We start from the raw sequence: 72,089 nt of genomic DNA on the forward strand, positions 1-72,089 counted from the left end.
AAATTAATCAAAAAACTAATTCTCAACTAAATACTATTGAGCTACCAAGGGGACATCATGGATCTATAGTTTCAAGCTCCAACGGTACATGAATAATTAATTAAACTCTTTAATTACATTATTCACCATTCATTAACTGTCGAACACTACACTAAAGAACGAAAACTACACTATTCGCACTATAGATATATTTCTGTGTATATTGGATATAACCAATCAATAGTATGATAACCCTTCACAAATTGTTCATAAGTACAGCTGGGCCAAATTACCATTTTTTCCCTGTAGTTACATCTAACTTCTTAAGTACCACTGATCCCTCAAATGAATAATAGATCATAGTCCTACTATGACTAAACCACTCTTAGGCCAAGAGAGGTTGTGGCGCCACATTGTTCAAGACCCGTAATCAGTCCTTAAGGAAGCAATTTATCTACTTACCCCTACCTCAGGGAATGAGTGAATTTCATCTTGTGTAGCTATGTTCCTAGCTCCAAAATTAGATAAATCCCCAAAACGGTAGGCTTGTTGAGTCGGCGATCTAGCCACTCTCATCCATACAAATCAAAAGACCGCCCTCATAGGCAGGAGTTCACAACTCACTTAGGATTCAGGTCATGTTACCTATGGTCATCCTGGTGAAATGTAATTCTCTATTATGAACGACGTTATATAATGAGACTAAACATTTTATGGTCCGGTCTTATACAAACTCCTTTGTATAGAATATCTCTACTCGCATGTCTATACATGAATGATTCGAATCAGACCATTTGTAGCACTTTACAACAATTGTAACACCTACAAAGCAGGCCATACTCATAGTGTCATCAGGATAAGGTACCCAGCCTTATTCATCTACTATAGATCATTTAGGTTATCATTTAAACATAATCCACTCGTACGTCTCCACATATGTGTTTAAGTTACAAAGATAGCCTTGGATGACCTTGGATATTAGTTTATTGGTTTGTGGTTAATGCAACTAAAATATCATATATTTTATAGACAATGAATAAAATATCAAATATTTTATTAAATACATAATGAGTTTGTTCAACAATGTTTACAACTATAGGATCCTACGAGATTTAAGGCATCAACGCAATAAGAGGATCATCAACTGTTCTGTAGTTTTTCTAGTGTTGTATGTAGACGTTATCCTACTCATTGGAAATTATGTAGGTCTACTGACTGAAGTTAAGAACTGGTTAGTGGCTCTATTCCAAATGAAAGATTTGGGAGAGGATCAGTTTGTTCTGGGAATTCAGATCTTTAGAGATTGAAAGAACAAAATGTTAGCTTTGTCTCAAGCATTGTACATTGACAAAATGTTTGTCAAGTATTTAATGAAAAACTCCAAGAGAGGTTTATTACCCTTCAGGCATGGAGTTATATTGTCTAATAAACAGTGTCCTAAGACACCTTAAGAGGTTGAAGAAATGAAACGGATCCCCTATGCATCGGTTGTTGGCAACCTAATGTATGCGATGTTATGTTGTAGACCTGACATCTACTATGCGATAAGGATAAACAGTAGATATCAGTTTAATCCATAATATGATCACTGAAGAGCCATTAAGAATATCCTCAAGTATCTATGGAGAATAAGAGACTACATGCTCGTTTATGGTTCTAAGGATCTGATCCTTACAGGATACACGGACTCTGATTTCTAGACTGATAAAGATTCTAGGAAATCCACATCAAGATCAGTGTTCACTCTTAATGGAGAAGCATTCGTCTGGAGGAGCATCAAGTAGGGGTACATTGTTGACTCCATCATGGAGGCGAAGTATGTAGCCGCTTGTGAAGTTGCTAAAGAAACTGTATGACTTAGGAAATTTCTGACTAATCTGGAAGTGGTTCCAGACATGTCAAAGCCCATCACTCTTTATTGTGATAACAATGGTGCTATGGCTAATTTCAGAGAACCTAGGAGTCACAAGCGTGAGAAGTGTAGAATTGTATCAACAGCAGTGGAAGCACAAGGATCATCTAAGCACTCAAATTCACTAATTTTGGCAAAATATAAAGCATGCTTTTGCAGAAAAAAGTGAGTTTCAAGACATACCTCTTGTAGAACTTCTTCAAAGCCCCTTCACCAGTTGCTATCTTCTCCAAATCTTGTTGTAGACCACCTCAAGATCTTCCCCACTAGTCTCTTGGTGCTCTAGATTGAGTTGTGAGACTAAAAAACAAGCTTGAATCAAGGGTAGAAGGAGAAATGCTCACTGCAGAAAATCAGCTGAAGAACACTTTCTTCAAACCAATTTTTATCTCAAAATCTTTAGGAATAGCATGTCCAATTTTCACTCCAATATCTTCATTATATTGCAGATCAACATGCAAAGAGAAGAGTTACATGAGTTGCAGCTCATGCTTGGAGAAGACAAGGCAAAGATATTGCTTCTTGTGTGAGCTAATTCAAAAGATGGATAATGGAAAATCCTCATTTTTCATTTAAATGTTTTGTTTTGTTTTCCTTTTTCAATTTTATCTCAAAAAATCAAAAATTGATTTTCTAAAATCTATTTTGATTTAAAAAATGAAAATTTAATTAATTTCATAAATTAATTATTAAATAAAACTTAATTAATTTAATATCAAATATGAAATTAATTTTAACACATATCCATCTTTATATATTAAAATTATATTTAAATATATAAATTCTCCTATTTTGTTTAATTCTAAAATTAAACATGTAATTATATCTCATATAATTACTAATTCCCTTAATTCTGATTTGAACGATTCAAATTAACTTTTCACGCTATTCTAGAGCTAGTCCGTTACGAGCTAGTAGAGGGACCTTGCGGACCTACAGATCATGGGCTCCAACGATCCGAGATTAATTGGCTAAACTCATTAGACCAAATTAATCCCCATTCGTTAACTAATGGGTCATTTCACTAAAGCCCATAGTTGCACTCCCCTCACTGTAAATATATTATGTCCACATGATTTAACCATAATCAGCAAGTCGACCTTTCACAGGTTGTTCGTAATAACGGCTAGGTCAAACATCTATTTTACCCCCGAGATTACGTCTTATTCCTCAAGTCCCTACTGATCCTCTAATGAACAATTGGTTTGTGATCTAATCACTAAATCAAACTTTCTCAGCCTTGTGAGAGGGTGAGGCCCCTTTTTCAACTGGATTCAGTACTTGAGAAAATAACCTTTCTCCTATGCCTAAATCGGGTGGGCATGAACTCTGTCTTGCACCCTATGTCCCCAGCTATCTATCCAGTCTTACCCCTAAAATGGGAGTCTTATTGAGCCGGCGCTGTTGAGCCAATCTTCAACTATGCAAATCTAAGGGCAATCTCGAATAAACAAGAGTTTATAGTTAGCTCAGGATTAAGATCGAGTTACCTTGGTCATCTAGGTGAAATAGTTAGTCTTAAACAGTAAACAACGTTATAAAATAAGAGTGACTTATTTCTTGGTCCTGATCTTATACAAACTCATTGCATAGGACGCCTCTACTCCTCATGTCATAACATGTAAGAATTAGGATCACATCGTATGTAGCACTTTACAACTCTTTGTAACAACTACAAAGTAGGCTGCATCCAATGGTGTTACCAAAATAAGGTACCCAACCTCATTCATGTACCATAGATCATTTTGACTATTTACTCGAACTCGATCCACTCTTATGTCTCCACATAAAGTTCAAGTACTCATACAATAGTCATGGATCTTAGTTTATTGGATTTATATTTTTTATACAATTTATGAGATCAATAACAAGTATATTGATAATAGAAAATGTTTATTATTTTACAAACTGTGAGTTTTTAGGACATAAAACCCAACAAGAAGCACATAGAGTAGAAATATCATCTCATCTGAGAGAATGTGCATCGATGGGACGTGATGGTCACACAGATAGCTTCGGAGCACAACGTTGCTGATCCGTTTACAAAGGCCCTCACGGCTAAGGTGTTTGAGGGTCACCTACAAAATATGGGTCTATGGGACAAACCACGTTTAAACGAAGGCAAGTGGAAGATTTGTACTGGGTGTGTTATGCTCTAGTTTATTATTTGTATACTTTATATATTAGTTTGACTTTTATATTGTATACCCCACTAGCTTTAGGTCAAGTGGGAGATTGTTGGGGTTGGTGCCCTAAATCTTGTAGGGTCCTATAGTTTATAATTATATTGTACAAACATCTTATTTATCTAATGAAATATGTGATATTTTATTTGACATTTAGTTGCATTAATCCCCAAACTAATAAACCAACATCCAAGGTTATCTTGTAGCTTAAATATGTATGTAGAGACATACGAGTGGATCATGTTTAAGTGATAACCTAAATGGTCTATAGTAGATAGATAAGGTTGGATACCTTATCCTAGTGACAATACGAGTATGACCCGTTTTGTAGATATTACAATTGTTGTAAAGTGCTACAAATGATTCGATCCTAATCATTCATATGAAGACACGTGAGCAAGGATATTCTATACAAAGGAGTTTGTATAAGACCGAACCACAAAATGATTAGTATTATTATATAATGCCGTTCATAATAGAGACTTACATTTCACCAGGATGACTATAGGTGACATGACCTGAATCCTGAGTGAGTTATGAACTCCTGCCTATGAAGACAGTCTGTTGATTTGTGTGGGTGAGAGTGGGAAAATCGCCGACTAAAAAAGCCTACCATTTTAGGGATTCGTTTAATTGGGGAGCTAGGAACACTGCTACAAAAGACGGAATTCACTTCTTCCCTATGGTTGGGGAAAGTAGATAAATTGTTCCCTCAAGGGCTGATTTCAGGGCTTGAACAATGTGGTGTCACACCTTCTTCTGGCCCGAGAGAGGTTTGATCATAGTTGGACTATGATTTATTGTTTATTAGAGGGATCAATAGTACTTAAAATGTTGATCATAGCTGTACTTACGAGCAATTTGTGAAGGATCATCATACTGTTGACTGGTTATATCTAATGGACAGATAAACACGTATAAAGTATGGGAGTTGTTATTCTGATTGGTGGTTTTTTTTTCTTCTTCCTCTCTAGTTTATCACATAAACCAATAGAAGACAAAGAAACACATAAGAGTTCTGATTTTCTTCTCCTCCTATCATCTATTTCAAAATCCCTTTCTTCCAAAATAGCCAGAGCCCACAAAACTCTTGGATTCTCACTTAGGGAATACTGAGGTAGCTTTCGTGGTGGTGTTCGTTCTGTTTGAGGGATTTTCATTGAAGATGAGTCTTCAAAGATAAGGGTTTTTAAACCTAATTTTATGTTATGTAATATTATATTTTCTCAAGCATGTGGTAATTTTATGATTAGATGCACAATTTCTATTTGTATCGCTGTAGAATAAACATTCTGTAAATTTTGAATTTTGTGTTTGATCTTTTTTCTCAGCCCAAGGACCTTCAATGGTTCCTTCACTACTGACCATTTAGCTTATCACTTAAACATGATCCACCTTTTTGTCTCCACATACATATTTAAGTAACATCAGATAACATTAGATCTTAGGTTAATAGATTATTGCACAAGTAATATAAAATTAATTAACCATTGATTCAATTAACATAAAACTACGAGGCTTTAGGGCATACACCCCAAAAATTTCCCACTTGCATTAAAGAGGGGAAATGTGAGCTGGAGAGACATATACCCTAGGCATACATTATACCTTACATGCTCTCATACTTGACTTAGCACACTAGAGACATGTCTTGTAGTCCTAGACAGTCTAGAAGATCCTCTCACACTTTAGCCTAGAGAATCCTTTTATATAATACAAACAGTTATGTTAATAAGAACCATCTGTTCACCAACTCAATGTACCCACATTCCATGTTATTCCTTCCACTAGGTGCGTACATATGGTCTCCAACCTAATCCTTGAATTACATTATTGTATAAAGTGAATAGACTAAGTTATATCTGAAACAGTTTTCAAATATCTCAAGATACCTTGAAAATAGGCAAATTATTGCTTCACAAGTAAAATACTGTCTCTCAGTCCAATAGTCACCATCTAGGATAGAACATGGATTTCTCTAAATCCAATATGAAACAGTGTAACTCATAAAAAATCAAATCTTAAACTATATACACTAAAATTTCAATATTCATAAGTTTTCATTTCAACACTTAATGGTCGTACCATCGAATTCCCAAATTAAACCAACCAATTATATATTAAATGTTAATGAAGTCTCATGTAAAATTGATATCCCCTCAACATTTGAGGTGCCTTAGGAAATATTTTCCTTAGACATATCAACATCATTGTAGATTGGTACATTACCATTCCATCTTTAGCAATCGCATCAAACATTAAACAACTACTTTGTAAACGTAAGATGCACAAGGAAAATTATATATATCTTAAACATCTGTATGTGGACTTTTAATATACAAAATCACTTCAAATCAACTATTTGAAACTGGTTGAATAGTTAAAACTTGTATATTGATTTTTATTTCATTCATAATGAGCAAATATCAATATAGAACAGATAAATATCCACGTTTCATTTTTTGTCTATACAAGAATACCGTCATCCCTTAAAGTCATTGATTATGATACTATATAAAAAAAAATCTTTAAATTGTATAGATGCTTTGAATTCCTTTTCATAAAAAAAAGGTGCCCATTTTTACATATCTCATATGCAACAATGAATTCACGAAGACTTTGCTAAAAAACTAGATAGAAGATTGATTTATAGTTCATTTTCACCCAACAACTCTAGCGTGGATTTTCACTTAATGCTAAGAGTCTTACTTTGAAGATCTCTATCTCCATATACTACACTTCCAAGCTTCCCTTTTTAGACCCATGCATATCATTTGAGGTTACCCTATCAATGAAAAGTCTACAAAAGGTTGATTGAGATTAAGTATAGTACTTCATCTCATATTTATGAATTTAACAACGTTTCTTTTTTTGTCCATTTCCTTTAATACTTGTCATCTAGTATGACAACTTTGACTTCCAATAAGTTATAGTGTAGATTGAGTCACCGCACAACTCTCCCACTACTGAAAGATTCATAAATTTTCATTTTTGTCATCTTATATGACAATAAAGACTACAAGTAAGTCTTTGCAAAGATAGAGTTATCTCATAACTTTCACACTACGATGAAAACAATTGATGTTTGACAATTAAAAATTGACGTTCAAATGAAATAATTGGTTAACAACACTTGTTAACTATTATGTGATGTTACTTAAAATAAATTCATCAACACAGGCTACACCCTATAAACTTTTCTAATGAATCAGTATTTGTCACACAAACACATAATTTTACTTTGGAATGTCCAAAGGACTACTTAGGCATCTTTTGAATATTTCTTTCAATAAGGGTTTGTTTTGACATAAGTGTCTCAACTTACCCAAAACCTGAAATATCATAAACAAGTTTTATAACACTTCCATGATACAACAATCTTTTGCAAACATGTTAGCAGGAATAATGTTCAAAACAATGCAATCTATATCGCATTACCTTAATGGAGTCAGAAAACAGTGTAATTTAAAAAACATTAGGCAGTTCCATAGAACGTTAAATGCACTAAGTTAAATAAGACCATATTTTCTCCTGCTGCAACATACTTTCACCCAAATTATACCGAATGCTCCAAGTCGAGATCTCATATCGTCTTTATCACTTAGGCTTAGTACATCAAATATCCGGTACTAATTATAATCAGATCATAATGTCATAATACATTTTCCTAAGTGACTTAAACTTTAGTCTAATTTCTTTTGAATATTTCAAAGAAAATAAGACCTGAGTTGCATTGGAACAAGATACATTTATTCATAAATACTCATCAATCATATTAATGGATCATCTATGAAATCAGACTAATGCTTTCTAACATAGAACCACTTGGGTCAAAGAAAGAAAGTCTCATATTGGCTAGATAGCATTATCTAATAGGGTTTAGTGACACACCTGCAAGAGAAGCAAGACTTTTGACAGGTAATAATAATTTAACTCTAACTTTTTGAGAATTACCCATAACTGTCATTTCTAAAAACCAAAGTCATGTATCTTTCAGGAGAATAGAATTTATCTTTATTTCTAAATTCATTAATCCTTACACTTTCCTAGTTGAGTAGTAAATGTGTTAACCAAACACACAAAAATGTATATATTTAATGTTGAATGTATTTTCAAAACAACTTTTGAAAATATGTCTAATTACCAAAACTATTCATACATTATAAAATATTTTAATAATTTTTCTTGGAGAAATTGAATGTCTCTCATGGAGATAAAAACACCATACTCAACATAAATAAACATCATTAAGTTTTAATGCACAAAAATGCATTTAATTAAAGCTGAACATGTTTTCAAAAATGACTTTTGAGAAAATGTCTTATCACTAACTACTCATACACTATGAAATATTTAGTAATAAAGCTTGGAGAAATAGAATTTCTCTTATGGTGATAAAAACACCATATTCAAAAAAATTAAATAACATTTTAATACCTCCTACTACTTTAACTGAGATGAGCATTCTGTTACCAATTAGTAGAACTATTCCACTTAAATAAGTACTCTCCAAGATTTACAGTCTAATTGTAATGAAGAAAAATTTCGATAGTGAATCATTATTCAACAATCAATATGTGAATATGTATTCTTCACCATGAACTTAGTAAATTAAATTTACTTATTCTCATTTTTTTTCTTTTTGAGATATTTCCAAAATCCCTCAACAACTGACATCCCAAACTAATTAGAAAACTTTTTCCTCATTAGCTCTAGTCATTATAACTTTTTTGGAACCCCGATGCTAACTTTTTAGGTCATTTAGCTTCCCATGACTCCATCATACAAAATATTTTGTCATGTTTTTATCTAGACACATCATATATTATGTAGACGATTACAATAAGCTATCGATGCAAAGTTTATTCACGAACACTTTATGACATGGCAACAATTCTTTTGAAAATATTCCCAAATTAAAAGATAAAATTACACTGCTATTATTTGTTGATGAAATTTTCAATTTAATATATTCACTAAAATCTTTGACTTATATCGGTAAATAAAACTTTTAGAAAAAAAAGGCATAACTTTGAATTATATTAATAGACTCCATGCAATCTATTATCCATTCTAATTCAACAAAGAAATTTAAATATGAACCCATGAATTTGATTATGAATTTCATTCATATAAATGTAAAATTTCTATTGCTATGATACTCCAGTGAATCAGATTAAACACCACCGTAGGGCAGTCAGTCATTTCTTCACTAGATTGAGATATTCTCAATCAAATGTTACACCAAAATAATTATGTATTCCTATAACATCCAGTTACCATATTTTGGTAAAAAAAATTATTAACTTATTTAACAATTTCTTGTAAGTGTAACCCTTCATTTCATATTCTAGAATTCCGCTCCGATGAGCCAACTGTAGGAAAAAATCGTTTGAGAAAGAAACTAAAGCAACCCTATCCATTTCTAAAGTTTGGGTAAAATTTCATGCAAACACCATCCATAAGAGGACACAAGTAAAAGTGCCTCGGAGTGGATCATGAAAGTTTACTGCAAATGAATGAAGGAAACTGTGGGATGTATTGACATGCTTCCCTCACCCACTTACTATAAACACTTTCTCCATTCACCTTGGTATTGACCTGCAAACACCATCCGTAGGGGATACAAGCAATGATGTCTCGAGGCCGAGCATAGATCTCACGATGTGAACTATTTAGGGAGAAACTTGAAAAGGAAATTGAAGTATCATATACATCATTTTCCTCCCACTAAGTATTTTACAAAAGAGGGTTCATTACTTAGGTAAATTAGGCTAATAAATTTATGTAAGTGAATTGTTAACTTGGCTCAATATAACAATTATATTGGATAGTTTAACAACCTTGATTTATGTTCATTATACATTTTAAAAAACATTAATCACTCATTGTATGGTTGTAACAAATTTATCTAATTCACCTTCCAAGTCAGTTTCCAAGTAGGGGTATTCCATTTTCGTCAGCTTAAATACCTCAGCCTAAATAGAACCGATCTTAGATAAAGGTCCTTTCTAGATACATTTGCTACAATTTTAATCTTTTATTTTAACCAATTTATTCCTATTAAACCGAATTAAAAGATTAAATCTATTCCTAATCGTATTAGAGATATGTCCTCATAAGTCTATCTTAATTAATTTTAAACTATTTAGAATTAATTTTTGACCTACGTTTGCACGCAACTCTTCATTATAGGTTTTAAGTCTAAGTCATTAATAATATAACCATTGTAAAGTTAATGAGTGAACGAAACTTATCACTAACATCTACACGACATTCATTTGAATGTAACATTTATATTCCTACATAATGTCATACTCAATGCTTTTCATTTTTATTAAACATACATAATATAACTCTTATATTAAGACATTAATAAAAATCATATAGTAAACATACATTTACTTCATACTACTCTTATATTAAAATTAATACATGCATACTATATATTCATACCATGGCTCTGATACATTTAAATTAATATGAACATGCTTTCATTAATAAAATATAACTCATATTAATTGATGAAACTATATAAACATTTAAATATAACCCTTATATTAAAATGCATGAGCATGCTTAAAAATTCATACAATCATATAATATAACTCTCATATTATATTAAATATGATACATGAAATATTTTTATCCTAAGGTGGGATTTTAAATAATACTATATGACAAACATTATGGCATATGAATAATTAAAATCATACATCATATGTATAAATAAAATAATAATATTGGACTGAAACTAGCATCCTAAACATTAATTAAATTAATATTACACTTATATTAATTTAACTAATAAAAATACAATAAATGATTAATTTTAAAAGTTAATAAATAACAAAAACGAAAAAAAAAACTATAAAAAAACCGTTGGGATGCTGGAAGGTAGAAAGTCTGCTCTGCTTCGTCCGTTCATACGATTTGCTCCGTTCTTGCTCCAAAAAATCATCGAATCAAAGCCAAAAATATATTACGAATGACTCGGACAATTACAGACTCGATTACATGAATTGAAACGCTGAAAACACTGGACAATTAAAACTTTAAACACTTTAAAGTGGTAATCCAACGCCAATTTTGTAATCATCCAATATGCAAAAACCCATACATGCAAAATGCATCATGCACCCACCAATACTTTGGATTAAAGTTCCAAAAACGAAATTTAGAGATTCAAGATGACTCTGATACCAATTGAAGGGATTGAAATTCTCCGCAGCAGAAGTAATTGAATGCATCTGTCTCTAAATCTATTTTATAGAACTACAAAATATAACGTAATAGAAATCATTGATAAACATTATTAATTCAAGCATGCTACTATTGTGAAAATGGAGAAGAAGGATTAAGCAATCACATACTCGTTGAAGACCAATTCTTCACGTTCTTCTCCAAATCGCCTTGTCTTCTCGCAATCTCAAGAAAACTGCAATCGGACACCACCATGGGGTCTTCCTCGTTATTCTCAGGGACGAGAATCATGTAGAGGTGTGAGCTTGCACTCAATTTTGGGAAGAGTGAAGGAGATGATTGAGAGAAAAATCCTGTGCCCAAAAAAAAAAAAACTCTTCTACAAAAACGCATAGAGTAGGAAGAAACCAAAAGAGAGAACACTTTCTCTTTCCACCCATTTTTTTTGTTATGTGAGAGAATGAGAGACTAAGGTATGAGGGAGTTATAACTCTCTCCCCATTATTTAATTAAATTTGAATATATATATATATATATATATATATATATGTATATATATATATTAACCACTTTAATATATATTTAAACTATATGTTATATCACATATAACATAAATTATAGTTTATTATTCTCTCAAATAACCTAAGGTATTAATATGAATCAAATTCATATTAATTTTAACATATAGTTTTTTATATGAATTACATTTATATAAATAATAATTGAATCATATTCAAATTATAACACATCTCAATAAAATATATAAATTTAACATGAATCATGTTCATATTAATTTTAAGATATAGTTCCTAAACTAATCATATTCATATAATTAATTTTTGAATCATATTCAAATATTTATTTCTCTCATAAAACTATATAAATTTAATATGAATTATATTCACATTAAATTTTAACATATAGTTTTTATATGAATCATATTCATATAATTAATATTTAAATCATATTCGAATGTTTATTTCTCTCATAAAATGATAAAATGTATCAATATACATCATATTATATAATGTATCAATATACATTATTTAATCGAATCTTATACAATTAATTTTCTTTAGTTAATTTGAACAATTTAAATTAAACCAAAACTAACAAGGGGACCTTGACCTATAAATTGAAGTTCCAATGATAGAGATTTATTGATTAAACACTTTTAATAAAATTAATCAACATTCATTATACTGTCGATCACTCCACTAAAGACCGACAGTTGAACTCATTGCACTATAGGTATATTTTTGTGTCCATTGGTTATAACCAACTAACAGTTTGTTGACCCTTCACAAATTACTTATAAGTATAGTTGGATCAAATTACCATTTTACCCCTATAGTTACATCTAACTCCTTAAGTATCGCTGATCCATCTAATGAACAATTGGTTATAGTCCAGTTATGATCGAACCCTTCTCGGGCCAGGAGACGGTAAGACGACTCATTTTTTAAGCCCTGGAATTAGCCTTTAAGGGAGCAATTTATCTTTTTACCCTAACTATAGGGAAGGAGTGAATTCCTTCTTGTGTAGCTGTGTTCCTAACTTCTCAATCAAATGAATCTCCAAAATGGTAGGTTTATTGAGTCGGCAGATCTGGTCACTCTCACACATACAAATTAAAGGATCGCCCTCATAGGCAGGAGTTTACAACTCACTCAGGATTAAGGTCAAGTCACATATGGCCATCCTGATTAAATGTAAATCTCTTATAGTGATGATGTTATAAAGAGAGACTTAACATTCCTAGTCTCGTTTTTATACAAACTTTTTTATATAAGATATCCCCGCTTACATGTCTCCACAAGAATGATCAGGATCAGATCATTTGTAGTACTTTACAATAATTGTAACAACTACAAAGCAGGTTTTATTAGTAGTGTTACCAGGATAAGGCACCCAACCTTATTCATATACTACAGACCATCTAGGCTATCACTTAAAAATGATCCACTTGTATGTCTCCACATACATGTTTAAGTTACATCAGATAACCTTAAATCTTAGTTAATGGATTATTGCACAAGTAACATAACATTAATCAACCATTGATTCAACTAACATAAAATTATGAGGCTTTAGGGCATTTATCCAACAATACATTAACAAGATGCTTGTCAAGTATTTGATGTAGAACTGAGGTTTACTATCTTTCAGGCACGGAGTTGCTTTACCTAAGGAATATTGTCCTAAGATACCTCAAGAAGTTAAGGAGATGAGATGGATCTCCTATGCATCGACTGTTGGCAACCTTATGTATGTGATGTTATGTACTAGACTTGGAATCTACTATGTAGTGTAGATAATCATTAGATATCAGTCTAATCTATGATTAGATTACTGGACTTTCGTTAAAGCCATCCTCAAGTATCTTCGGAGAACAAGGGACTATATGCTCGTGTATGGGTTTAAGGATTTGATCCTTACAGAATACACTAACTCTAATTTTTAGATTGATAGGGATTCTAGGGCACCCATTTCAAGATCAGTGTGTACTCTTAATGGAGGAGCTGTAGTGCAGAGAAGCATCAAGTAGGAGTGCATTGCTAACTCCAATATGGAGGCAGAATATGTAACGACTTGTGAAGCTGCCAAGGAGGCTATTTGGCTTAGGAAATTCTTGACTAATTTAGAAGTTGTTCTAGACAAGATAAAGCCCATCACCTTTTATTGTGATAATTGTGGTACTGTGGCTAATTCCAAGGAGTCCAGAAGCCACAAGGGGGAAAGGATATTGAGTGCAAATATCACCTGATATGGGAGATTGTGCATCGAGGCGATGTGATTGTCACGGAAATAACTTTGGCGCATAATGTTGTTGATCTATTTATAAAGGTCCTCACAGTTAAGGTGTTTGAGGGTCACTTGGAGAGTCTGAGTCTATGACATAGGTCGCATCTAGTCTAGGGCAAGTGGGAGATTTTATACTGAGTACGTATTTTATACCCTAATTTCTTGTTTTTGTGTACTATTGTAATAGTTTGAATTTTATGATGTACACCCCACTAACTTTACAATAAGTGGGAGATTTTTGGGGTTGATGCCATAAATCTCGTGGTCTTGTAGTTTATAATTGTATTGTACAAAATTTTTATTTATCTAATAAAATAAGAGTATTTTATTTGACATTTAGTTACATTAACCCACAAAACTAATAAACTAAGATCCAAGGTTATCTTCTGTACTTTAAACATGTATGTAAAAACATACAGGTGGATCATGTTTAAGTGGTAACCTAAACGGTCTATAGTAGATGGATAAGGTTGGGTACCTAATCTTGGTAACACTACGAATAAGATCCACTATGTAGTTATTACAATTGTTGTAAACTGCTACAAATGATCTAATCCTGATCATTCATATGGAGACATGTGAGCGAGGGTATTCTATATAAAGAGTTTGTATAAGACCGGACCACGAAAAGAATAATCTCTCTTTATAACACTGTTGATAGAAGAGACTTACATTTCACCAAGATGACCAAAGTTGACTTGACTTAAATACTAAGTGAGTTTTGAACTTCTGCCTATGAAAGCGGTCATTTGATCTGCATGGGTGAGAGTGACCAGTTTTGCTGACTCAATATGTCTACCATTTTGGATTCATCTGATTGGGGAGCTGTGAATATAGCTACAGAAGAAGGAATTCATTTCTTCTCTATAGTTAGAGTAAGTAGAGAAATTACTCCCTTAAGAACTAATTCTGGGGTTTGAACAATGGGGCGCCACACCCTGACCCAAGAGGGGTTCGGTTATAGTTGGACTATAACTTATTATTAATTAGAGGGATCAGTGGTACTTAAGGAGTTAGATGTAACTACAGGGGAAAAACAGTAATTTTGGCATAGTTATACTTACGAGCAATTTGTAAAGGGTCAACACACTATTGATTGGTATATCTAATGGACACAGAAATTATATAAGATATAATTAAGATAAAATTAATTATATGAGATATAATTAATATAACATATATGATACTTTAAATATAAGGTTTTATTTGAGAGAAAATAAATATTTGAATATGATTCATATATTAATATATGAATGTGATGCATATAAATACTATAGGTTAAGTTTAATATTAATTTGACTCATATAAATACTATAAGTTAAATGAGAGAATGTTGAACTATAGGTTAGATTATATGTGATATAATATAAACTATAACTTATATGTTATATTATATATAACATATAATTTTAATATTATATATATATATATAGTAAATTGGTTATATATATATATATATATATATATATATATAGGAGTCAACTTCTCAGTGAAATTTTTTCTTTAGTCTAAAAAACAAAACTCCTCCTTTTCTGCTAAAATTAAATCGAAACCCACAACCTTGGTGATTCTCACCCTTTGAGACTACCAAGGTAATTTGGTGGTGGTGTCCAAGTTCAGAGTTTGCTCATTCGTTGAGTTCGTGTCCGGAGAGGAAACGTGAAGATATTTTTGTCTTCAAGGATAAGTGATCTTCAGATCTATTCTTTTTCCATAAAAGCATGCTGCTTTAGAATGCATATTGCAGTTTCCTTCCTTTGTTTTTTGTGAATTTATGTAAAATTAAAATTGGGCTACTATCCATTTCCGTATGGAGTGTTTACACATCATTCATCATAATCATAAAAATAAAGTTTGTCTTTAAAAATATCTTAAAAACAAAGTTTAAGTAATATGTATCGATTACATAACAAAATTTTTACGAACAATTATATATTATTTTAAACTTTAAATTAAAATGTTAACATTTTATGTGCATATGCATTCTTTATTAGTATTTTAAAAGTATTCACAATAAAAATATTAAGATTTATTACATAAATTTTAAAGTATAAAAACTAAAGAGACCAAAAAGAATTTGAAACTTACTTTATGATATGTATATCTTAATAAGTGAGAAAAAATATTTTACGACTTTAACTCTAAAATTAACGTGAAAATTACGTAAAAAAAGTAAATATTATCTTGAGTAGAATGTTGTTGCGATAAATAATAATAATGATAATAATAATAAATAATAAATAAATAAATAATAATAATGATAATGATAATAATAATAAATAATAATAATAAAAAACTTCTCAAAATGAATGCAAAATAATCTGTATAGCCAATCTTGAACCTTTCCCACACATCCAACGCACACATCAACATCAATGATCCACACAAAGTGTTCGATAAATAACACTAATTTGAAAGGACACGTGTCTCTAACCCATACGTAGATCAACCATTCGACATCGTTGGAATCTATCCGCTCTTGTCTTCAATTTGAACTTGGGAGATATATGTCTGCTTTTAATTTAGTTTAAGAGTTCGATAATTTATAATTTCGTCATTAAAAGTTTGCAAATAACATAGTGATTTGTGATTGATCCAAAATTTCTCATTCAACAAACACAATTACTTAATCCAAATTACTTGACCAACATTCAATCTAACACACAAATGCCTTTTGACGAAAATTAATTGTATCTGAAAATGTGGAGTGTTACATTAAAACTTAATTAAACATAACAAATATTAAGATGTTGAACAAATTGTTTTATGAGTTGGTAACAGGAGGAGTAACATTCATGACTTATCCTCTACATACCCCTTGATGAAGATGATACCCTCTATGGTTCATTCTTGGGTTGAATCTCAATTTTTAGACCGAATACCTATTTGGGTAGGTTGGATCCAATTTTTTCAAATCTAGTTAACACCTATTTAGGCTTTCTTGGACTCTAAAACCACATTAAATGATCATAAGGTTCCATCTCAAAACTAATTTGCAATACGAGGAGTAACTCATATCCTCAATATGTTCCCTAATTTAGATGGTGTCTCTTTAAATTCAACATTCTTTTATTGGAGTTTAATTTTGGACCAAAGTAATTATCCGTTTGTGGGCTTCATGAATTTTGAACCATATTAGATAAACATAAGATTTCGTCTTGAAATCAAACTATTGGGGTCGTTGCTCCATATGTTGTTCCTCCAATGTGAAACCAGTTGGTTCCGTAATTTTAGAATTCTACTAATCCCAAGTACTCCATCTCCATTATTGCATATGTGAATATAGAAAGTAAAGAAGAAAAGACATGACCAAAAGAATTGTGTACAGAAGTTAGTCAAAATCTCGGATATCATTGGTAAAATCAAGATTTTTTTATTTAATTGTATAAAAGTGGGGGCGGATCTATGAATAGGAGATGACGTGCGAGTATCTATAGGACCCAAATTATCAATAGACTTGATAGCTCGTAGAAATACAAGCTATTGTAGCATTTTACTTAGAATTATGAGGGCTAATAAGTAGAATATGCGTTGATAATACTAAGAATTCATGTGAAAAGTGAGCTTGCGTCAATCAACACCAAAAATCCTCACTAACCCTATACCATGCATTATTCTGGGTAAAAGTGTCCATTTTTGCAGATATTATAGGAATTGAACGCATGCGTCGGTCCCAGACTACTGCAAGGTTGACCGCATGAGTCGATTGTCATAAAGATTAGTTCGCCGCATGGAATGTTGCATTCATAGAGTGATAATCGTGATAGAAGTCTGCTCGCAAGGTAGATGGAATGTGTTGGCACCTCATGAGAAACAAGCATGAACAGAGTATCAACAAGATAAGATGATGTTGACATTGCCCATACCGCGATAAAGGTAGAAGTGAGGCAGAATGCAATCATGAACGTTGTCTGCGTTTAAGTTCTATAAACAACACCTTGGACCTTCACTTCAAAGAATTCGAGCTTCTACCTCAAGGAAGATGCTTGTGATCACAGATGAGAGCATAAGCGAGATTTTCTTTGAGGATTCTTCACCTCCACAACCCATTCCGAGTGACGACCGGAGTTTTCGTCTCCGATAGAGCTTGAGAGAGACTTTTGCATCATCCAACTATGGTGCCACCAGCAGCCTTGACGTATTTTGGATGAAAAGAAAGAGATTATTTTCATCTAGCCTTCCATTCTCCTCTTGTCTCTGTATTGTATTACATTTTGGCTTAAGACATTAATACATTTTGTAATCAATGCATATCTTAATTCCTTCAACGCCATCTTCTTCATCTTCTTCATCTTTATCATCATTTATCTTCATCGTTTAGTTATCAAAGGCGGTCGAGAGGTGTGCGTAGATAGGATGCATGTAGCAACCCACTGAGAGGTGTGCGTTGTGCGAGTATAGTGAGATAATCTTCTTCGCTTGGTGTGAGGCAGTAGCAACACTCGTCTATGAGCCGTCGCAATGCTTGTCTATGAGCTGATTAGTCGTAACTAACCACCTGAGAAGGTGAGTAATGGAACACACTAAAGCAAAATATGCATTGTTTCTAGAGATAGGCACGATCTTATGCTCGACGCAACCATGCATTATAGAGATATAAGCATGCGGTTAGACACCGAGAGGTGCATGATGCGTTAGTGTGGTGAGCTGAGATTACTCCGACAACCTAACATAATGAACATCATTATGCGTTAACGACTGCTGTATCTCTATTAATTCTCATAGTTAAACTTCCATTACTCTATCTGTTTTGTTAGGAGTAGGAGTAGCGCATAATACTTAAATTTCGTTTTTTTTTACTTTTATTCATCACCTCAAATGCATTACTTTACAAACAGTATTGAGTTACAAGTCCCTTGTTCGACCTCGGATCACCCGGAGAAACTTGCGTTCTCATTATACTTGGCAAGAGAGCGAGAAAACTTGTGGCAGGAACGCATGGTCATCGCATATTTCTTAGTTCAATGTATGATCATCGACGCATGGAGATCAATGCATCACATACGTTGCATAATTATTTTCCTCTCATTTTCCAGCACATCAAGACTATAAATATAAGATTTCATCTTGAAATTAATTCACAATGGAAGAAGTAACTCATGCATTTATCCTTTGAGTTTACATCATATTTTATTTAATGTAGATTTTAATTTTAAACACGGCACTATATATATATAAACTTTTATTGGTAGTTTTTCACAAATTGTCATATAGGAATATAATATAAAAATATCTACACAAATATGCTAAATGAAAGGAAGGGGAGATGGACAAACAAATAGACACCATCAATTAATATTACCACCCAATATCTAATACAACAATATTATAATTATTATTAATTATTGTTGTTTTGTAGTACATATTATTATTATGGTTGAGTAGATATAGTAAATTTCTTAACACGTGTATAGGAAAAATTTCTAGTACCATACTCCTTATGCTCATACTATAAATTTATCTTCAATAATATTTATGAGTCCTACAATGATATCAGTAAATTTCACCATATTTTCAAGAGTTGATTGAAGTAACGCACAATAAGTGAAGATTGTATGAAGAATTTTTCATATCACGGTAATATTGGAAATTTTCTCCTTCACGTTAATGCTCCTTCTCCATACATTCTGATCTAAATTGAAGGTGAATTATTCTGTTGTTGAGAGGTTGTAAAGGCCTTGCATTAGTATTTGAATCCTGTGGTTTAAATTTTACCGTATCATATACTTCAAAATACATGAAATTTTATTTATAACAAAAGTTGAGAAGAATAAGACATTTTGTAAAAGAAAATTCAACTAATGAAGGGTATAAATTGTTTAGTAATCATTTCGACTCTGTTTAATAATCATTTGATTTTTTATTTTTGGTTTTGAAAATTAAGTCTATAGATACTATTTCCACCTCCAAATTTCTTGATTTTTTATTACTTTTCATCAATGGTTTAAAAAACCAAGCCAAATTTTGAAAACTAAAAAAAGTAGCTTTTTAAAAAGGGTAATTGCATTTGGTAGCATTTTTAGAAATATTAACCAAGTGTATAACATCACTTAAAAAAAATTACAATTATAGACAAGTCTATCAGCTATAGACTTCTATCGTTGATAAACTCTTACCAGTGATATAGTCTATCAGTGATAGACTCCTACCAATAATTTAGTCTATTATGGATAGACTATTTAAATTTGGTCATATTTGCAATTTTTTTTACATTATGTTATATCTACTAATATTTTGGATCTAATATCTATATTTGTAACTGTTCGACTTACATTATGAATAGCAACAACAATAGTTATCAAATAAGGCCTAAAAACTATTCGACTTACATCATGAATAGCAACACGAAGTAATTCCACTTGGTAGGGTGCAACACTCCTAACCTACATCATTGAGCAAGAGGTATGAAGAACAAAAACAAATACACTATATTTTGAGAAAACTTAAGAGATATATGAGATCAAGATATAGAGGTTTGAATTTAAAAAATTACCTTTTTGACAATAAACCAAATGACATTTTGAGTGCATGGAGGAATCGTTAGAGAGCCATTATACCTATAATATAGACTGTTTTGTATTTCTAGTAGTGATGGATCAATTTCATTCACTACCTTAGATTTGTTTGTCTCTGAAATTTCTTCCAAATGCTTTTTGATCTGTCAAAACAATTGTTTTGTGAGAGATTTTGAATTTAGAGTTTATAGAATAATATCTTAACTAATTAATAGCTAGGGGTATATATTGTTAGATGTGTTTAAATAATAATATGATTAATTAAAGTATGAACTATATATGTGGATTAATTATTTATTATGTGATCTAATTAATTAAGCCATAGATTCCTAATTGAGTATAGACTTAATGGGTAGAAACCCATTCCTAGTTAATTAGGGTTTAATGGGAACTCGAATTGAAATATAAAGAGACCTTTAGAGTTATGGTCCCCAATATACCAAAACAATAAGCACTCGGTCTTTCTTGAATCTCATCTAGAGAGAGATCCCACTATGTGATCTAATTAATTAGATTGGGTTATTTTATTAGATTGAGCCTTATTATGTTATCTAATTAATTAAGCCCTAGATTCCTAATTGAATATAGACTTAATGGTAGAAGCCCATTCTTAGTTAATTAGGGTTTAATGGGAACTCGAATTGAAATATAAAAGACCTTAGAGCTATGGTCCCCAATATACCAAAACAATAAGCACTCGGTCTTTCTTGAATCTCATCTAGAGAGAGATCCCACTAAGGGCATTCGGAGTTTTGGTTGAGAAAGACCATAGTCATCTATCATCATCTTGAAGCTATCATTAGTTTCTCAATGAAATCCAGTATATTATTATTCTTGACAATTTGGCATGAAAGATTCAAGGGTTTATCTATTCAATATAGATACAAGATATTTATGCTAACATATATGAGTTGAACGTCGGTTTGGTTGGGTTGGCCCTCGTAATTCTTCCTTAGCCAGACTCGGGTAGAATAGCAGAGGAAGTTCAAGTATTAGTAGAATAGCAAACATGTGTTCCTCGTCATTAATATGTTTGCTCGCAGTAATTGTGACCTCTCGGGAGAATCGATGACAACCCAAAAGACTCAAATAAAGTCTCCAACCAGGTTATAACTTATTTTTTCTTTTTAATTAAAAATATGTAAATTTATCTACAACACATGAATTATAACTAAAAATCTCATAAAATTCAAATGTTAAATAAAAATTATCTATGATATTTATTCTAAATTTTAAACAAAGACAAATATCATAATAACTTAAAAAGAAAATTATTAAAAATTTACAAATTAATCCGTATAAAATAATCAAACTTTAAATATATATATATATATAATTTCGATTGAGTTGGGTCAACCAAACTTTTTTTTAGCCAACAACCCAAGAACAAAACTAATCCAATCCTACCGTTACATTTTGAGTTTGGTAGTTAGAGTTATTCAAGTTGTCGGATCATTTTTGAACACCCCTATTAATAGTTTTATCTTCACAGAGTTATACATCTCTTGTTTATATGAACTTTTGTAGGTCCACAAAATGAGTAATCTTAAATTTAGATTTTGCTCATCTTTTACATACTTCATAGATTTCTTATTCTAAAACCAAAAATGAAAACATAACTCCAACTTTAGAGGATGCTTAAGAGTTAGATAATACATACTGTGGACAAGAAATAGTCAGGTTGTCCAATACGATAGAGAATTCCAATCACAACAATATTTCCATTTTGACTTTGATGCACTGAATGAGCTTCCAAAGCAAATTTTTTACCATTAATAGTATGCTCAGAAGGAGAGTGCCAATGAAATTGTTTCAGAAAATATTGAGTTCCATTTATTTCGATATATCCAGCCTCATCACTCCATTTTAGCTACAAACCATAACAAATCATTGTTAAATTTAGGTTAAATATGTATTTTAGTATGAAATTACTAGAACCGTGTATATCATTTGTAACAAAAGAGAATTAAAGTGTTGTTACTAACATTAACACTAGAACGAATATCTTATACGTACCATTATATCATGACCTCTATTCTTAAGAGTTGCATTGGTAGGCTTGTAATGGATTTTGAAGTCCATAAATTTGGGTATAATATGAACTCTCTTATGTAACAAATCGATAGGAGATTGCATTCGTCCAGTTTTACATTCATGCCATTCTTGTTTAAGATCTCCCCAATTAGCTGGTCCTTTCTTTCCACCTTCTTCATAATTAAACCCACTCTCATCATCTACATGGACATGGAAAACAATGGAAGTGCAAGTTGGTTGATTAGCTCAATTTCTTTAAATTCTAAAATCGAGTTTCAAATGACAATCTTTTATTTAGGTTTAAATACTATTTTGGTTCCTGTATTTTTGGTCTCTATATTTTTGAATTTGATTCATTTTGGTATCTCTATCTTTAAAATGTTCATTTTGGTTCTTGTACTTTTAAAACGATATTATTTTGGTCATTTCATTTTCATTTTTGTTTTATTTATAAGGGACCAAGATCAAAATGAACATCTGGAAAGTAACATTTTAAAAGTATAAAGATAAAAAATGAACCAACAATTAAGCAAAAAGTATCGAGATCAAAATAATATTTAAACCTTTTATTTATAAGATAAACTATGAACACTCCAAGTAGCTTTTGGCAAAACCTAATAACCAAAATCAGTTCAAGGGAACTTAAGTGTGTGGCATAGCTTTTGAAATTAAGACGCTTTATAAATAGTTTGCAAAAAAATTAAGTTAAATATTCCATATACTTCCTCGTTCTTATGAAAAAAAAAATTGTTTTTTTATTTTTTTTGTTTTGTTTTGTTTTTTGGCAAAAGTATTATAATTAAAGTGTGGGGTGGGGGAATCGAAACTCCAACCTTAAGGTCATTAGTACAAACACTATGCAAATTAAGTTATGCTCTTGTTGGCATTTATGATCTGTTTTCATCATTGAACAATTTTAGAAGAAGTTTTAATACGTTAAAAAGCACTCCTTACCCCTCCATAAAACATTTGGATAAAGTTTTTAAATCATATAGAAGATCATTAAAAACATTCATATGCATAGCTCAATATGTTAACACATTATATAAATGGAATAATAAAGAAAAAAGATCCACAACTTGAATCTTCCAATTTTATTTTTAAATTAAATGTCATAGAAAAAAACTTATTCATCAAACGTGTCAATGCAATTCACCCTCATTATTGGGTGAACCTGACCTAATCTGACCGTGAAAGCTCAACTCAAGCTTGGTGTAAGCCTAAGTCCAGTAGACCTAAGATATTATATGAACTTAGATTAGGTCGATCCAATCTTCAATAGCCAAGCTCATAACCCAACTTTTTGGCTTGCCTTATTCAATCAAAGTTTAGGTCAAATTTGTTTCGAGCTCATTGGATAGTTTGACGAGCAGATCCAAATATGGACCAAGTGGGCCATCAAAAACTTCAAACAAGTGGAGATTCATATCCAATTCAATCCCCATGAATAAATTGATTGGTTAAGTTAAGCAAGCAAAATTTTTACTTTAGTCAAACTGTGATAGAGCGGACTTGCCAATTTTTGAATTTCAATCTCATTGATAAGGTTGAAATAAAATGATGGTGTCTTAAGTTGACTTACCTTCCTAATATTAGTTGACTTGCTTTCCAATTATTAAAAATCCATTAATAACCTTAGAAGTTATGTACGTTTATTTGTACTCAAACTATTTTCGTTTTTAGTAGTTTATGTTCTAAAAATATATTCCTAAAAAGCCTTAACCATTTTTTACTTCAAAAGGAACTAAAAATATATCTAAGAAGAGCGCAAACGAAAACATTATCGAACAAGATAATTAGATTAAAGAACGAAGATGAAAAATAAAATCATATCCAAAACAAAACTCGTGATCCCTTACCAACTTCTTGAGAGACTGCAGGCCTAGAAAACAAAAGATTGGCACAAAAAATTGAGCAAAACAACACATGAAAAGAGAGCTTGATCATGTCAAAAACTTTACTTTATTCTTTAAATATTTCTTTGTATGACCCAAGGTGGTTAGCTATTATAAAGCCAAAATTTGAAGCGTGAGCATATGGAACTTTAAAGCTTTCAAGTAACTTATTCCACCTATGCATCTATTTCAACTAGAGGTTTTGAAAAAAAGATGGAATAAATGAAAGTTAGGCAATGAATCCCTTTGTTAATGGACAATGGGAAATTTGCAAGTCTTACCGAGTAATAAATCAATGGTCCTTTGGTTGTTCATATATTACATCAAAATAAATGTGAGATTCCATTATGTTTGAAAGGGAAGATTATCTTTTTAGTCCCTGAATTTAAAAAAAAAAACTGTGTGTTTAGTTCAGCTTTCAAAATGTATCTTTTTAGTTTCAAGATTTTAGAAATAGATACATTTGGTCTCTAAATTTTCAAAATATACCTTTTTAGTTTTCGAGTTTTTCTTAAAATAATTTATTATCGTTATTTTAAATAATTATATGAAATTTTAAATTAGAATATAATTTTTTTTTTAACTGCTCTCTTCTCTATTTTTTTTAATTTAAAATGCCATTTAATTATTTAAAATAATAAATAAAAGTACTTTCAGGACATTTTAATGCTATTTTTTAAACTTGGGGAATTAAAAGGGTGCATTCTTAAAAGATCGGGGAAAACAAAATACATTTTGAAAACCAAAGATCATATGCACCTATTCTTAAAATCTCGATGACTAAAAAGAGGTATATATTTTGAAAACTCAGAAACCAATTGTACCTACTCTTAAAAACGCGTGGACTAAATAGTGGCAAATATATATATATATATATATATGTATGTATGTATTTATATGTGAGCTAGAGGAATCAAACCCTCTAAAATTGAGGTTAACAGTATACGTACTATGCCAGTTGAGCTACGTTGCAAATAAGTTACAAGTACGTGTACTTCAAGAAGTTCATTATTTTTCAATTATTAATATAATACATTATCATTGTCTTCAACGAGTTTATAAGTTATATCACAAGATTGTTTTTCCTTTTCTTGAAAAGGTAACGAACCAAAAGTTTATACATATCTGCTTATATTTTTAGTATCAAGAGTTTTTTTACACAATTGTTTAAATTTTCTTATTTTTTACCTATAGTCCATTCACTATTATTTTATACAAAAGTCTAGCCCAATTTACTATTTCAGTCCTCTTTACCGTTTAATTTTATTTGAAAAAATATATATAATAATATAATGTCAAGTAACTCATATTAGGAAAGGTTCTCACGATTATGAACTTTCTAAAATGATCTTCTTTTCAAAATCTACACAAGTAAAGAACGTTTTTCGAAGGAGAAAATATATATATTTCATATATGTATGCGACACCATATATTTAAATTTTCTAAAATAAACCAGTGTGTTTATGTTTTTTTTAGAAATAAACTAGTATATATTTGATAAATGCATGAACAAAATAATTTGTACAATATATAGTCTTATATACCAAATTTTATACAGAATGTATATTTACATTTTTTTGTCTATTTGTAAACACACCAAAAAATAAACTATGATATATGCAATGTGTATTTACATTTTTCGGTATATTACCAATATATTCAACATAGGCTTGACATCTCAATGGAAAACGATTGATTTTCAGCTAGGAATATGGACGAAAATAAACGAAATCTCTTAAAAATGAAGGAAGCATTAAATTGAAATATCATGCATTAAATGAATATCAACTGAAATTAATAAATAACAAAAAAAAAATAAAAATTTGAAAATAATATTAATAAGGGAATAATTAAATATTTCAAAATTTTGATTCGGTGGGGAAAATGTTAAATTGTTCTAAAATTAAAGTTAAAAATTCTTAATGAAATAATTGAAGATTTAGGATATTTACGAAATATATGGTGTATAAAGGATTTTTCATGTAAACATCTCTAAAAAGTTAAAAGGAGAAATTAAAACAAAACTATAGTATCATATTTGATCTTTTGTAAACACAATAAGAACTTTGAAAAGAAATATATATCTTACAATTTAAAGATTGTTTTTAATTAATTTACACACCTAAACTTATCTAACTGTATCAAATTTGGTTACTTAGAGCCTATTTTCCATTTCCCGTTTCTCGTTTTCTATTTATGGTTTCTTGTTTCTTCTTTTTTTTAGAATAAGAAACAAGACTATGTTTGATAACTATTTTTGTTTCTCATTTTTTGAAAAAAAAAACATAAATAGAAATTTATTTGATAACTATTTCTTATTTCTTGTTACTTTTTTTTTGTAACAATATAATATATATAAAAAAACTAGTCATATATAAACCATCGAAAAAAGATATTATCAAAAGTTTATGTCATTGTTTGTAGGAGATTTCAAGAGAAATTTATTTCGTGGAACTTGAACTTTGTATTTGTATTAATTTTGTGAAAATACAATCTCTAATACATAATATTTTGATGCTTTCAAAATAAACTATAGTCTTTAAGTTGGTTGATCTTCTTGAATGATCGACCTTTGGGCTTGTTGATCTTCTTGAATGATCGACCTTTGGGCTTGTTGATCTTCTTGAATGATCGACCTTTGGACTTGTTGATTTGGATGATTGACCTTTGGGCTTGTTGATCTTATTGGATGATCGGCCTTCGGGGCTTGTTGATCTTCTTGGATAATCGGCTTTTGGGCTTGTTGATCTTCTTAGATGGGCTTGTTGATCTCCTTGAATGATCGTTCTTTGAGTTAGTTGATCTTCTTGGATGGTTGGCCTTTGAGATGATCGACTTTTGGGCTTGATGATCTTCTGGAATGATCGACTTTTGGCTTGATGATCTTTTGGGATGATCGACCTTTAGGCTTGTTGATCTTCTTGGATGATCGACCTTTAGGCTTGTTGATCTTCTTGGGCGATCGACCTTTGGGCTTGTTCATCTTTTTGGATGATTGGCCTTCGGACTTGTTGATCTTCTTGGAGGATTAGTGTTTGAACGAGGCTTCCGGAGAAACTTGTTTCGTGGAGTTGAACTTGAGTTGGTGTTGATGTTGATATTGATTTGATGCAATGTGGTTCGATTCTCTAGTACTTGATCCTCTGATTCTATCTTAGTCGAATACGTACGCTTGATTTGTGGAGGCGAAGCATGTCATGATCTTGGAGTTGAAATTTTGGAAGAATGCTTGTGTCTCTGAAGGACTTCGGTCTTCAGGTGTGGTCAGCTTTAGGAATCAAAGAGTCCTCTGGTTTTTGGGAGAATTCTCTCTAGGCTCTCTGGAATATAGAATTCCTGACCTTTCCAAATGAGGAGAGTTTCTTCATAGGTGGACCTGGGCTTGGGCTTGGCCCTTGGGTTTAAGGAGATTGAATCTTCAGCTTGTAGGTTGTGAAGATACAGTCAGTTTGTTGAAATTTTCTAACCTTCAAAGCTTCAAATAGTTTAGATCTTTAATTTTTCAGAATTTGAGCACTTCAGTCTTTGAAGTTTGAGAAGCTTCGGTCTTCAGCACTTAAGAGCCCGAGTCTTGGATCTTGGGAGCTTAAATCTTCAGAGCTTTAATATGTCTTCTGATCTTCAGAGCTTTAGTATCTTTTGATCTTCAGAGTTTTGATATGTCTTCTAATCTCTAGAGCTTTAGTGTCTTCTGATCTTCAAAGTTTTAGTGACTTCTGATCTTCAAAGCTTTGGAGGAGTTATGTTCTTCAGATCCTTGGAGCTTCAGACTTCAGATCTTCATAGAGTTTTTGCCTTCAATTCTTCCAACTTCTCCCAAATGAAGAGATAATACCTCTATTTATAGAGATTTCTCATGGGCCTTACATGGGTGGGCCTAATTACTTTACTGGCATAAATTGGATTATTACCATGATCAAAATATGAGAATTTAGCTCAAACTTTAGAATATGACCAAATTTTAATTTGAGAGAAGTTTGAGAACTTACCATAATTTGATTTGGATTTTAATTTGAGAGAAGTTTGAGAACTTACCATAATTTGATTTGGATCTAAGGATATCAACCTAGATGAAGTTGAAATAACATTTGAACATGCCTAAATTTGAAAATTAACCGAAATTGAAATCCAAAATTTGATTTGGATAGAATTACAATCTTAAACTAATTTTGATTTGAAGCTTGGATAATCTAGGACTTTGAACTTGAGATTTGGATAAATAAGGATTCGAATCTTATTCCGACCTAAATTATTATTATTATTTTTATTTAGTGAAGTTGAATATGGACCTTCAAACTTGCTGACAATAAAACCAAATTCTTTTTGTTAAATTGGATAAATCAAAAAAAAAAATCAAATTAACTCAAAATTTGTTAGATCTTCTCAAATGTTATGTATTTAGTCCAATCTAAAATCTAAACTTCTTCTTCAAATTTGGCTTTTAAATCTTAACAACCTTTGATTATTCATCTATAAATTGAACTCAGAAACCTTAGAATTCACATTGAGTGAATCACCTCCATTGCATCTTTGAAAACTTCTTCAACTTCTTCAGCATGCTTTCAACCCTAGATTTTTTTACTACCAGTTTCTCATAGTGCTGAGATGATGTATGAGAGAGGAAGAGAACAAAGTCGTCTTTTTTTTATTTTTTTTTATTTCTTACTTTTACGAAAACCTTTTATTTTCTCAATCTTTCTTTCTTCTTCCTTATTTTCCTTCGCTTTCAACATTTTTTTCCTGCAAATGCTTTCAGATATACTAAAAATATTAGAATTAAAATAATATACAAACACACATATTACAAAATTTAATACTCAAAAATTGAAATATATATAAAACTAATATGCATATTGAAAATTAAAATAACATATAAATTTAAATATCGAAAAATTTTAAAATTTAAAATTAAAATAAAATATAAATATAGCAGACTTGTTTTTGTAAATAGAAAAATTATTAAAGAAAATAAATAAAATATAAAAGATGGAAACAAACATAAAAGAAAAAAAAAAACAAAAAATAAGAGTGCCCATCTGAAATTTGAAATACAAAAAAAATTAATATACATATTGAAATTCAAAATACTATATAAATCTAGATATTAGAGAATTTTAAAATTTAAAATAAAAATAAAGTATAAATATTGGAGAATTATTTTTGTAAATAAAAAAATTAATCAAGAAAAAATAAAAATAAAGAGATGTAATGAAAAAAAAAAAAACAGATTCTTCAAAAAATCAAAAATAAAAATCGAAAATGTCCAAAACAATTTTCCTAGGATTTGAATCCATGAGTTGCAGAAGGAAGTCAATTACCATGGTTGCCCGATATGGAAATTATTTCATATGGTACCATTGTTGAAAATATATATTTTGACGTTGATAGACTTCACCAAAACTGATATCTATCAGTGTCAAATACACGGATAATGATTACTTGTGGAAATGGTAAAATAGAAATAGAAACGGAAACATTAGAAACTATTTTTTGTTGTTTCTCAATTTTAGCCCATTTTTTAGATATGTTTATTAAAATTTTGTAACAAGAAATGGGAACAATTATCAAACAAGTATGTTTCTTAAAAAATGAAAAACGGAAACAGGAAACAGAAACATTATCAAACGGGCCATTAATCTCCTAATTTTAATAAAATGAAAAACAATGGGAATATCTTTGTAAATTCACTAATTTATGCATGAACTAGTATTGAATAATAACTTTGTCAAAACATAGAAATTTCGGCAAAAAAAATAGCTCCAATGCCATTTTTGGTATTGAAATCCTATCAAAATTGTTCTAGCAGGAGTACAAGATAGAGATGCACTGGCAACAGTGAACCAGCAGCTTGTTACAAAATATAGCACTTGGTCTTCAAGCAGTTGCCACTCAACCAAAACCTCCCTCCCTTGTGACTTTTGCAATGAGAATCGTCTCTCAGATAATGGCAAGTATAATCTGATGGGGTTACCAAAATAAAATAGTTTTATTTAAATAAAAAATCAATTTTATAGATATTGTTTTGAGTTCGTGGATTTTTCCAAAAATTGAAAAAATCTACTAATATCACATATGGTGTTTTATCACCAAATTCCACCATGAATTCTTCAATCATCAATATCAAGTAGGAACTGCCTTACATGCAGCCATGTTCTAATGCATGAAATAAGTCTATATAATGACGCCTCATGCATGAAATTTGATAGATCTCTAAGTTCTTTATTCAAGTTGCTGCAAATCAGAAAATTCTACTACCCTCTCTCTAGTTCATCTTCAATTCAACTTGATTAGAGTGTTTCCACCACATAGCATAGTGGAGAAGATCTTGTTGGTGGTCTATCTGAAGAATCCAACTCAAAATTGTAGAGATTCTGCTGAAATCGTGAAGAGAATTATAAAGGTATTGTTTTGTTCAAATCCTTTTATGAAAATCTCATGAATAGCATGTTTAAAACTCAAATTAAATGTAATTTAAGTGCTTATTGATTATGAATTCTTCCGCATGTTATATTACTACTTCACAAAGGACATCTAAAATCTACTCAGAAATCTCTCTCTTAGTCTCCAAAACTCTCTCTCTTCGATACTACCTTATGGCACCATGACATTGCTCTATTATGTAGCCTCGGGTTGCAGCGTCGCATGTGGCGACGTAGCACATAGCAACACCCTTTTTAGGCACTTATGGCCTCATTTTCTTCCTACTTTAGAGAATTGACCTCTTTTTGTCTTTATTGAGCAAAATTGGTCAATTTTCACTTTGAATCTCATTCTCTTGTTCAAATGCTAAAAATCACTAGCAAACAACATCAAATTTTATAATATTAAGTTGAAACAATTCTAAATTAAAGAAAAATAACACACTTTTCAAGTGTGTTTCACAACCTCAAACTAGGATTTTTCTAGCCCCAAGCAAAATGGAACGAGACCGTTGGGAAGTTCTAAATAAGCACACTAACGATTCAAGCCTCAATATCAAGAATAACATGTTAGATCTATAAGTAGAAACATTCAAACACATCCATTGATAAGAAATTTCGAGGCCAAATCTTTTCATTCTCCATGCATGTGTGCAAATCACATTCAATTAAAAACTCAAAATATTACTTAGAAAAGATTTTTTTTTCCAGTTTTCCCTACTCTAAGTCAAGTATCCAAAATATTCAAGAAAGTAATATATTGACTAAGGTGCTTGAAACAACACTCTAGGGGCCTTCAACTTGCATTTCTTTTACCTAGGGACATTAGCTTTCAAACATTCATCACAAGGACCCATACCCAAAACATTGGGCGTATGAATGTTTGATAAATGTCATAAAAGTGCATGATTTCAATATATATTTTGGTATTTTCTTTAGTAAAAGTAGAACTTCACATGCTATTTAAACCCCTAAATAGCCTAAATTAGGTAAAATGAGCAAGTACATGTTTTTTAACTATCTAAAATTTATTTTTAATGCTTGGACTGATTTTATAAGCTTTTATAGAGGATTTTAGTTGTTTTGTATAAATGCATTCTGATGCACCCACATCAAAGGAGCCATGTGTCCACATAAAAAAAACCCTATTTTTTTTTTTTAGATTATGCTCAAATCATTCATGTTTGCTAGTATTTTGATCCACAATTATTTTTCAACGTCAAAACTGACTAGAGAGCGTTTAGAGCATGATTTTAGGCCACTCTTCTATTGGGGTTAATACCCTAAATTTCATGGGATTCGTAGTTTCTAGATTATTTGTACACAAATTATTTATTTAATAAAATAAAATGTTATTTTATTTGATATTTAGTTTGCGTTAAAACCCAAATCCAATAAACTAAGATCCAAGGTTATATACAAATGGATTATGTTTAAGTAATAACATGAATAGTCTGTAGTATATGGATAAAGCTAGGTACTTTATCCTAGTGACACTACGGATACAACCCACTTTTTAATTGTTATAGTTGTTGTAAAGTGTTACATGATCTGATTATGTTCATTCGTGTAGAGACATATGAAAGGGGTGTCTTATACAAAGACTGTGTATAAGACCAGATCACGAAATGAATAGTCTCTCTTTATACCATCGTTACTTGAAGAGACTAAATTTCACTTGGATGACCATATGTAATTTGACCTTAATTCTGAGTGAATTATGAACTACTGCCTATGAAGGTGGTTCTTTGATCTATATGAGTGAGAGTGACTAGTTTCGCCGACTTAATATGTTTACCATTTTGGGGATTAGTCCGAGTGGGGAAGTAAATGACATTCACTCTTTCCCGATCATAGGGAAGTAAATGACTTACACCCTTAAGGGCTGATTCCAGGTCTTGAACAATGAGGCACCTCACCTTTCATTAGCTAGAGAGGGGTCTAGTTTATACTTAGACTGTAACTAATTGTTCATTGAAGGATCAGTGGTACTTAAGAAGTTAGATGTAACTACATGGGTAAACGATAATTTAACCAAGCTATAGGTAAAAGCAATTTGTGATAAGTCAACTTGTTGTTGATTGGTTATCTCTATGGACATGAAAATATATCTACAGTGCGAAGAGTGCAGCTTTTGGTCTTCAGTGGAGTGACCGACAGTTAATGAATGTTGATTTATTTAATTAAATAGTTTAATCAATTAATCTCATAACATTGAAGCTTTTAATATGTAGGTCCATAAGGTCATCTTGCTAGCTCAATAAGGGTTAAATAAGAATCAATTAATTTTTGGATTAATTTTAGTTGTTCAAATTAATCAAAATAGAAATAATCGTATGGGATGCAATTAATATAGTGTATATAGATACACTATAATATAAAGTTGATGAGAGAAATAAATATTTGAATATGATTCAAATATTAATTATATGAATGTGATTCATATTAAAACTATATGTTAAAATTAATATGAATATGATTTGTATTAAAACTATAGGTTATGTGAGAGAATATAATTTGAATATAATTCAACTTGTGATGATTATATTATATATGATATAATATAAATTTTTGATTGAATATAAGTTTCTTTACATTAAAATTAGTTTTAAAGTAATCCTTTAAATTAAATTAAGGAATAGAAGTTATCATATCATGGTAACTCCTCCATTCCTCTCTTTCACATTACAATGTAGGAGGTTTTTTCAGAGGGCAAAAAAAAAAAAATGTTGTGTTTCTATGTAATTCTTCTTCCTTTTCCAAGAACTCTCCCAAGAAAAAAAAATTTTCCCTCTCCAAAATTATTAGATGAGCTCACAACTCCGTCTTGATTGCCTCCCTTGAGAATAGCAGGGAAGACTTTGGTGGTAGTGTCTAAAATAACCCGTGTTCTTGCTATGTTCAAGAAAGGAAATGTTTGTGGAGGAAGAGTTCGTGATCTTTGGAGAGGAATATGTGAAAAACGATTTTTTTCAAGGCTAAGTGTTTATTCTTCACTTCCTCGCTGTATGTTTTTAACAACATGTTTATTGATTTTGAATAATGTTTATCCTTCTGTTTATCTCTATTTTTTTTATCTCTTTCCAAAAACGAATTCACTGACAAAAAGACCTTCATATGCTTCTGTTGTGGATTCAAATCCTTCTATTGGTGTCGAAGTTAGGTCGTATCTCTGATTTTTTTTTTTTTTTTTAAATGAAAATCAGAGAAATGGTGGGTGTTGCCTTGATTGTGAATGTTGGTTTGCAAATTGGATGTTTTCAAACTTTGGCACTTTAGATTTACTGCTTTAAATTGTTTATAGTTGTAACGACACATTGTTTTGGGCAGTTAATTCATGCTATCAAATTTGTAAGTCTGTGTCGATCGTGGTGCAAGTGTTGTTGAGAAGATCGATGCAATTTGGAGCAAAAACGGACTCAATTTAAAGCAGAAATTGCATTTTGTGCTAGAGCGTAACGGGAAAGTGTTGCAATGTTGCCTTTACACTGTAGCACAGAAGGCCAACGTTGCAACTCTCCAGCCGAGTGTTGCTATGCTAGAGCATTTTCCAGACCATCGTTGCAATGCTTTAGTCGAGCGTTGCAACGCTCCAAGCATGAGGTGTGCGCGTTCCAGACAGTTGGAGGTCGTGGGTTCGAGCCCTGAGATAGTCTTGGAGTAGTTTTTTGCTTCTTTTCTCTTTATTCATGTAATTTAATTATTTTTAAATTAACTAAAATAATATAAATGTTATATTAATTTAATTAATTTTAGTAATGCCAAAATTTGGTCCAATTTTGCTGATTATTTACATAAGAGATATGATTAATTTTATATGTTGCATAATGTATGCCATATAATTTTTTAAAATCCCACTATAGGATAAACATTTATCATGCATCATATTTAGTATAATTGTTATATTATATAGTTGCATGTTATTATGAGCATGCTCATGTATTATATTGAATTTAAATGTTATATTATATGATTGCATGTACCATTAACATGTCCATGCATCATACTATAGTATAAAAGTTATATTATATGGTTAAATGATGGATGTGTTTTACTTTCATTAGTTTAAACTATAAATTTTATATTATATAATGAAAATGGAATTACATTGAATATGACATTACTTAGCAAATATAATTGTTATATTTAATTAATGCTATTAGATGCATGATTATAGATTTTAATTATTTCATTAACTTATAAACTTTATAATCAAGAGTTGCATGCAAACATAGGTTTGAATTAATTCAAAATGGTTTAAAATTAATTCACCTAGACATGTGTTAAAATATTTCTAATATGATTAAAAATATGTTAATCTTTTAATTTTCTTTTAATAGGATTAAATTTGAAAATAATCAAAGATTAAATTTATAAAATAATTATCTATAAGGGACCTTCGTCTAAGGAATGTTCTGTCTAAGACTGAAGTATTTAAGTTGATGGAAACGGAATACCCCTATCTGGGAACTGACCTATACGGTGAATCAGACATGTACTTTATAAGCATGAAATACATGATTTAGTTTATTAAAGTATTTAACAAACTAGAATCATATATTGTTAAACTATCCAATATAAGAGTTACATTCGGACAATTTAATATGGACGTAGATAAATTATTAGCCTAATTTACCTAAGTAAAAAACCCTAAGTTTCAAACACTTAATGGGAGGAAAATGATGCATATGATATGTCAATTTCTTCTCATGTTCTCCCTAAAAGTTCACACTGTGGGATCTATGCTTGGCCTCATGGCACCATTTGCTCGTGTCCCATTTTGGAAGGTGTTTGCATAGGCCAATACTAAGATGAATGGAGACAATGTTTAAAGTAAGTAGGAGAGGAATGTGTGTCAACACATCTCATAGTCTATTTCATTACTTTGTTGTAAAGTTTCTTGGTTTCATGGCACCTTTTCTTGTATCCCCTTAGGAAAGTATTTGCTTGAAATTGATCACAAACTCTAGAAAATGGATAGGATTTCTTTAGTTTTTGCCCCAATCGATTTTTCCTTTCGATTGGCTCATTGGGGTGGAACTCTAAGGTCTAAAATGAAAGGTTACACTTACAAGAAATTTTTAAGTAAGTTAATAATTTCTTGACCGAACAATGGTGACTAATCTGAAGGAATTGGAATTCCCCGCAGTAGAAGCAATTGGACGCATCAATCTCTAAATTTCATTTTACAAAGTACACAGAATTCAGAGTGACGGAAACTATGGAAAAATATAAACCTAAGCATGCTTTCTATATTGTTACAATAGAGAGGAAGAGATTAAGAAATTACTCACGTTTGAAGACTAATTCTTCACGTTCCTCTTGAAATCAATTGTCTTCTCCTGATCTCACGAACTCGGCATCCATTAACTCAACCAATAGGAACGGACACCACCAAAGGGTCTTCCCCATTATTCTCAGGGACGAGAACCGTGTAGAGGTGTGGGCTTGCACTTAATCTTGAGGTGAGGGAAGAAAAAGATAATTGAGAGTTTTTTCTTCTATGTGAAATTCATAGTGAGAGAGAACCATAGAGAGACAGAGAGAGAACTTTATCTCTCCTCATTTGTTACGTGAGAGAGGGAGAGATTAAGGGTTGAGGGAGTTATAACTATATATATATTTGAATTTAGTATATATATATATATATATATAATCATTTAATATATATTTAAACTATATGTTATATCATATATAACATAAACTATAGTTTATTATTCTCTCAAGTAACCTAAGGTATTAATATGAATAAAATTCATATTAATTTTAACCTATAATTTTTATATGAATCACATTCATATAAATCATAATTGAATCATATATAAAAATTTAATATGAATCATATTCATATTAATTTTAACATATAGGTCCTATATGAATCATATTTATATAATTAATATTTAAATCACATTCAAACATTTATTTCTCTCATAAAACTATATAAATTTAATATGAATCATATTCACATTAAATTTTAAGATATAGTTTTTATATGAATCATATTCAAATAATTAATATTTGAACCATATTTAAATATTCTCTCATAAAAATATATTTGCATCATTGTATGATATAATGTATCAATATACATTATATAACTGTGTCTTATACAATTAATTCCCTTTAATTAATTTGAATGATTCAAATCATACCAAAATTAGTTTGATTCCCATAAGTTCTCATTGAGCTAATGAGGAGACCTTATTGACCTATAGATTGAAGCTTCAATGATACTAGATTAATTGATTAAACTATTTTTATCAAATTAATCAACATTCATTAACTGTCAGTCACTCCACTGAAGACCAATAGCTAAACTCTTTGCACTATAGATATATTCATGTGTCCATTGGATATAATCAATCAATAGTGTGTTGACCGTTCACAAATTGCTCATAAGTACAATTGGGTCAAATTACCATTTTACCCCTATAGTTACATCTCACTCCTTAAGTACCATTGATCCCTCTACTTGAACAATTAGTCATAGTCCAACTATGACCGAACCCCTCCCAGGCTAGAAGAAGATGAGGCACCTTATTGTTCAAGCCCCGGAATCTGCTCTTAAGGGAGTAATTTATCTTCTTACCCTAACTATAGGGAAGGAGTAAATTCCTTCTTGTGTAGCTATGTTCCCAGCTCCACAATCAGACAAATCCCCAAAATGGTATGCTTATTGAGTCGGCGAATCTGGCCACTTTCACCCATATAAATCAAAGGATCGCCTTTATAGACAGGAGTTGACAACTTACTCAGGATTAAGTTCAAGTTATCTATAGTCATCCTGGTGAAATTTAAGTCTCTTCTCGCAATGACGTTATAAAGAGAGACTTAACATTTCGTGGTCTGGTCTTTATATAAACTCTTTTGTATAAGATACTCTTGCTCACATATCTCCACAAGAATGATCAAAATCAGATCATTTGTAGTACTTGACAACAATTGTAACAACGACAAAATGGGTTGTATTAGTAGTGTTACCAGGATAAGGCACCCAACCTTATCCATATACTACAAACCATTTAGGTTATCACTTAACATGATCCACTTGTACGTCTCCACATACATGTTTAAGTTACATCAGATAACCTTAGATCTTAGGTTAATGGATTATTGCACAAGTAAAATCAATCAACCATTGATTCAACTAATATAAAACTACGAGGCTTTATGGCACACACCCTAACATAATCATTATAGGAATAAGAGTTATTCTGGTGTAATGACTAGTTGAGAATTTCTTAATTCAGTTAAGGGATAATTAACCACCATTTGGTGGCTTTTATTCTAACTCACTGAAGCGTCATTGCAAAATTAGATGTCACATAGAGTTCATTAAGATTTTGCTAAATTTGATTGAGTTTAATGGGTAATGCATATGACTAATATAAATAATTTGTATGGTTTCAACAAACTTCATTATGACTAGCGCTACAATCAACCTTCTAAGTGACAAGAAGTTAATTTGTGATAATTACACTAGTTGGAAAAACATAATCAATAATGTGCTACTCATCAATGACCTAAAATTTATCTTGCTTGAGGAGTGTCCTCAAACCCCAACTCAAAATGCAGCTCAAAATGTTCAGTACGAGAGATAGGTAAAGGCAAATGCAAAGGTCCGAGCGTACATTCTTGCCAGCTTGTCTAAATTTTTGGCAAGGAAGCATGAATCCATGGTCATTACATGCGAGATTATGGATTCACTGGGAGAGACGTTTTGGACAATCGTCCTCAGAGCTCAAGCACGACACTTTTAAGTTCATTTTCAATGTCCGTATGCAAGGGGGGACATTGTTCACAGAACACATTCTCAACATGATGGTCCATTTTAATGTGGCTAAAATGAATGGGGCCATCATCGATAAGGCCACTAAAGTTAACTTTATTTTGGAGACTCTGCCAAAGAATTTCATTTAGTTCCATAGCAATGGTGTTATGACCAAGCTAGATTACAACCTCACCACCCTTCTTAATGAACTACAGACTTATCGATCCTTAATGAAAGTCAAGGAACAGAAGGGAAACGTAAATGTTGCTACTTCCTCTAAGAAGTTCTTCAGAGGTTTAACCTCTGAAACAAAGTCTGTGCCTTCTTCATCTAGCACTAAAAAGTGGGAGAAAAAATGAGGTCAAGGGAATAAAGCTAACCCTATTATAGCCCAAAAGGGCAAGGAGGCCAAGGTTGCCATGGGAAAATGTTTCCACTACAACTAGGAGGGACACTAGAAAAGAAACCGTCTCAAGTATTTGGCAAAGAAAAAGAAGGGTAAGCAAGGTAAATATGATTTACTGGTTTTGAAAACCTGTTCAATGGAGAATGATGATTTAGGTTGGATAATTGATTCAGGAGCCATTAATCATCTTTGTTCTTTTTTTCAGTGAATTAGTTCCTAACAGCAGCTCGGGACTAGCGAGATGACGATGCAAGTTGGAACAGGGCACATTCTAGAAATCCTTTCTCATTTTAGAAATATTTATGTGGTTCCGGGTTTGAAATGGAACCGATTTCTGTAAAAACTTTGCTTGAACAAAGATACACTATTTTCTTTTTTTTATATATAGCGTTTATTTATAAAAATGGTGTTATTATTTGTTATGCAAACTTAGAGAGTAGTTTATATGTGCTAAGTTTGTTAGCATCTAAAGTGCTGTTAAATACTGAAATGTTCAGAATTGCAACAACTCAACATAAAAGACAAAAGTTTCTCCTAAAGAAAATGACATTCTTTGGAATCTAATATTAGATTACATAAATCTCAATTGGATCGAGAGGTTAGTTAAAAGCAAACTTCTAAGCTATTTAGAAAAAGATTCTTTACAAGTATATGAGTCATGCCTTGAAGGAAAAATGACAAGAAGTCCTTTTGCTAGAAAACCTCTAATAGCCAAAGAACCCTTAGCACTTGTACATTTAGACCTCTGTTGTCCTATAAATATTAGGGAAAAAGGAAGTTTTGAATACTTCATCTCTTTTTATAGATGGTTATCAAGATATGGGTATGTTTACCTAATGCAACATAAATCTGAAGCTCTTGAAAAGTTCAAAAAGTATAATGCAGAGGTTGAACATTCATTAGGTAAAACCATTAAAACACTTTGATCAGATCGAGATGGAGAGTATATGGATTTAAGATTCCATAACTATTTGATAGAACATGGAATCACATATCAACTCTTGGCACTTGGTACACGTTAACAAAATGGTGTATCCGAAAGGAGAAATAGAATCTTGTTGGACATGGTTTGGTCTATGATGAGTTATGATCAATTACCTGATTCGTTTTAAGGTTATGTAGTAATAAATGTAGCTTATATTTTGAACAATGTTCCATCCAATAGTGTTTTTTAAACACCTTTGGCAGTATGGAGAGGTCATAAACGTAGTTTATGACACTTTTAGAATTTGGGTTGCTCAGCACATGTACTTGAGGAAAATCCTAAGAAATTGGAACCTCGTTCAAAATTGTGTCTATTTGTAGGCTATCCCAATGAAACAAGGGGTGGTTACTTCTATGATCCTAAAGAGATTAAATTATTTGTGTTGATAAATTCTACTTGTTTTTGGAAGAGGACCACATCAGGGAGCATAAGCCAGATTGTGTTGAATGAACTTTCCAACGAAACTACTGACATTTCAACAAGAGTTGTTAAAGTGGCTAGTACATCAACAAAAGTTGGTGATATCGATTAATCTAGTAAGGCACTTCCACCACAACAGTTGAGGGTGTCGGTTGAGGGAGTCTCGACATAGTGGGAGGGTTTTCAACCCATTGACTCATTATATAGGTTTAACAAAAATGTTAACCGTCATATCAGATGGCGAAGTTAAGGATCCATTGTCCTATAAACAGGCAATAGATGATCTAGACAATGATGAATAGGTTAAGACTATGGATCTCAAAATAGAGTCTATGTACTTCAATTCAGTATAGGATCTTGTAGATTAACCTGGTGGGGTAAAACCAATAGGTTGAAAATTGATCTACAAGAAAAAGAAGGGTATAGATGGAAAGGTGCATATCTTTAAGGCTAGATAGGTGGCAAAGGGTTATACCTAAGTAGAGGGAGTGGACTATGGGAAAACTTTCTCATCTATTGCAATGCTTAAGTCTATCCGAATTCTCCTGTCCATTGCCACAAATTATGACTATGAAATATGACAAATGGATGTCAAGACTACTTTTGTGAATGGTAATCTTGAGATGACCATCTATATGTAGTAACTAGAGGGGTCTATTAAACAAGGTCAAGAGTAAATGGTTTGCAAGCATAATCGGCCCATTTATGGATTGAAACAAGATCTCGATATTGAAATACAAGATTTGATATTGCGATCAAATTTTATGGCTTAAACCAAAATGTTGATGAGCCTTGTGTCTACAAGAAAACCATCAACAGTTCAATAGCTTTCTAAGTGTTGTTTATGTTAGGGTTGATGCCCTAAATCTTGTAGGGTCCTATGGTTTGTAATTGTATGGTGCAAACATTTTATTTATGTAATAAAAAATTTGATGTTTTATTTCAAAATTAGTTGCATTAACTACAAACCAATAAATTAACATCCAAGGTTATCTAGTAGCTTAAACATGTATGTAGAGACATAAGGATGGATCATGTTTTAAGTGATAACTTAAATGGTCTTAAGTAGATGGATAAGGCTGGATACCTTATCCTGGTGACACTACGAGTATGGCCCGCTTTATAGGTGTTACAATTGTTGTAAAGTGCTACAAATGATCCGATCTTGATCACTCATGTGGAGAAATAAGTAGGGATATTCTATACAAAGGAGTTTGTATAAGACCAGACCACGAAATATTTAGTTTCATTATATAACGTCATTCATAATAAGGACTTACATTTCACCAGGATGAGCATAGGTACCATGACCTGAATCCTAAGTGAATTGTGAACTCTTGCCTATAAGGGTGGTCCTTTGATTTGTATGGGTGAATTGTGAACTCTTTAGTAATCCTGTAAGTATAACCCTCTGGTTTCGGACTTCAAAAGTCTAATCCCAACGATGCTCCCAAAGTTGGAAAGTCAAATTTGAAACCGACTTTAGAAATCCTATCCATTTCTAGAGTTTGAGTTATTCTGAATCCTATGTTAAAACTCTCCGAGGGGATAGCCATCGTTAAATGACTACCGAGGCCGACTTAAAGAGGACAAGCAGGCACAACATAGGAATCTCACGGTTTAAACCAACAGAAGAGACCGTAGGATATGTTGACAGATATCCTTCACCCACTTACTATAAACTACTTCCCCCATTCGTTTTGGTCTTAATCTATGAAGAACACTTTCCGAATAAAGGTCATCCAGGGTAACACGAAGTGCTGCACGGATCTCACGGTGGAAATTGTGTAGGGACATGAGAATTGCATTCAATATATCATATATTTGATTTTCCAATGAACAACTTCCCTTCATTCACCATGATCAATTCATGCAAACACTTTCTGAATGGACGTTACCCCCAGGGTGACAGAAGTGCCGCATGAACCTTTTGGTATGAACATCTTGAGAACGTGAAAATTTTAAAATCAAAACATCACAATTGATTTTAAAGTGAACAAATTCCCCTATTCACCAAAATCTCAATTCATGTAAAACACTTTCTGTATGGAAAAGTCGAGGTATAATCGACACGAAGTGCCACATGAATTTTGATCGTAAACTCTTAGGGACGTGAGAGCTAAAAATAATCATATCATATATGTTTATTAATCTCCCACTGAAGTGTTCTAACATATCATATACATTATTTGATTTTCACTGAAGTGTTCTAATATCATATCATATATGTTGTTAAATTTCCGCTGAAGTGTTCTAACAATTAAATGGGGAATTTATTTCTTAGGCTTGTTTCGGCTAATTAAACAATCTAAGTCTAGATGTTTATCCAAGTATAACTTTTATAATTGGATTTAACTTACGATGTCTAGGTGATAAACTAATTTTAAAACCTCACATCGCTCATGTACTGCTCATAAAACTAGTTAACAACGCTCAATTATTCGGCCATAATCCCCAGGTAGGAGGTGTTTCGTAAGTCGTCAACTTAAGTACCTCCAGCCTTCGACAGGATTATATACCAGTTGAGTTTGTAACTCGAGTTTTACAAGTTTAACGCCCTACTTTAACTAATAAAATAAGTGGTTAACCCTACGTAAGCATGCAACTTTTCTTTGTTATGGATTTTAAATGTCTAACCTAATTTTATAACGGTTTACAAAATTTTAGACATGCTAAACATCTACAACATACATCAAATGCATTCAATATTTAATATAACATTTATATTAAATAAAATAAAACCTAAACATGCATATTATATATTATAATACTTTATAACATACTTTCAATGCATGTAACATGCTTCCTATGGTGAGATTTTAAATCTACATGGCATACTGTATGCACATACAAGATTTATTTAATTATTACATACATCACATGCATAAATAATTAAACACATAATGATATGGTTTTAGTTTTGGCATAAACAAGCAAACAAAAGCCTAATTATTACAAAATAGCAAGAAATGGCTTCAAACCACTTGAACTGCTCCGAAACGAATGCAAACAACTTGAACCAAACCAAAATAGCCTGAATCGGACCAGCCAAAAACCTTTTGAGGCTGAACTGGATAGAACCTCAAGGAAACCAGTCGAACCGGCTGCTCTCACTAGTTCTAGTGTCGCTCGGTTCAACTCTCGCTCAAACTCGATCTCTCGCTCCATGCTCGAAATCTAACTTGAACTTGATTCAAAATCTCACTCAACTCGATCTCTCACTCGAAATTTCAATAAAAATCTTGCTCGAACTAGAAATCTCATTCAAACTTGATTCAAAATCTCATTTGAACTTGAAATTTTGCTTGAAACGAAATCTCGCTTAAACTTACATCAACATCTCGCTCTCGCTGGTAAGGGAAATCTCGCTCAAACTTCAACAACAAGATTTGAGCAGATGCTGAAAAACTGGAATTTGTAGCTCGGCCTTCTTCACTTGTTTCTTCAATTACATCTTTATTTTAACTCTAATGACTCCTTATAAATTACAGACTCTTGAGAACACATATAAGCTCATCAAACAAGAGCCAATTACAAATTTATTCAAGAAATCAAAGAGAAATTAAAAGCCAAAAATCAGAAAACCATATTAGTGCACCATTTTCATATAACTTATGAAAAACACCCACCACACCAAAATTAAACCAAATTGAATGCTTAAATGATTCTTTGGTACCAATTGAAGGAGTATATCATCATGTAGCGGAAGCAACAAGGATCAATAAATATTCTAATTCGTTAATTTTGGCTGTAACTAAAGCATGCTCATACAATAATAAGAGCGTTTGAAGAAATATCTTTGTAGAACCTTCAGAATCTCGATTCTTAGCTGGAAACTTCTCCAAATCTCGCTGTGGACCACCTCAAGATTTTTTCCACTATTCTCTTGGAGTTTTAGATTGAGTTGTGAGACTCAAAATAAGCTTGAATGAAGAGAACTTGGAGAAGAACTCACTGCAACAACCCACTTGAAGAACAACTTCTTCAAACTGAATATTTCAGCAAAAACTCAATTAATGCATGCTTCAATTCCACTTCATTCTTCTCTATTTATCGCAGGACTCTCATACAAAGAAGATGGCTGCATGAGATGCAGCTCATGCTTGGAGATTTGAAGCTTAAAAGACATGGATATTGAGAGAGCTACTTCCTGATAGTGGAGAAATCTCATTTCTCAAATTTGTGTATTTTTCAAATTTTCCAATGTCAAATTGACTTCAAAAATCAATTTGTTTTTCAAAATTGAAAACACTATTAATTTTACAAAATTAATTTCATAAATTAATTTTCTAATAAAATTAATAATAAATAATTAATTAAATAATTTAATTAATTCTAATTAATTTAATATCAAATATTAAATTAATTTTACACATATTCTACCTTCATGAATTTAATATTTAAATCCTATTTAAATATTAATTAATTCTCCAATTCCGTTTAATTCTTAAAATTAAACGTGTAACTATATCTCATATCATTACTAATTCCCTTAATTCAAATTTGAACGTTTCAAATTAACTTATCACACTACTCTAAAGCTAATCCATTTACGAGCTCGTAGGGGGACCATGCAGACCTACAGATTATGGGCTCCAACGATCCGAGATTAATTGGCTAAACTCATTACACCGAAATAACCCTCATTCAATAACTAATGGATCACTCCACTAAAGCCTATAGTTGCACTCCCTTCACTATAGATATATTTTGTCCACTCGATATGACAATGATTAGTAAGTTAATCCTTCATAGGTTATTCGTAATAAGAGTTGGGTCAAATATCTATTTTATCCCCGAGATTACCTCTTGTTCCTTAAGTCCCATCGATCCTCTAATGAACAATTGATTTGTGATCCAATCAACAAACCGAGTCCCTCTCAGGCCATATGATAGGGTGGGACCCCTAGTTCAAGACTGAAGTTAGCACTTAAGGGAGCAACCTCTCTACTATCCCTAAAAGCGGGTAGAAGTGAATTTCATCTTGCACCCTATGTCCCCAGCTATCTACCCAGTCTTACCCCTGAAATGGAGGTTTATTAAGTCGACGCTATTGAGCCAAACCTCACCTATGCAAATTTAATGACAATCCTGAATAAACAGAAGTTCATAGTTAGTTTAGGATTAAGGTCAAGTTACCTAGGTCATCGCTTTGAAATAGTCAGTCTTAAATAGTAAACTGCGTTATAAAGTAAGAGTGACAAATTTCGTGGTCCGATCTTGTACAAACCCATTGCACAGGACACCCCCACTCCTCATGTCATAACATGTATGAATTAGGATCACATCGTTTGTAGCACTTAACAACTCTTTGTAACAACTATAGAGTAGGCCGCATCCGATAGTATTACCAAAATAAGGCACCCAACCTCATTCATATACTATAGATCATTTTGTCTATTTACTTGAACCTGATCTACTTTTATGTCTCCACATAAAGTTCAAGTACTCATGTAATAGTCATGGGTGTTTTTAGTTTATTGGATTTCTAATAAGCAATACATATATTCAATAAAAACTTATTGAACTTTCAGAATAAGTTTTATTATTTACAAACCACGAGTTTTAGGACATAAAACCCAAAATGTACAGTGCTCCCTGTAGAATTTCCCTATGATCTCTTTTCCTCCCAATCTATTTCTTTCCCTTAAAAACCCAAAATAGCCAGAGCACTCAATCCTCTAGATTCTCTACCTGAGGATACCGAGGTCATTGTTCGTGGTAGTGTTCAGAGATTCCATTGAAGATCCTCGTCAAAGGTAAGGGTTTATGAACTCTAATCTATTTATTTCTTTTTCATAAGCTTGCTATATTTTTTGTGTTAAATGCATAACTATTTTTATTCTCTATAAAAATTTGTTCTGTAAAATTTTAGGAATTGGGACGATCTCGCTTCCGCTCAAAGGATCCTTTCATGTTAGGGTTCCTTCAATTTGTGGATGATATCCTACTAATTGGTAATGATATAAGCCTACTGACAGATGTTAAACAGTGGTTAGCCGGCTAATTCCAAATGAAATATTTGGAAGAGATAGTTTTTTCTAGGGATCCAAATTATTAGAGATCGTGAGAACAAAATGCTAGCCTTATCTCATGCATCTACATTGATAAGATGCTTTTCAGATATTTGATGCACAATTCTAAGAGGGGTTTATTACCTTGATGGAGTTGACATTCAAAAAACGGAAGCAATTAAGGATCTAAGCACTCTAACTACATCAATTTTTGGCAATTAGAATGCATGTTCATAGTTTTCAACATATTAGGGTTTCAGAATCATTCCTTTAATGTTGCCGAATTGCTTGAATTCTCTACAAGTTTCTTCTTCAATCTATGCAGTAGACCACCATAGAAGTTTTCTCTACTTCTCAGGCCTTATATTGAGCAGTGTAACTCAAATTGAGAGGAATTGAGTGTAGGTTTTGAGAGTTGAACAAGAGAGAGAAAACCAGATTTTTTCCTCTTTTTTATTTTTTATTTTTGATTGCATGAACCCTTAAATTGATTTTTTTTTTTTAAAACAAATCTCAATATATAAAAGTTCATCATGCATATTGGAATAAGCATGAAGATGCCACTTCAAAATTCATTCAAAATTAAATGGCATGAGGTGGATTAGACAATGGAGAATGTGGGATTTTCCCACTTTCTATTAAATCCAATAAAATAACATTTAATTGATTGAATTTGTAAAAAGAAATTTGAAATTATGAATTTCAAAATTAATTAAACAAATTTTTATAATTTTGAATTTCATAAATTCAAAACTTAATAACCAATTTCGCAATTTTGAATTTCACAAATTCAAATTTTGATAAATTAATTTTGGATAATTAATTAAATCAATTTAATTTAATATCAGATATTAAATTAATATAACACCTCATCAAATATTTAAATCATATTTGAATATTGTCAACTCTTGATGAACTGTAACGTTTAATTCGATAATTAAACATCAATTATATCAAATATAATAATCCAAACCCTAAATCGAGTTTGAATATTTCAAATTCTCTCAACATACTATTCTAAGGTTTAATCCTTTTATGAGCTATTAGAGGGACCTAATGGACCTACAGATCATGAGCTCCAACAATTTGAGATTAATTGGCTAAACTCTTTAAAACGTATTAATCAATATTCATTAACTACCAAGACATATCACTATAACTCAATAGTTACATTCTCCTCATTGTAGATATATTTTTGTCCACTTGATTTAACCATAATCAGTAAGTCGATCCTTTACACGTTGTTCGTATTTATAGCTAGGTCAAAATTACCATTTTACCCCTATAATATATCTTGCTCCTTAGGTCTCCATTAATCCTTTAATGAACAATTGGTTTATAGTCCTACCATTAAACCAAATCCCTCTCAGTTATGAGAGGGTGGGGCCCCTTTGTTCAAGATCAGAAGTCAGTTTTACTCTTAAAATGGGAGGATTATTGAACGGTGATGTTGAACCACTCTCACCTATGCAGATTAAAGGATAATCCCGAATAAATTGGAGTTCGTAGTTAGCTTAGGATTAAGATCGAGTTACCTTAGGTCATCGAATTGAAACAATAAGTTTTCACAGTAAACGATTGTTATAATGAAAAGTGAATATTTCGTGGTCGAGTGTTATGCAAACATCTTTTGCATAGGATTTCTCCACTCACATGTCTCCATATGAACGACTATGGGATCACATCGTTTGTATCAATATACAAAGCAGGTCGTATTCATAGTGTCCCCAAGATAAGATGCCCAACCCTATCCATATACTTATAGACCTTTTTGGCTATATACTAAAACTTGATCTTATTTCATGTCTCTATATAAAGTTCAAGTATTCATGTTATAGCCATGAGTTATTTTATTGGATTTAGTAATGAATGTAATGTTGGGGTTGATGCCCGAAATCTCGTAGGGTCCTATAGTTTGTACATGTGTTGAAAAAGCTCATTGTTTATTTAATAAAATATATGATATTTTATTCAAACTCATTGTCTATTTAATAAAATATATGATATTTTATTCATATTTTAGTTGCATTAATCACAAACCAATAAACTAGCATCGAAGGTTATCTTGTAACTTAAACATGCATGTAGAGACATATGGGTGGATCATGTTTAAGTGATAACCTAAATGGTCTGTAGTAGATGGATAAGGTTGGGTACCTTATCCTGTTAACACTACAAATATGGCTCGTTTTGTAGGTGTTACAACTGTTGTAAAGTGCTACAAATAATCTGATCTTGATCATTCATGTATAGACATGTTAGTGGGGATATTCTATAAAAAGAAGGTTGTATAAGACTGGACCACAAATTGTTTTGTATCATTATATAACATCGTTCATAATAGAGACTTACATTTCACCAGGATGACCATAGGTAACATGATCTGAATCCTGAGTGAGTTGTGAACTTCTACCTATGAGAGTGGTCCTTTGATTTGTATGGGTGAGAATGGCCAGATTGTCGACTCAACAAGCCTACCATTTTGGGAATTTGTCTGATTGGGGAGCTGGGAACACAACTACACAAGAAGGAATTCACTCCTTTTCCGAGGTTAGGGTAAGTAGATAAATTGCTCCCTTAAAGTCTGATTTCAAGGCTTGAATAATGTGGTGCCACACCCTCTCCTGTCCCGAGAGGAGTTTAGTCATAATTAAACTATGACCTATTATTCATTAGAGGGATCAGTGTTACTTAAGGAGTGAAATGTACTTACAGGGGCAAAACGGTAATTTTGGCCTAGCTGTACTTACGAACAATTTGTGAATGGTCATCTTATTGTTGATTGGTTATATCCAATGAACATAGAAATATATCTGTAGTGTAAAGAGTGTAGTTGTCGGTCTTTAGTGGAGGGCCCAATAGTTATCAGATGGTGAATAATTTAATTAAAGAGTTTGATTAATTATTCATGTACCATTGTAGCTTCAAGCTACAAGTCCATGAGGTCCCCTTGGTAGCTCAATAGGATAAAAGGAGAATCAATTTTTGGATTAGTTTTAATTGTTCAAATTAATAGAGGGATTTAATTATATATGATATAATTAAGTTATTTTAATTATATGTGATACAATTATTATTATGTATTTGATACATTATAGCTTTAGTGAGAGGAAATAAATATTTGAAATATGATTCAAATATATTAATATGAATTAGATTCATAATTATTAAATTTAATATAAATGTGATTTATATTAAATGTCATATAAGAGAGAAAATAAGCAATAGGTTATATTGTATATGATACAATATTAAAAATTTTGTTTATATGTTATATTTGATATAATTTAATATATATCATATGATAAGTTAGTTATCATATATATATATTACTTTTGTTGGAGTTGATGCCCTAAATCTAGTAAGGTCCTGTAGTTTGTAAACACTTGTATGAACAAACGCTTGCGATTTAATAATATGAGATATTTTCTTCACTGTTGTCTATGAAATATGAGACATTTTAATTGCATCTACCACAAACCAATAAACTAAGATCCCTGGTTATCGTTGTAACTTAAGTATGTATGTGGAGACATACAAGTTGATCTTGCCTTAAGTGATACTCTAAATGATCTGTAGTATATGGATAAAGGAGGGAAACCTTATCCTGGTGACACTACGGATACGACCCGCTTTGTAGATGTTATAAGTGTTGTAAAGTTCTACAGATGGTCTGATCCTGATCATTCATGTGGAGACATGCGAGCGGAGGTATCCTATACAAAGGAGTTTTTATAAGACCGAACCACAAAATATTTAGTCTCGTTAATCCTGAGTGAGTTGGGAACTCCTACCTATGAGGGCAGTCCTTTGATTTTTATGGGTGCGAGTGGCCAGATTGCCGACTCAAACCTACCACTTTGAGGATTCGTCTAATTAGGGAGTTGGGAACTCAGCTACACAAGATGGAATTCACTCCTTCCCCAAAGTAAGGGTAAGTAGATAGATTGCTCCCTTAAAGCTGATTCTGGGGCTTGAATGATGTGGCGCCACACAATTTCTCATGGCTCAATAAATGTTCACTCATAGAAGGACTATGATGTATTGTTCATTAGAGGAATCAGTGGTACTTAAGAAGTTAGATGTAACTACAGGGGCAAAATGGTAAATTGGCCTAGCTGTACTTACGAAGGGTTATCGTAATGTTGATTGGTTATATCCAATGGACATATAAATATACCTGTAGTAAGAAGAATGCAGCTTTCGATCTTTAATGGAATGCCCGAGGTGGATTTCTTGATTAAAGACTGTAGTCAGCTATTCACGTACCGTTGGAGCTTCAAGCTACAGGTCCATAAGGTCCCCATGGTAGCCCAATGGATTCAAGTTGAGAATCAGTTTTTGGGTTAGTTTGAAGTGTTCAAATTAACAAGAAGGAGTTTGATTATATATGATATAATTAAACTGGTTCAATTATATGTGATATAATTGATATGATGTATGAGATAAATTAATTGGAGGAATTTATATAAATATAATTTATATTAAAAAAAAAAAGGAGAAAGGAACTATAGTTTAAATATTACATATGATGTGATATTAAAACTATAGGTTATATATAATATATGATAAGTTAGTTATTATATTTATTTATAATTAAAACAATTATATGATAATTGTGGTTGGTTATTTTCTCCATTAACCATGAAAGTGGGAGGTTATTTTTAGTTTTGAATAATTGAAGGATAAAATGAAAAGTGTTCACATGTTGAAAGAGATCGCTTCATAAGTTTCATTACTAATCGTTTAGCTCACGAGAGACTACACGATAGCCTTCTAAGCGAGAGACTAAGCGATTGTGTAAAGCACCTTTTACTAAACAATCATGTAAACGATCCGACACTTACTAAATAATCATGTAGACGATCCAACGAGTTTTACTAAATGATCGCGTACTAATTGAGTTTTACTAAACGATCAAGCATCTCAGTCTATGTGATAGACAGAACCTTCTCCCACTTGCTTGATCGTGTAGCTCGATTGTTTCCTTCCTCCATCTCTCTACCAAATCCAACCAAGCCCACATCTCCTGGATTCTCACTCAGAGAATACCAAGGTTTCCAAGTTGTGGTGTCGAAGAGTGTTTGTTCGTGGAGAAGACTGTTCGTGATTACTAGACGATTGGGTAGGAGATCTGAACAAGAGCAAGAGGTTGTTGTCCAAGTCTTCACAGGAGCGAAAGATTTATAGAAGAAGAGTTCTTCAAAGGTATGTCTCTCGTTCCTTTTTGTTTTTAATTACTTAAGCATGTTATAATTTTGTTAAAGATGTATAACGATTTTGTATGTTTGTGAATGCATTTAATTCTTTCACAATGGGCTTGGAAAGATCTTTCTTCCGCTCATGGGTTCTCTTAGACAAGAGTTCCTTCAATTGGTATCAGAGTCAGGTTCTGATATTCCAAATCCATTACTGTATAGAATTGCATTTAGATTTTTGGTGGGTGTAAAGCATGTCTACATTATGTTTAAGTATTAAATATGTTTGTGGATGTGGATTAGTGGAGTTTCTGGGATAATTGCCTATAGTTATTGAATTATTTTACATTTCAAAGTTAATTGTAAGGCCCCTGTGTTTTTGGGCATATTAACTTGCTATCGAGTCTGTAATTCAAAGTGTTTGAGTCTGTTTGAGTCGCTCATGATCAAGCTTCAAGGCATATAGATGCACATTACTTCGAGGAAGAAGAAGACCAAGGGTTGATCTGATCGTGTAAACGATGAGGGTAAACGATTGTTGAGTATGGGATACTCATTGCAAGGTAGACGCATACGCACTAAACGATTGTATAGGTCAGCATGCTTCATCGCATAGTCACTGACTACATGATCGCTCAGTAAATGTTACTTAGCACTTGTTTTTCGATCGTCTAGACAATCATGCTTCATCGCATCATAGTCGTCTACACGATCGTTTAGGCTTGTGTTTAAACTTGGTGCGCTAAATGATCGAGTAGCCTTCATGCTTCATCACATAGTCAAAGGTAATCGATCATTGCTACACGATCGTGGTTACTCGACCGCTTTTACTAAACAATCAGGAAAATGGCTTCGCCTGGGCAGTTCAAGACCCGGTTCGCTTGTTGAAACAGTTTGCTCGATGGTTTAATGTAATAGATAGATTTCTTTCCGATTTTTTTAGGCTAATATCCCGGTTCATAAATTTTGATGAATGTACATGAGAAGTATGTTTTTATTATATGTCATATACTATGCAATATAGTTTTAAATCCCACCATAGGTTATGCATTATTCATGCATCATCTCTATATTGTAAGAGTTATGATATAGTATTTTGCATGATTAAGAGTTATGATATCCTCTTTTTAAAAAATGTAAACATTTTTCATTTTATTTTTCAGTTATGAAAATTGAATACAACCTCCCACTTTCACGCAAGATTAAGGAGAAACCACAAAAAATTATATCATAATTGTTTTAATTATAAATAAATATAATAACTAACTTATCATATTATATTTTAACCTATAGTTTTAATATCACATCATATACAACATTTAAACCATAATCCTTTTCTCCTTTATTTGATATAAACCATTTTTATATCATTTTCCTCCAATTAATATATCTCATATATCATGTCAACTATATCATATATAATCAAACTTCCTCTTGTCAATTTGAACACTTCAAACTAACCCAAAAACTTATTCTTAACTTGAATCGATTGAGCTACTAAGGGGACCTTATGGACCTTTAAATTGAAGCTCCAACGGTACGTGAATAGTTGACTAAACTTTTTAATCACGAGATCCATTATTCGTTAACTGCCAGACAGTCCACTAAAGACCGACAGTTGCACTCTTCTAACTACAGATATATTTTTGTGTCCATCAGATGTAACCAGCCAACAGTACAATAACTCTTCACAGATGCTTATAAGTACAATTTAGCCAATTTACCGTTTTACCCATGTAGTTACATCTAACTCCTTAAGTACCACTGATCCCTCTAATGAACAATACATTATAATCCCAATATGAGTGGACACCTCTAGGGCCTTGAGAAAGTGTACGGCGCCACATCGTTCAAGCCTTGGAATCCTTTCCTTAAGGGAGCAATGTGAAACTCGGATCTCCATTTTCCTACTTAAGTAAGTGATTAAAGGGTTAATTAGGAGAAAGTTAAATCCTATGTTATGTAAATAATCTATTAATTTTACGATTGTCATAATAACTGTAATAATTGTCACCTTCTGTGGATCAACAATTAATAAGAGTGAATGTAAATTATAATGGTTAGGTATTATAGTTACGATAACCATATTTGATTCTGGAGTACGAGTAGAGAGGACCCTAAAATGATAAAAAGAAGAGAAAACCTTAAAGACTTAAATCCTGAATAGTGAAGAAAGGATTGAATAACTGAGGAAAATATAGAAAATTATTTGGGAAAATTCGTGTGGAAGTTGCACGGAGATAAACCATATTCACAGTAGCTAACGAGATTGGAAAGAATGAGAGTTGGAGAGAGCGACGCCAGCGAGAGTGAGGCAGCGAGAGAATGGGAGAGAGCGAGATTGATTTGAGCGAGAGAATGGGAGAGAGAGAGATTGATTTGAGCGAGAAAATGAGAGAGAGCGAGATTGGAGAAGAGCGAGAGTTTGAGTGAGGAAGTTGGAGAGAGCGAGAGTGGAGAAAGCGAGAGTTTGAGCGAGAAAGTTGGAGAGAGCGAGAGTGGAGAGAATGAGATTGTGAGCGAGAAAGTAGGAGAGAACGAGAGTGGAGAGAGCGAGACCAGTGAGAAAGTGGGAGAGAGCGAGAGCAGCCTGAATGCCTCATTCGAACGTCACGCCCACGCGATCGAAGGAAACCACCTGTGTATTGAACGACCGGGCATTTATGTGTTGAATTTGGCCACGATCTTATAGATTATGCATTGAAAACCCTAAATTGAATACAAACAAAGCTTGAAGACATAAGGGCAAGCGTCAATTAAAATTTAGGTGTCCGATTAAGAGAAATTCTTAAAGCCTAAGAAATTGTGTTGGATGCGTTTGGGAAGAACACATTGAACCAAAGTGAAGTCAGCTTACGTTGATAAAAGGAGAATTAAACATTTGGCCATGCAGCCAAGTAGGTGCTATCAATCCCACGAGCAATTTGAATGCCTATAAATAAGGAGTTGGGATTTCATTTTCAAATCACACAAAAATCATAAATTTCGTAGAGAAAGTAGAGGGTAGTGAGGGTTCAGAGGAATGTGTCAACTTTGGACAAAGAGATCTTCCAATCTACTTGTGCGTTTGGAGTGATTCTAAAGCCATCTGAAAGCTCCAAAAGTCTAGTTTTTAGAGCAGGGGGAGAAGAAGCTCTAAGGAATTCGGCTGGAGAATGAGAAAAAGACAGAGGGGTCGAGCTATTAGATAAGCTGGGCCAGTCTTGATGTTTTTATGTTTTCGGCTACACCATGAAGATTTATGAGCTAAGCTTTTATTTTAAGCTTTTTGAGTCATTTTAGAATAGTTTTGTAGAAGGAAGTATCTTAAAATAAGGTTTAAAACTATGAGTAATCTAAGCTGTAAGTTGGATCTGGATTCTAGGGGTAAAAAGGGAGCCCGAGGAAGAAAAGGGAACTATTAGAAAGGCTCCTAAGCAATTAAGGTGAGTGTTATAGTTTTGATAGTTAACATATGTTGTGAGTGTTATAGTTTTGATAGTTAACATATGTCGTGAGTGTTATAGCTTTGATAATTAACACATAGTGTGAGTGTTATAGCGTTATAGTTTCGATATATTGTGAGTGTTATAGCTTTGATAATTAACACATAGTGTGAGTGTTATAGTTTTGATAGTTAACATATGTTGTGAGTGTTATAGCTTTGATCATTAACACATAGTGTGAGTGTTATAGCTTTGATAATTAACACATAGTGTGAGTGTTATAGTTTTGATAGTTAACATATGTTGTGAGTGTTAGGTTGCTTTGATAGTAAATGCATATTATGAGTATTCACTTAGCTTTATACTCTGATATTGGAAGATATGCATCTGTAGATGCAAATTACATTCTTTGGTAATATTATGTTGCCATGATATTGTTTGGTGTGACTATGGAAACTGTGATTATGCCCGAGATGTGGTTAGCATGCTTGACAAAAGGTGCTTGGCGGGAAAAATTGGTCGGCTTCGGTCGGCGGGAAACAATAGTCGGTGACGATCGGCGGGAAATATGGTCAAGTACCTAAGCATGACTAGCGGGATAAATAAAATGGTCGATGTGCACATTGGCGGGAATTGGGGTAATAGGAAGGTTTCCATGGATGATTGTATTGATTGATGATATGATATGCATGCCACATATAGCATTTTGGAATAAAGGTTAATCATTGCACGAATAAATCCATGATCATGCATGGGTACATTGTGATTATTATTATGTGATTGATTTTCCAAAAATGATGTTTTTCAAAGTGAATTTCATCTTAAAAGAACCACTCACTGGGCTTAGTAGCTCACACTCTTCAAAATGTTTTCTTAATCCCCCCCCCCCCCCAGGTAGTGGAAGATGAGGAGTTCCAGGGTGCTGCTAAGGTCAAGGTCTGCCACGTGCCCCAATTACACTTCCGGAGGGTTTTTACGGTTGTCGTTGTAAACTTTGTTGTTAAGTCATTAAATTGTATAAAGGTTATATCACTGTCGTAATAAAAGAGATGGGCCTATTTAATCCGTTATAGTTTATCTCCTTAACTTAATCATTTCGCTGTGTATAAGTTATAGTATGGTATCAGAGTTATTTCGCAAGAAACATTAGGCAGTAAGTGTCAGCTCAAGGGTTGATAATTGCTGTAGTTGCATCCCTCTCCCAGGCTAAGAAGGTGGTCTGGGGGCGGGGTGTGACAAGCAATCTATCTACTTACCTTGCTTCAGGGACGGGGTGAATTCCATCTTGTGTAGCTGAGTTCCCAGCTCCCCAATCAGACGAATCCCCAAAGTGATAGGTTTGAGTCAGCAATCTTGCCACTCGCACCCATGCAAATCAAAGGACTGCCCTCAAAGGTAGGAGTTCCCAACTCACTCAGGATTATGGTCATGTTATCTATTGTCATCCTATTGAAGTGAAGTCTCTGTCATGAACTACGTTATATAACAAGAGTATACATTTTGTGTTTGGTCTTATACAAACTCCTTTGTATAGGACACCCCCGCTCGCATGTCTCCACGTGAATGATCAGGATCATAGCATCTGTAGCACGTCACAACACTTGTAACTATCTACAAAACGGGCTGCATCCGTAGTGTCACCAGGATAAGTTTTCCTTCATATATCCATATACTATAGACCATTTTGGTTATCACTTAAGGCATGATCCACTTGTATGTCTCCACACACATGCTTAAGTTATAACGACAACCAGGGATCTTAGTTTATTGGTTTGTGGTAAATGGAAATAAAACATCTCATGTTCCATAGACAATAGTGAAGAAAATATCTCATATTATTACTTCACAGCGTTTGTTCAATACAGGTGTTTACAAACTACAGGACCCAACGAGAGTTTAGGGCATCAACCCCAACAGAAATCATGTCTACAGGATCATTAGCTTTTTGCCACACGATCATGTAGCCTTTGCTAAACGATCATGTAACTAATGCTACAAGATCATGTAGCTTTTTCTATAAGATCGTGCAACAAATTTTTTGCAGCATTTGTTTTTATCCTCTACATGTTTCTCCCTGTAAATTCACACCATGAGATCTACACTCGGCCTCGAGGAACCATGGGTCTCCCCCTACGGGTGGCATTTAGGTAAGTCAATAACAAGGTGAATGAAGAGAGTGTTTATAGTAAGTGGAAGCAGGACGTGTGATAGCACATTCCTCAGTCTCTCTCGTTAGGTTAAATAAAGCTTCATGCATCGCCTCGTGGCATCGTGGGTGTTCCCCTAAAGGGTGGTAGTATTGCATGACACTTTATTCAATCTCCAAAAATGGATAGGTTACTTTAGTTTCATGTCGCAATCGATTTTTCCCTAGTTGGCTCATTGAGGCGGAACTTTAGAACCTAAACTGAGGGGTTACACTTACAAGAATTGTTAAGGATGTTAACAAATTCTGGATCGAACAATGGTGACTATTAGTTGTAGTGACAAGGTATTGTTTCTGTTTAATGGTTGAGCATAGGGTTGAGCATGTTGGACCAAAAAACTGACAAAACCAACCCAAACCGACACAACAAACCCAAACCGACCGAAATGGAGTCAGACGATCGAAAATTAGACAAAAGCGGTTGGTGTCTGTTTTTGGTCTTTAAAACTGATTCCAGTGGCGGTTAGTGAGAGTTATTGGTCGGGTCTCAACCCGATCCGACCGATTTATTATTTGAAAAAAATTATAAAATGCCATTTTAAAAAATTAGGGTTTTCTTTTCTTCTTGAGCGATCTTCCATTCCAGGCTAAGTTGTCCACTTCGACTAAGCAGGCTTCCTCTTCGATCTTCCATTTCGTTCTTCTTCGTTCTACTTGCCGACCGAGCCAGCCATCTTCTTCATTCCAGCAGGCCAGCCATCTTCTTTGTTCTAGTCGACCGGCCATCAAATCCGTTCCAGCCATCGTTCTTCTTCTTTCTTCTTTGTTCTTCTTCGATTCTAGTGCCAGCCCTGCAGATCCATTCCAGCTGTCGTCGATCTTGTTCGTTCTTCCTTCCATTCTAATGTCAGCCGGTCGTTGAGTAGCCTGTAGGTCCACATCCGTTCTAGCCGATCTTCGTTCTTACACTACAAAGTACATCTGATTTTTACAGTCATAGGTTTGAGGTTCTTAGTCATATGGCTAAAGATATTTTGGCAATTCAAGTATCTACTATAGCATTTGAGTCAGCTTTAGTACAGGAGGACGTGTTGTTGATTCATCACATTGTTCATTGGCTCTAAAAACAGTGGAGCCTCTCATTTGTACTCAAAGTTGGCTAAATTCTGGTCCAATAGATCTTGAGGTTTGGCATGACATGGAAGAAGCTTCATTATTTGAGAAGGTAACTTTAAACTTTATTCATTTGTATTTTGTAGTTGTAACTTGTTAGTTTAAAATCTTAATGAGGTTGTCTTTCTCTTCTTAATCTTAATTATATAGGATTCAGAGCGATTATGGACAATGAAGAAGACATTCAAGACCTTTCAGATTTTGCAAAGTTGTCAGTTATCAATTAAGCATTTATCATTTGATTTTAGTTGTATTTGACTATTTGTGACGTACTAGTATTTTTGTTTTATTGTAATTTGGTTGTATTTGACAATTGACTTTATGTTGTAATTTCTAATTTGATTGTATGTAACTATGTGTCATGTGACATTTCTATTTGTGACATACACTTTCGACTCTCATATTAGTTTTGTTTTCAAATATATATGTAATATGTATTATGTGCTTCTTTAAACAATTAAGCGAAGCGAACACAATCCGAAACAATGGACATGTTAATTGTTAAATATTAAGGGTTGTCAAATCAAATCATATCAATCTTTTATTTTTAATATCTCTATTCCATAAGTATTAAAATGTGAAATAGTATCTTGAATTCTGAATCACAATCACAAATTAAGAGAGAAAACTAAACATGATTGATAAGGAAGTTAACAAATAGTTGATTTTTTATTTGTATTAAAAAAATTGCTATTTATAACGATAATGATTTGTAACTAAATATAACTTTTACCTAATAGCAAATACTAAATAGTACTAACTATTAAATATAGCAATTTTTCTAAGAATTTTAATAAATAAATATAATTTTTTTTTTTTAAAAAAAGAGGAAAATGAAAAAATCGACCAAACCGACCGACCGATCATGTTTCTGCTAAGTCGACGGTCAGGACCGGTTTGGTCAGATTCTGAACCGATTCTGGTAGGTTCGACGTCGGTCTGGTTGGAAAACTGACCTCGTCCGGTTGATGATTACCCCTAGTTGAGAATGTCTCATTTCAATTAAGGGGCACTTGATCACCTTTCGGTGACTTTTGTTTTGCCTCACTGAAACATCATTGCAAAATAGATATAACTTAGGGTACACTAGACTATTTTGCTAAAACTCTGATTGGTTGTCTTAAGTGGTTTAATGCAAGTGAACTAAAAGTAAATAGTTTGTTCTTTTTTTCAGAAATTACTTGAATATAGCTACCGTTACTTTAAATTTACTTGTCGCGGATAAACTAACGGGAGAGAATTATACTAGTTGGAAAAACACAATCAACACAATACTGATCATCGATGATCTTCGTTTTGTCTTGATAGAGGATTGTCCTCCCATTCCAGCTTTCAATGCTCCTCGAAACGTTTGGGAAGCTTATGAGCATTGGACACGGGCAAACGATGAGGCTCGAGCGTATATCTTGGCTAGTCTTAATGAAATCTTGGCCAAGAAGCATGAGCCTATGCTTATAGCTCCTGAGATCATGGAGTCTCTGAGGGGAATGTTCGGACAACCGTTTGCATAGCTCAGGCATGACGCTCTGAAACACATCTTCAATGCTCGTATGCAAGAAGGGGCATCTGTTCGAGAACCTGTTCTCAACATGATGGTCCACTTCAATGTGGCGGAGATGAATGGGTCGAGCATCAATGAATTCAGTCAAGTTAGCTTCATTTTTGAATCTTTACCTGAAAGTTTCCTTCATTTCCGTAGCAATATTGTTTTGAACAGGATTGACTACAACCTGACCACTTTGCTCAGTGAGCTACAGACCTTTCAATCCTTGATGAAAAGAAAGGAACGGAAGGGTGAAACAAATGTTGCTTCATGTTCTAAGAAGTTCCACCAAGGTTCAACCTGTAGGACTAATTCTATACCTTCTTCCTCCGGCACCAAAAAGTGAGGGTGGAAAGGGGAAAGCTAACCATGTAGTTGCTGCTCAAAGGGGTAGAAAAAACATCAAGGTTGCAAAGGGAATCTGTTTCCATTGCAACTAAGATGGTCATTGGAAGGGAACTGCCCCAAATACTTAGTGGAAAAGAAGAAGGCCAAGCAAGGTAAATATGATTTACTTGTATTGGAAACCTGCTTAGTGGAGAATGATGATTCTGCCTGGATTATAGACTCTAGGGCCACTAACCATATTTGTTCTTCATTTCAGGGAATTAGTTCCTAGCGGCAACTAGATGCTGGTGAGATGACGATGCGGGTTGGAACTGGGCATGTCATCTCGGTTGTGGCAGTGGGAAGCTCCGATTGACTTTACAAAACAAATCTCTTATTTTAGAATATGTTTATGTAGTTCTTGATTTAAAAAGGAACCTTGTATCTGTAAAGTGTTTGTTTGAACGTTCATATAATATCAACTTTCTTTTTAATAAAGTGTTTATTTCTAAGAATGATGTTGATATTTGTTCTGCAAAATTGGAATATAATCTTTATGTACTAAGACCATTAGCAACTAACGCCCTCTATAACACATAAATGTTTAAGGGTGTAGTAATTCAACTTAAAGACTTAAAATTTCTCCTAAAGAAAATGCCCAACTTTGGTACCTAAGACTAGGACACTGCAATCTTAATAGGATTGAGAGGTTGGTGAAGAATGGACTTTTAAGTAACTTAGAGGAAAATTCTTTACCTATGTGTGTGGAAGATGACTAAGAGAACTTTTACTGGAAAGGGTCATAGGGCTAAAGAATCTTTAGAGCTAGTACATTCAGACTTCTGTGGTCCGATGAATGTAAAAGCTAGGGGAAGTTATGTGTAACGACCTGACTCTTACATAACAAGGCTCGATCGCTACGATATGCATACTTAGACATTACTATAGATTTCATAAAGAACACTTATGATTAAAAGTAGTTTTAAGACTTTTGGATTAAGGAATTTGATGAACATATCTTACTTAGTTATTTATAAAATTATAATTATTAAATCTTGAGAGTACTAACATAGCTATGCTTAATTATTTAACAATGATGATGACGATAATGATAATGATGATGATGTTGATGATTATAATAATAATAGTAGTGATAGTAAAATAATAGCAATAATAATAACAATAACAACAACAATAATAATAGTAATAAATATAATAAGGATAGTAGTTGTAGTAGAATGTTAAGACAATAGAAATAATAATAACAATAGTAATAATAATGATAATGATAATGATGATAATAATAATAATAATAATAAAATGATAATGATAGTGGTCATAGTAGTAGTATTAGTAGTGGTAGTAATAATAATAATAATAATAATAATAATAATATTATTATTATTATTATTATTATTATTATTATTATTATTAAGAAGAAGAAGAAAAATATAATAGTAGTAGTAGTAATACAAAGTAATAATAATAATGAAAATAAAACAATATTGATAATCAATAATACTATCATTATATTAGTAATGTAATTAGTAATAGGAATAGCAAATTAACCATATTAATAGTAATAGTAGGGGTGTAATACTAGTATAATAATAACTATAGTGAAATTAATTTATGTAACTTTATACATTAAGCGAAAATGTATTATTTTACCTTATTGCTAAATAATTTTTGAATTACAAATTACCAAAGATATATAGATTATTGGTGTCGGAAAATAAATTTTGTTAATGTTTAAGTATCAACTTATGTTATTCATAAATTTGTCAAACATATATATATATTACAATTTTAAATTGTGTGGAAAGAAAATTAAAACTAAAAAAATTCAATAAGAAAATAAAACAAAAGTATGAAGACGTACTTAAATTAGCCAACTCCCCAAAATCATGCTTTAAACTTCATCTTATACTCAAACTTCGATCCTACCACTCCTATTTATAGGAGTGATCCACTACCATTTCATTTTACTTTCTTCTTTTCTCTTCCAAACCATCTCTCCTATCCTTATCTCTCTTTATATATATATTTATCTTCCTTTTTCCTTTTTTTCTTTTCTTTCTTTTTTTTCTTCTTCTTATATTAATCTTTCTTTTGTTTTTTTCATCTACTAACCGACTTTACACTCTTATTTTGTTGTTTTTGTTGTTGTTGTTTTATTTGTTTTTTGTATATATATATATATATATATATATATATATATATATATATCTCGTTATTACCATTTTAAGCTTTCTTCATATTTTAATAGTTTTTATCATTTCATCTAATCTTTATTATATTGTCATTATTTTATTTCCTAAATATTGTTTCTTACTTAGTAATTTTCTTGTTTTCCATATCAATATTATATATATTTTTTTTAATATTTCATGAGCCAAATTTTAAACTTGGTGGCTTAAATTTAGAATTCATTCACATATTGAACCTTAAGTAACATTTGTCATTAATTTCCTTTTTTGTTTGCGTACAAATTTGGGTTGTTACATTCTTCCCCCCTTAAGAACTTTCATCCTCAAAAGTTTCTTGGTTCTTAAATAGATAAGGATATTTGGTGATCATTTCTTCTTCTCATTCCCATGTAGCTTCTTCTACTTGCTGATTTCCCCAGAGAACCTTCACTAAACTTATTTCTCGATTACGAAGTGACTTCTTCTATCTTGCTAGGATGAAAACTAGAGTCTCTTAATATTCCAAGTTTTCACTTATTTGTAGGGGTTCATAGTTTACTACATGTGATGGGTCAGACACGTATTTTCGAAGCATTGATACATGAAAGACATTATGTATTGTATAAAGGGTTAGTGGTAATGTCAATTGATAAGCTACTTGGCCAACACACTCCAATATTTCAAAAGGTCCAATAAAGTGGGGGCTAAGTTTGCCTTTCCATTCGAAACGCATAATGTCTTTTATTGGTGCTACCTTTAGAAATACATGATCTCCTACTTTGAATTCCAGCTCTTTCCAACGGTTACCAGCATAACTCTTTTGTCTATTTTGAGCTATTTGCATTCTTTCCCAAATTAACTTAATTATCTCCGTTTTTTCCTTCACGTCCTCAGCTTCATGTTGCTTTTACTGCGACTTCTCCAATCGAAAGGTGTTTGTATGGGACAATAACAAGGTGAATGGGGAAGTAAGTTCATAGTAAGTGGGTGAAGGAAATGTATCAACATTGTCTTACGGTCTCCTACATTAGTTTGAACTATGAGATTCCTATGTTGCATCTGTTGTCGTTTTTAGGCGGCACTAGCTAGTCATTAACCATGGTAATTGTTAGGATACTAATTCTTGGAAGAATTTATTGATGTAATGAGTTGGTACAATCTCCCAAAATAGTAACTAATCGATGAACGAATTCTTTATTAAACATATGGGTCAAATAAAGACTAGACGATCGCTTATCAAACTCCAAACGATCGTTTACAAAACTCTATATGATCGCTGACAGTCTCTATACGATCGCTGAGTAATACTAGACGATCGCTGACAAAACACCCCATGATCGCTTACATGATACTACATGATCGCTTACAAAATATTACATGATCGCTTACCAAATTCTATACGACCGCCTACCAAATGCTATACGATCGCCTACCAAATGTTATACGATCGCCTACCAAATGCTACACAATCGCTGAGCTCTACTACACGATCGCTTAGTAGAAAGGTTAGACAAGGAGCGACACACTACAATGACTTCTACATGATAGAGACTTCCGAACTCCCACTCTCGAGAGCTCACCTTCCTCAATCCTGATATTCAGACTTCCCTGCCTTCTCTTCTGGTTTCTTTCCTCTTTTTAAACCTCAACTTCTACCAACAGAATTGAAAGTAATCCTTAATCGATTCAACCACTGACTTCCCCTTATATCTTTTATTCTTTCTTTTTTTATATTACAACATAATTGGAGGCCTATCAGTGATCCCCATGAAGAGTTGTAACATAGGATTCAGAACAACCCAAGCTTCAGTAATGAATAGGGTCTTATAGTTTCGTCTTCGGTATTGTCTTCTATTTCAAGGGCATATTCATACCGTTCTATAAGATCTGAAAATGGTGGGTCACACTAACAAGAATTTCTAATTGTTAGTAAAGATCTTGGCCGAAAACGATAACCAAAAGATCTATAGGATTAAAGAGTTATTCTAATATAGTATTTGGTCAAGAATTTGTCTTGCTTTAGTGAAAGAATTGTTGACTGCTCCTCGGTAATAACTATTCTAAATCACTAAAGTATCGTTGCAAATAAATGAAGATTTATTGGGTACTTTATTATTTTGCTAAAATTGAATTTAGATGCATAAAGTTCAATAGAATTAGTTTAAATTATTTTAGCAATGTCGAATTCAATCATACAACTGCTAGCTTCCGATAAATTTAACGGTGAAGGATATTTAAACTGAAAATCCAACATCAATACAATATTAGTTGTGGATGATTTAAGGTTTGTGTTGACAGAGGAATGTCCTCCGGTTCCCAGTACAACAACGAACCGAAATGTTCGGGACATCTATGATTAGTGGATAAAGACTAATGAGAAACCTCGAGCCTATATCTTAGCAAGTATATCTGATGTACTTAATAAGAAATACAAGGTAATGCCCACCGCTCGTGAGATAATGGTATCGCTTTAGGAGATGTTCGGGCAACCGTCATCCTCTATTCGACATGAAGCCATTAAAAATGTCTACATTACTCGCATGAGAGATGGGTCCAACGTTAGAGAACATGTTCTCGATATGATGGTTCATTTTAATATTGCTGAGGCTCATGAGGCGATGATAGATGAGATAAGTCAAATAGGTATGATATTGGAATCTCTCCCAGAGAGTAATCTACCATTCAGAACCAATGTTGTTATGAACAAAATTACTTATAATCTGACTTCGTTGTTGAACGAATTACAGACATATCAGTCTATGATGAAACTTAAAGTAAAAAAAAGTAAATGTTATTTCTAAACCTAAGAAGTTTTTTTAAGTGGTCATCGTTTGGAACAAGACCCACTGATAATTAAAAGTTTGTTTCCTCTTCTTCTAAAGACAAATCTGTACAAACGAAGAAGAAGGGTAAAGGGAATAAGAAAACCACTGCTAAGAAAACTAAAAACAAAAACAAGACTCCAAAAGGAAAGTGTTTCCATTGCAGAGATGATGGGCACTTGAAGCATAACTGTCCAAAGTATTTGGCTGAAAAGAAAGTGGAAAAGGCGAAACAAGGTAAATCAGATTTACTAGTAGTTGAAACATGTCTAGTGAATACTCACCTAACTTGGATATTAGATTCAGGCGCCACTAATCGTGTTTGCAGTTTTCTATAGAAAACTAGTTCTTGGAGAGAACTTTCTGAACAGGAAATGACTTTCAAGGTGGGAACGGGTGAAGTCATTTTAGCTCATGCAGTGGGAGATGTCAAGCTATTTATTGGAGAATCTTTTATCTTACTTAGGAATGTGTATTATATACCTAAGATGAAAAGAAACTTATTCTCCATTTCCTGTCTACTAGAAAATATGTACAAAATATCTTTTGAATCTAATAAAGTGTTTTTTTTTTCAAGAGGTGTTCATATTTGTTCTACAAGACTTGAAAATATCTTGTACATATTAAAACCAACTGAAGCAAAGGCCATTTTAAATATAGAGTTGTTTAAAACGACTGAAACTCAAAATAAAAAGCGGATAATTTCTCCTAACGCCTATCTTTGGCACCTCATACTTGGTCAGATTAATCTCAACAGGATTGAAAGATTAGTAAAAAATGGTCATCTAAGTCAGTTAGAAGATAGTTCTTTACCTTCTTGTGAATCATGTCTTGAGGATGACAAAAAGTTCTTTTTCTGACAAAGGTCTTTGTGCCAAAGAGCCTTTCGAACTTATACATTCAGACCTATGTAGTCCATAAGTGTAAAAGCACAAGGAGACTATCAGTATTTTGTCAGTTTTATTGATGATTACTCGAGATATAGCTTCATTTACTTAATCAGTCACAAGTCTGAAACTCTTGAAAAGTTCAAAGAATTTAAGACCGAGACGGAAAAATTGTTAAGTAAAAGAATTAAAATACTTCGATCTGATCGAGGTGGTGAGTATATGGATTTACGATTCCAGAACTATCTAGTAGATCATGGAATTCAATCTTAGCTCACAGCACCTAGAATACCACAATAAAACGGTGTTGCAAAAATGAGAAATTGAATCTTGTTAGACATGGTCCGATCAATGAGGAGTTATGCTTAGTTACCTCAATCCTTTTGGGGGTTTGCAGTACAAACTGTAGTATATATTCTAAACGTTGTCCCTTCAAAAAGTGTTTTAGATATACCGTATGAATTATGGAAAGGACCCAAAAGAAGTTTACGTCATTTCCGTATCTGGGGTTGTTCAGCACATGTGTTGGTAAAAAATCCTAAGAAACTGGAAACATGTTCAAAATTATGCATTTTTGTAGAATACCCCAAAGAAACAAATAGAAGATTGTTCTATGATCCCCAAGAAGACAAAGTATTTGTATCGACAAACGCTACATTCTTGGAAGAAGATCATATAAAAAATCATCTGCCACGCAGTAGACTAATATTGCAAGAAATGACCAAAGATGCTACAGAAACATAAACAAGAGTTGTTGATCAAGCTGGTCCATCAACAAATGTTGTTGTCCCGTCACATCCATCTCAAGAATTGAGTATGCCTCGATGTAGTGAGAGGGTTATTCAACAACCTGGACGCTATATAGGTTTGACAAAAACACAAAACATCGTACATGATGATGGATTAGAGGATCCATTAACCTTTAAAAAGGCAATGGAAGATGTTGACAAGGAACAATGGATAAAAGCCATGGACATTGAAATGGAGTCTATGTACTTTAACTTTGTCTGGGAACTTGTACATCAACCACCTGGGGTTAAACCTGTAGGTTGCAAATGGATCTATAAGAGAAAACGAGACCAAACTGGCAAGGTGCAAACCTATAAAGTCAGACTCGTGTAACGTTGAAGTTATGCTATACGATGCACGTACGGTTCAAGTCGATAGATATACAATAATGCCCTGGCTTGACTCAATTCATGCAATACTACTTCTAGATATGCGTTATTCATGGATGTTCTAGTAGTATTCTGTGCGTTGTCACAAGTTTCCTTACGTTGGAACCAAGTATAATTCCATCGTAAGTTTCTCGATGTGATCTGAGGTCGAACACAGGGACTGTTTAAGGTTATTGCATTATGTTTATGATACATGCGACCAAGTCTTTCAATCTTTAAAAGTATAGTTTGTCCAAGTATATAAAAATTGCAATAAAGTAAAGGAAAGCAGTAAAAATACGATAATAAAATAAAGTGCAGTAAACCTAAGCTAAGATGGTACAAGATACAGGCTTCATGATACAAGATACTAAGGTCAAGGCTGGCTGTGAAGATTCTACAAAGATCATGTAATGCGGCGGCAAGTCTTATGTATGAAACAGAATAGAAAGATAACTAATATAACCATCGCAAGTTCTTAATTGCGTTGAAATGATAAGTACAGTTCCATTTTTCCCTTAGCGTACACCTTTCAGTGATCGGTCGCGTTCCTACATGTCTGTGGTGAAACAGATACGAACGTAATGAACGCAAGGTTGCTTCCTTGTCTGGAAGTACTACTCGCTCTAGTTAACACATTCTTCTGACTTTCTCTTGATAGATCATAACGGCATCTTTACTTCTGCTCTCACAGGTGAAGATGTCGTCTAGCATGCTTTAGCTAAACGTAATTTATCTCTTTAACACAGATTAAATACTCGTTTAATTCATATTAACTACCAGGGGATTAAGAACACATCAAGAAGAAAGCGATAAATGAAGGAACGGAAATAGACAGAAAAGTGGTGATGAAAGTGATCAAGACAGTCAATATATCTATTTAGTGTCTGATACATAGTGTGTGAATGCAGAGATAAAGAAGATGAACTACAATGATGAAAAGAGATAGAACAGATACAAATAGCGCCAACGTCTCAGTACCGATTTGGAAGGAGATCTGCTTACCGGATTTGATGGATTGGGCGGATGGATGAGCTTCCCTCTCAGGCTTGCTCAACCAGTAGTAGGGATCTGAGTAAAAGAACTTCGTGGCGGGGATCTGGCAGATGAACATTGAGACTCACCTCTCGGTCATGCCTCTTCTTCTTCCCAGATTTCTTTAGTTTAACACTCAACTCAGCCTTTTTCTCAATATAATAGCAGCAATTAACCCCGTAACAAGTAACCTCTTTTTCTGTGAATTCTATGGCGTATTTATAGGTGAAGATCGTTGACTCTGGCCTTGTGGTCCCCACTTGTTGTTATAGAAATTTCGAAGATGGAGGGATATTATTCATTCTATTATGCAATCAGACCGTCGAATCTGCACAACCATTAGTTGTACACGTGTCACAATCCTACGCTTTTGCGTTACTGAATTGCATCTTTCGATCGAGTGTTTGTATGCAGTGTTGTTTTTATTACCGCATGCGGTTGAAAGTCAGCTCTGGATCGACTATCGCATTGCGTCGTTATTGCGTTAATCGTCTTTTCAGTGTTGATTGACGGGTGCAATGTGACAGAGATGCATTGGTCAGTTCTTCTTGAGCCTTGATTGCAAGCAGTGATTTGGTTTCCTGCAGAACAAAGTAAAAATCTCCTTTTCTTCCATCTTAACGATGTTAGTGGGTGTAATTGTGATAATTCATAATTATTGTATTTTTAACCTAATTTCCATACAATTGGCGCATATTTAATCTCTTTTGGCCGTAATATCTAGATAAAGCAGTACAAATAACTTGTGTTCCTACATGTTATCACACCCCCAAATTTAGATATATGCTTGTCCTCAAGCATATCTTCTATTAAGGTAATAAAGTTCAATTCATATCCTATATTACTGCGTCAATTGGTAGCTCCGAATGTTACACTTAGGCACATTACTTAACATCGCAATTTCTTCCTATCCTTGATAATTCTTAACAAGCCCTACTTTATTCTTCTATATAACAAAATTCTGCTCAAAGATGCTTTTCTAATTTTTTTTTCTTTCAAAATAGAATGTTTATCTCTTCTTGTCAAAACACTTGATATATCTACATACAGTGGTCAAAACGTTTGCGTCATTTACTAGAGACAGTTGGTCATGGTTACACTCTTCGTTTTGGCCTGCCCCCACGGGTGTCATGCGAACATCCAACTACAGTTGTGTGTCAATCTCAACTTTAACTCATGATATTCAGAGGAGTTGTCTCTTACATTTATATGTTTTTTTTTTATACTGCATTGATCTTGGAAACCCATCTTCGTTTTGGCTTGCTCCTACGGGTGTCTTACGAACATCCAACTATGAGCAGGCATCTTTCACAACTAGACTCTTATCAGGTTGGGAACATTTTATTTTCCCCTTGCGTTGACATTGAAGTTTTGCATAAAAAGTTTTTTTTTTTCAAAACAGAAAATGAAAGCATTTTCTTAAATACTGCACATTCTTGATTTTATCTACTCAAACCTTCCCCACCCCCAAATTTAAAGATGAGCAAGGTCTCCATTGCGTTGTTTGGATAGACTAGACAAACACTTAGAAGAAAAATTTCAAAAAGAAGGTTTAAGCAGAACTTTGAAAGATAAAGAGGTAAAGTACTGCTAAACTAAGAATTAACTAAGTGTAAGTCAGAATTTACGAAGTATGGAAAATGTTTCGAAGTATAAACATATATTACATCATAGCAATGCAATGAAGAACACAAAAATAAAAGATTCAGAACATTGCAAATATTGACAAAGGATGATAAGGAGAAAGGCACAAGCAAAAAGTGGAGTGAATATATACTCATTGTATTGAATATTAACAAAGTATATAAATAATTACAAATTAACGCCATATAAAATTGTGTGCCTGTGCAAGAATCAAAGAATTGATTAAATTTATAAATTTGATCAGATGGGTGCACGCTAAAAAACGGTACCGCGCTCCTAATAATGCAAAACATTTTTGCTGAGGATGGGCAACAACGCATGCAACCCCGTACATACCCCTTAACTAACACATTTCTAGAGGATACCTCAACATAGTGCATTTAGCTAAGGACGGGCAAAGGACACATACGCACGCAACACACCCCTCAACAAAATGTATTTGGGTGTAATGGACGCAAAGTGTCTTTTCTTAACTCATAATGTACCCATCATCACATTTCATATCAGTATTTATTATTCTTTTCAATTAATCTAAAATGCAAGTCGAAAAGGACTTTACGGTGTTTAATGCTTCATCCAATCATTCACAAAAATTTACGAACGGCGCTACTAAATTTAAAGAATAGAAATGCATACGAAAGTAAATTGAAAAACGCAAAAAGCATTAAGGACTAATTCTAGTGAGCAGTAAATAGCGGCATTTAGAAGGCGATAAAAGAAAATTGGAGAGAAAGCATGTAAACATAGAAAGGGATGTTGATTGTCAGATGTTTTAAAATTACCGCAATCGCTTCCCTCGCAAGCGGTTTAATCCTGTTTGCCCAAGTCAATGGTGTCCATGCATCGTTCGAAGTCGCCTCCATAGTAAGGCTTAATTCGCGGACCATTGACTTTAAACGCGTTGTTCCCATCTAAAGTTGTTAGTTCTACTGCACCGTGAGGAAAGATTGTCTTGATTCGAAATGGCCCAGACCAGCGGGACTTCAACTTTCCTGAGAACAACCGCAAACAAGCGTTAAATAATAATACCTGCTGACCTTCGGTGAATGTCCAGTCGTTTATGTGATCGTCATGCTATTTCTTGGATTTCTCTTTATAGATCTTGGCATTTTCATAGGCGTCCCGTCGCCATTCGACCAGCTGATTCAATTGCAGCTTCCGGATTTTTCCCGCACTTACTAAATCAAACTTTAGTTTTTTACATGCCCACATTGCCTTATGTTACAACTCGAGTGGCAGATGACAAGTTTTTCCAAAGACCAGGGCATACGGGGACATGCCAATTGGTGTCTTATAGGCAGTCTTGTATGCCCACAGTGCTTCATCAAGCTTGGGTGACCAATCCTTCCTGGAAGTATTGACTACCTTCTCCAAGATAGTTTTGATCTCTCTGTTAGAAATTTTCGCCTACCCATTAATCTGTGGGTGATATGCAGTCGCAACTTGATGGCTGACGTTGAATTTAGTCAACAAGTTGGCAATTATGTGGTTGATAAAGTGAGAGCCCTCATCGCTGATTAAGGCTCGTGGTGTCCCATATCTAGCAAAAATGTTCTTCTCAGAAAGTTCGCCACTGTGGCCGCATCATTCTTAGCACATGCGATGGGCTCAACCCATTTTGATACATAGTCAACCGCGACCAAAATATAGTGATGACCTTCGGATGGTGGAAATGGGCCCATGAAGTCAATTCCCCAAACATCAAATAATTCCACTTCTAAGATTGACTTCAGTGGCATTTTATTCCTTTTTGAAATATTCCCCGTTCTCTAACATCTGTCGCATTGCACAATATAGGCATGAACATCCTTAAACAATGTTGGCCAGAAGTAGCCACACTGTAGGATCTTTGCTGCGGTCTGCTGCCCCCCAAAATGTCCTCCTATGGAGACTCATGACAAAGCTCTAAAATGTGCTCGACTTCGTGCTCAGGAACGCATTTACGTAATATATGATCAGGTCCCTGTCGATATAGGAATGGGTCATCCCAGAAATAAA

At 32.9% G+C, this 72,089-nt stretch overlaps 1 protein-coding gene across 1 annotated transcript; it reads right to left on the bottom strand.

The window, feature by feature from the left end:
• Positions 1-19,568: 19,568 nt before the first annotated feature.
• LOC120083724 (alpha carbonic anhydrase 7-like) lies at positions 19,569-24,608 on the bottom strand. The gene is made up of 6 exons (XM_039039579.2): positions 24,494-24,608; positions 22,617-22,834; positions 22,261-22,470; positions 20,579-20,743; positions 20,415-20,468; positions 19,569-19,782 (listed from the first exon to the last, which is right to left on the bottom strand). The coding sequence occupies exons 1-6, from the start codon at positions 24,579-24,581 to the stop codon at positions 19,690-19,692; spliced, it is 828 nt and encodes a 275-aa protein (XP_038895507.1). The 5' UTR covers positions 24,582-24,608; the 3' UTR covers positions 19,569-19,689.
• Positions 24,609-72,089: the final 47,481 nt, after the last annotated feature.

This window comes from Benincasa hispida, chromosome 8 (genome assembly GCF_027475165.1).
Source record: "Benincasa hispida cultivar pf3 chromosome 8, pf3_genome.v1.1, whole genome shotgun sequence".
In the NCBI taxonomy this organism is placed as follows: domain Eukaryota; kingdom Viridiplantae; phylum Streptophyta; class Magnoliopsida; order Cucurbitales; family Cucurbitaceae; genus Benincasa; species Benincasa hispida.

Excerpts from the sequence above, each read along its gene's own strand:
- LOC120083724 (XM_039039579.2), bottom strand. The coding sequence starts at position 24,581 with ATGATCAAGCTCTCTTTTCATGTGTTGTTTTGCTCAATTTTTTGTGCC. Across the intron at positions 22,471-22,616 it reads ATAGAGGTCATGATATAATG|CTAAAATGGAGTGATGAGGC; the intron begins GTACGTATAAGA and ends TATGGTTTGTAG. Across the intron at positions 19,783-20,414 it reads TTCGTGTTGCTATTCATGAT|GATTCAAATACTAATGCAAG; the intron begins GTAAGTCGAATA and ends TTTAAACCACAG.